This window comes from Netta rufina, assembly GCF_964035555.1.
Source record: "Netta rufina genome assembly, chromosome: 2".
NCBI lineage: Eukaryota > Metazoa > Chordata > Aves > Anseriformes > Anatidae > Netta > Netta rufina.
In genome coordinates, this window is record NC_140124.1 from 137307312 (window position 1) to 137378755 (window position 71444).

The 71444-nt window shown below is 42.0% G+C and overlaps 3 protein-coding genes across 8 annotated transcripts in view; all 3 read right to left on the bottom strand.

Annotated features, from left to right (window-relative positions):
• Positions 1 to 3059: 3059 nt before the first annotated feature.
• On the bottom strand, positions 3060 to 21134 carry ANKRD46 (ankyrin repeat domain 46). 5 transcript variants are annotated; one of them, XM_084283255.1, is made up of 7 exons: positions 21082 to 21133; positions 20304 to 20411; positions 15547 to 15699; positions 12154 to 12301; positions 10207 to 10549; positions 8749 to 8907; positions 3060 to 5100 (listed from the first exon to the last, which is right to left on the bottom strand). In XM_084283255.1, exons 5-7 carry the CDS (start codon positions 10515 to 10517, stop codon positions 4884 to 4886), a joined length of 687 nt encoding a protein of 228 aa, XP_084139381.1. In that variant the 5' UTR covers positions 10518 to 10549; positions 12154 to 12301; positions 15547 to 15699; positions 20304 to 20411; positions 21082 to 21133; the 3' UTR covers positions 3060 to 4883. The 5 variants fall into 5 exon arrangements, with proteins under 5 accessions (XP_084139381.1, XP_084139380.1, XP_084139379.1 ...); XM_084283254.1 differs by lacking the exon at positions 15547 to 15699; XM_084283253.1 differs by lacking the exons at positions 12154 to 12301; positions 15547 to 15699.
• Positions 21135 to 21857: 723 nt separating this feature from the next.
• On the bottom strand, positions 21858 to 49506 carry SNX31 (sorting nexin 31; the record flags this gene model as incomplete). The annotated part of the gene is made up of 14 exons (XM_084281231.1): positions 21858 to 21953; positions 24769 to 24828; positions 25830 to 25907; positions 26914 to 26994; positions 27512 to 27715; positions 28353 to 28445; positions 28983 to 29052; positions 30573 to 30660; positions 32231 to 32321; positions 35757 to 35867; positions 43295 to 43359; positions 44403 to 44517; positions 49288 to 49362; positions 49441 to 49506. The coding sequence occupies 14 exons, from the start codon at positions 49504 to 49506 to the stop codon at positions 21858 to 21860; spliced, it is 1293 nt and encodes a 430-aa protein (XP_084137357.1).
• A 6629-nt stretch (positions 49507 to 56135) lies between these two features.
• The window catches only part of PABPC1 (poly(A) binding protein cytoplasmic 1), a 15492-nt gene continuing 183 nt past the window's right edge, over positions 56136 to 71444 (bottom strand). The window contains exons 1-15 of one of the 2 annotated variants that reach the window (XM_084283163.1): positions 70843 to 71444; positions 65998 to 66191; positions 65774 to 65889; positions 63904 to 64034; positions 62522 to 62616; positions 61416 to 61553; positions 61234 to 61329; positions 60491 to 60763; positions 60225 to 60318; positions 59939 to 60049; positions 58960 to 59114; positions 58423 to 58507; positions 58117 to 58247; positions 57721 to 57816; positions 56136 to 56588 (exon numbers count right to left, since the gene is read on the bottom strand). The exon at positions 70843 to 71444 is cut by the window's right edge and continues 183 nt beyond it. In XM_084283163.1, the coding sequence (XP_084139289.1) occupies positions 57724 to 57816; positions 58117 to 58247; positions 58423 to 58507; positions 58960 to 59114; positions 59939 to 60049; positions 60225 to 60318; positions 60491 to 60763; positions 61234 to 61329; positions 61416 to 61553; positions 62522 to 62616; positions 63904 to 64034; positions 65774 to 65889; positions 65998 to 66191; positions 70843 to 71035 (1905 nt within the window). In that variant the 5' untranslated portion in view covers positions 71036 to 71444 and the 3' untranslated portion in view covers positions 56136 to 56588; positions 57721 to 57723. Of the gene's footprint in view, positions 56589 to 57720; positions 57817 to 58116; positions 58248 to 58422; positions 58508 to 58959; positions 59115 to 59938; positions 60050 to 60224; positions 60319 to 60490; positions 60764 to 61233; positions 61330 to 61415; positions 61554 to 62521; positions 62617 to 63894; positions 64035 to 65773; positions 65890 to 65997; positions 66192 to 70842 lie in introns of both variants that reach the window. The other variant, XM_084283162.1, reaches the window with a different exon arrangement.

Consider the following 71444-nt stretch of genomic DNA (forward strand, 5'->3'; position numbering starts at 1 on the left):
AGGGAAGGTGGCTTAATGAGAATTTCACCTTCTGCAGGTCATAACAAATTTACTATGATTTTCTTCTTGCTTTGCATTAAGAGAATGTTATCTATTCTTTTTTTTTTCTTTGCAATGGAAAATGAGATATTTTTACATGTACTTGATCCTTCATCAGCATTTCTGCCTTCTGATATTTAGATAATCATAATTTAACAGAGCAGAAATAGTGTTTTACAAGGAGCTTCTGCCCACAGTTGGTTAAACGTCTGATAACCTATGCGCAGAAGGATTCTTCTATAAGAGGAACCAGCACGGCTTCCCCGCGAGCAGCTGTTAATGCAGGCACACATTCAAACATGCAGTTGTCTGAAATAGCAGCGCTGCAGACACTGAAAGTCAAGAAGGGCCAGCTCGGGTTGCAGGACTACGAAACGGGGCAATCACAAGCCGGTGAAATCCTTCTCCCTGCTAAGAGGCTATTGCTGCTCCCTCCTCACACTTCTTACAGGCACTGGGATTGGCTCCTAAGCCGTGATTCATAACGGCATCACCCTGCTCTGCCTCCCCTGCTGCTGTCCTGGCTCATTGCATTTCCCTCCTATTTTCTGCAAACCATGCTACACAACAAATTCTGCTCCAAACGTCTCCTCATTTTTACCCAGCAGGTAGCTTAAAATCGCAAACTGAAAGAACACGGCACTGGCAGACACAGGAGTGACTTGCTCACACTTTGACTTCAGCAGAAATTCTGATTTTTCCTTTTCAGTTCTGGCAATTTCCAATAGATTTCCGATACCCTTGGCACTAATGAAGAACAATAATTGTCTCATCACAGCCATTAGGTAATAATGGTTGTTTAATGCTTAGCTTAGTGGTTTACAAACTCTGAATACCTACAGTAGAGATTTTTCAGGGTTCTGCACACAAACTGCCTCAGCTGCAACATCAGAGCACCAGTTCTGCTTTGCGTAAAAGCACAGACTGCACCAGGTAATCTCACTGTCAATCTGAGACTTTGAGTTTTCATCTCGGATTTCACTGGCAGCATGACCCTGGGAACACTTCGCTCAGCAACAAACAGTAAAGAACTACCAATAAGTTGCATTTGTTTCCCACTAATGTATATTTTAAGTGTCCGTCTTTGAAGTATTTTTAATCTCTGCACAAAAGATGCCAGGAAGCACTAATTCAGCTGAAACAGTCGAATACTTTTAAGACAATACATGTATCATACCACCTGCAAGTGTTTGTACAGAATTATCTCTCCTGTCACCATAAACAATTTTTATAATATTAAGAGTTTTGAGATTTATGATGATTCAAGAGTATTTTGGCACTTACCATGTTTACAGAGAACTCGGGGTTATTATAATGTGCAGTGCTTGAATTCTTCTAGACAGTCCCAACGTAAGGAATGAGAAATGCAGTAACAACTGGCAACGATTTCTGCAAGATTATGGATCGCTTACTGAATTTCACGAAGTGTTTCCCAAGTAACCAATTAACAAAGATTAATGTTGAAATGGAAGAAAACAGAACGACGGAAAAGCTTTCTAACGTAAGAATTCTCAGATAATTTAAGACTTATTTTAATCACCAATTCAAATGTGAATCAAGTGACAATTTAACAAAGAGCTGGCTTCAGAAACAGGAACAATGTCAGAAACAACTGGCTTCAGAAATTACCTTGTGTGTCAGCTGAGGAAGAAATCAGTTCTGTTAATAGGCAACTTTGGGTATCATGAGGCAATTGCATCTAAGCAGATCCAATCACAGCCTTTAAGATGCTTTATTTCCACGTTAAGGTTAAAGTGCATGTTAATTTTAAGTATCTGCTAGACTTGGAAATTCTGAATATAAGAGACAGCATTACACAACGATGTTACTGAATTTCTGAGCAAATTACTTAATTTGCATTTCTCTGACATCTTATGACCAGAAATATTCTGGTTAGAAAAAGAGCTACCTAGCTAACGAGCCCCTCTACAATACACGGGTGAGTTGATCGTTTCTCCTTACTCAAGAAATGAAAACCAGGCTGAGAGATTAGCTGACCAACGCAAAACTCAATCTCCAGATCAGCTGCAGACCCAGGAACTTCGTAGGTCTTCTGTTTCGATACTTCAGAATGAAACCACGTTCCTCCTCTCATATGAGCTTTTTGTGCTGATACACCTCATAGTGCCAGAGCATGTCTAGTATGAAATACTGTGCAGTAGTCATACTGCTTCCACTTTGCACTCCAGTTGACTTTATCTTGCTCACCAACTTGTCTTGCAACACTGTAAAAAAAATCACTTAATCACTCCATGATTGATTTTTTTTTCTTACTTCCTTCTGCTGTTTTAGTGTGAGAACACCTTGAGTGAAGAAACTGTTTTGTATCTGGAAAGTGCCCACCAAAACGGGCTTCCTTGATCGAGGTATCTGGATATAATAATAAACAATAAAGGAAATCTTACTGACCTGCAGACAATCTAAACTGATTCCTGTCGTTATGCAGAAACTGTGAAACTCCCTATGACAACTTCAAGAGGAAGTAAGTTAAGGTCCTCTTTCTGGTCCTGTGAGAAAGACAGATTGCATTCCTTGAAACCTAGTGTACAGGATTCATTCTTTACTATCAACCTGTGAAAAGGAAGCTGTTATAGACATATTAAAAGGTATGGCTGTCCTTTTTTTCAGTAACAGAGGTGTATACAGAGCAAAATTCTCTTTTAGCCAGATGTTTATCACATCGGTATTTCAGAGTAGCAGTCATTACCATCAAGATTGCTTTTCTTGGTTTTATTTCGCACCCTCCCTCATAGGTAGTCTTAAATCTCAAGGGGCCTTTAGATGATATGTTCGATACTTGAAATCTTAGATGAGAGATAGAGTGGTGCAAAAACAACACTGAAAATAAAGCAGGCAAATCTGAAGAAACTGCGCTCTAAAACCTCATTCAGGCCAATAGTGTGCTTCCATTTCTCTGGGGCAGAACCTCCCTGCTTCTGAAATGCTTATTATCAGTGCAAACCATCAAAAAATCCTCAGTAAAATAGGATTACAACGTAATGTAATGATAAACCAAAACATATTTACTACATGTATTTATTTCTGGCATTCACCCGTACTGAGAATACAATTACAAATTACACAGAGAATACATATTGAAAGACAGCAATTATTCAGGATACAGAGCATCATAAACAGAAGTGTACTTATCCAGAAAAGTAACTGTATTTTAGATATGAGTTTTTATTTCTGTTCACAAACATATGTACAATAATTGAAATATTCAGAAGAAGAGCAGGCTCTGTTTTGTTGTTGTTTATTTTAAGAGGCTTCCCAGCTGCTAGGGAAGTATTGTTTCATTAATGTCTAGCTAAAGAAATGAGATCAAGAATTATTCAGATGCAATTTAGAATGGGGCCCACATTAGCGAAGCCCCTGTCACACAGCAAAGCAGACAACAATCCTCTTCACTCAAACCCATGCACAAGAAAGAAAAACGTACATGGTAGCAGAACAGAGAGATGTAATTAATTCTAGCAAAACTTATTGCAATTTATAACTTTATAAATGTTTGATGCTATTTAGCAACAATTTTGGAGTGGTTAGGTTAAAAAAAAATCATTAGTTTTGCAGAATTCAAATCCAGGGGGATTTTCAATGCAATAGCAACTAAGGGAGTTAGATAGCTAATCAGCCTGGAAGGAGAGAATCTGCTTTCTTTGAAAAACCTGCAACTACTGTGTATTACCATCCATCCTAGCCTTCATGAAAGAGTGTTTCATGTCCCTAGGTTACTTATAAACACAGGATTTCACAGCTCAAGTACAGAATGGGATAGGATCTCATTTCATACAATATTCCTAAATATAAACGTTTTAAATATTTTTATTCTGCATACTCAAAGTACTTTATAAACGTGTAAGTGATGTCTGAAAAGAACTGACATCGAAAGTAATTCTAGAAAGGAATTCCAGTCAATCAGGTCCTTTCCACAAATGTGAAAATGATTCAATTTTATGGTGCGATGTGGTCCTTGTGGAGGAAAAAGGGTTATCCTTCATAACACATTTCACAAATACAGTGGTCTTACAGAATTAGTATATACAGAGCAGAACACCAACATCACTTTGTATCCACCCTTACAAATAAAGGTTTGCTTAGTAATATTCCAGCAAAAAGGCAAAATTTTCACCCTAGAGGCTGAAACAATTTTACTTCCAAAGCACTACAACCAGCTTTGTTCTACTAAAATTACTTCAGACAGATATTAACAACATCAATTTAATCTGGGGAAGAAACACTACGCTAACCTAATAAATAAAGGAGTGAGCTATACATTAAAGATGTAATAAGGTTTGAACTATTTCTCATTCTTTTTCTTATAAACGAGCAGATATGGAACTAGGGGAAAGCACTGAAAGAACTACAAACACAGAGCTTATTACTGTCTATATATCAGAATGCATTATTATTTTATTCCGATTTCTAGGGGACCTTTAAGAGCATTTTTCTTTCAACTCCAGCACACGCAAGATTACGCAAGAAGAGATTTACCTCTCTTCATACGGATTACAAATCAAACTTGGTTCTGTGCTAGGTTACATTTTTCATGCTCAGGAATTTAATGTGCATTATGAAAGACCCTTTCTAATCGTAGTATTTTATCAACAGAGAGGATTACCTCTACATCTTGCTTGCAAGTTAAGTCAGAGGTAGGTTAGGAATGCTTTCGAATTTAGTGTTTTACTTGAAATGAATTAATTCCTCTTCCAAAGGGGTTAATGCTAAGTATAAAAGGAAAACCGTATGCACAGCTGCCACTGCCTGCACCGAGAGAAAAACTCCGAGATGTTCAAAATGAGACGACAACAGGGAAAAGAGCAGTGCGCTCCTTTTCATTTGCTTCAGTGCACCAGTTCAGGCTGATTTTCTACAAAAGGAAGCACCCCGCTAACGTAGTATGCTATTCCAAGAGACAGCAGGGCAATGACAATGATCAGGAGCAGCACCCGCCAGAAGCCCAGGTCTTCCACGAACTCTTGCCATGTCGTGCGGAAACTGGAAAGAACTCCTTCCCCTTGCTGGAGGTTTGGATTAAGGAGGGAATGGCTTTCCATCGCACTACAAAGGATTAAAGTTAAAAATACATCAGAGCAAAAGAATTCACCTTTAAGTATGACAGTAATCCTACTCAGAGCAACTGAAACACTCTAAATTAAAAACTAAACCCACCTGCAGATTTACCGCATTGCCTCGGCTAAATCAAGACAAAAGCAGATCAGGAAAAGGCTCCTAACTCTAAACTGAAGTTAATTGAAAGGATGGTTTATTAACTGGCGTAAGGAGAGTGCTACTTGTATCTGTACAGCTGCTCTGAGCTTGCAGCCTTGCCACCTAGGAGCCTTCAGAAGTCAGTCAGCGGAACTCCTGCTCAGCACAGCTTTGTAAAATTTAATGGAGCGTGAGCTAAAACCTCAAGGGGCACAGCTCTCGTTAATAAAAACAAATTGCAATTTAAAAGTAAACTCTGCCGAACAAAATGGAAACTACGACCGGTATAATTTAGATCCTGAACTACGTGGAGATCTTTATTGCTCTCCTGCATTTCTTTGTTAGAGGCTTCTTCTCTAGCTTTAAAATAGAGAAAACAATCCATTTACATAAAAAAAATAAATCAGAAACTTTCTGATTGTTGAGCTAAATCAGCATCTCTGTAGTTTTTTTGCCACATGGCACTCAGCAGCTGCTCTGCTGCCTTAGCATGCCACTCTCAATCCTTCAGGCCCCTTAAATTGTCAGACTTTTTTTTTATATTAAATTTTATATAAATTAGGGAGTGAAACTCTCACTTTCAAGTGAGAAAAATCAGAATGATAGATTGACCATGAATCATAATTAGAAAAAAAAATGCAAGTTGCCTTAAACACTGCATGGCTCCTTCTATCCTCCTCTCTATCTCGCTGGTTTCACGAGGGGTTTATAGTAGGAAACTATCCCTCTGTTGGTGTATGAGAGACCTCGGTAAGAACAGGAAAGCGTTCTCATCACTTGATTTCAGTTATGCAGATTTTTAGCCATCTGCACAGCCCCACTACTTCTCGCTTGAGTGAGACTGCACACACCAGTGTTTACAGGATCATGCTCTGACAAGCACGGAGAGGAAATGGTGAAACTGCCTGTGCACCCGGTGATGTCAAAGCAGAAGGTAAGCAGAAAAGAAAAACATTTTCCCCCCCTTCTAATTGCTTTCAGTTACCAGATTCCTAGGCATCTCCTCCAGCAATATGAGAAGAAAACATTGCAGGGAAAACCAATTTGCAAATCAAAACTAATTGCATAAATGCTATTGGTTTTGGTGACAATTGACAAATGAGTTAGCAGAAAAAGGTCTCAGTTATGAATCTCTCTTCTAAGCTTGCACCACAGAAAAATGTCATGCCACGTCTTTTTTCTTCTTAAGAAGCATGGGCATAGATGAGTAATTAACCTGAACTCCCCTAGCTTACTGAAGTATTGCAGCATCATGGGCAGAAAATTTCAGAAACTGCCTGTTAAACAGCTTGCCTTTTTTGCTTTTAAAATATTTACTTTGCTCTAAAGCTATTTTAGCTTGTCCATAGCTGCAGGACTTAGTCATCTTCCTTGCACATTCTGATTTCCCAAGCAAAACAAAGGGTTCAACAGAAGACAGCCACTGGTGAAAACAGCACTACTCACTCATTAAGCACTAACTAGTTAATACGTAACCACAGAAAGGTTAAATAAAGGTGCAACGTGATTTAAGTGAAAAGGTCACATGCTTGCTCATTAAATAGAAAAGGGTAGAGAGAAAACGCTTTGGTATTTTGTATAGCAGCCCAATTAAAAGCAATGATATTCAAGATATTTTCCTTATGACAAATTACATCTCCTTGAAAAATGGTGCCGCAGGGATGCGTCCTACACAAGAGCTTGTGCCACGTAGTGCAGGTGGCTGCTCCTGTTCCCAACACAATGTGGAAATTCACCTTTGGCTGCACTTGTGGGCATGCTGGGCTGTGCAGAGGGACAGGTCACCTCTGCTGGGCCACAGGGGGAGAGCTCTGCCTCCCGGCAGAGAAAAGAAATCCCATTTGGGAACCTACTTTGGGTCTCTGCTTCCAGATCTGCAGCAACCGTGTGAGATAAGAAGCAGAAACCTTAAATCAGACACCGCTCTTCAAAAGGGAAGCTGACGGTTTTCAGGAAGAGTATTTATTTTCCATGGGGTCATATACAATGCAAAGATTGGGGAGGGAGGTTAGAAGTCATTCATCTTAACAAAATTTAGCTAAAACGTGGAAAAAAAAAATACAAAGGGGGAGGAGTGAAACTGTGGAGGTCTGAAAAGACAACTGCTCCAAAGGCATTATTTATTTACAGAGCAAACAGCCACAAGCTCACTTGCTTGTGCTGCTGTAGGCATCTGTTGTTTGTTATGCTAAATATAATATATTTCAGACATTTTAAACATGTTCACAAACAAGCTGGGTAGTGCACTGTTTATATGTCTGTGTGCCTCTCCCCAAGGAGCATTGCTGACTTCCTTGCCAAGCTAAACAATGTAACATTTATGAAGGTCAAATAACAGAAAGGAAGCTCCCTTCATTAAAGGGACACTATCAAAAAGGGTCATTTTCATGGGGCTGAGCTTCAGTCCGTGTGTATTGGGGTGGCAGCCCGTGTGACAAACAGCTTTCAGCAAAATTTAGGAAGTTAGAAAGAATCTGCAGAACATCCAATACTTCACATAAACACTTTGGACACTATTAAGTTTTGTGTTTCAGGGCTCAAAGCAGTCTCTCTGACGAGCAGGGTGACCTGATGAGTGGGAAAGATCTTCCACTCTGCTCTCAGGGAGTATTTTGCATGATTTCTGTAAATTTGTTGGTTTCAACTCTTGTGTTTGCTCCACTTAGATAACAACCCCGTCCAGATAGCTTTATTTTCCCCTGCAGTGAAGGCTACGCACGTTTTGACGCAAATGGAACAAACCCAATGAGACAGAACTCCGTGTTTTTTCTGATATAAAACCCCAGTGGTTGTAATTCATCACCATTACTAGACAGTATTAAAAACCATAAATTTAAATAAATTCAGCATGAGAGCAAGTATTCAAAACAACGTTGCTATCTTCTTTCAGATATATGAAAAAAGCAGTACTGGAGAGTACTGCTGCATGTTTAAGCTCAGTCCCATGTTCTGTCGTGTTCATCAGCAATTCAAGGGTTTTTGTGAGAGAATCAGTCTCTCTGAAACTAGCAAGTCTCATCCAAATCACAGAATGGGTTAGGTGGGAAGGGACTTTAAAATCCACCTGGTTCCACCCCCATGCCATGGGCAGGGACACCTCGCACCAGACCATCTTACCGAAAGCATGTTAGGCCAGTGTGTGATACTGGCATTTCACATTTCACCTCATTTTCCCTTTGACTTCACGATAAATGGCAGAATATATATGTTTTTTTGTGTCTGTAACAGAAAATGAGTTATTTTTAAAAAAAAATCCACCATAAAATGAGAATTTTGATTAGAAAAAGTCCTTTATTCCCCCTTACATTTGACCTATCTAAAGAGATTTTGCTAGATTCTAAGATTTGATCTGATAATACCAGGACGAATTTGGTATTACCTGCTCTGAGGAACACGCAAGCAAGCTGAATCATAAAAATCTCAGAGCAATAAGCACATTAGTAAAGATATATTATACACATACATAATTTCCAATAATTCTCTTTGTTTTGTAAATACCTTTCACTTTCAGCAGTCTGCATCGTTTCCAGCTTCGAGTGAGCTCCTCTGTTGAATCCCTTCACCTCTTGCTCCTCTAAAGATTCCAGCAGTCTAATTACATCTTTATTTACACCCCTTCGTTTTGCAAGGACAAGCGGTGTTGCACCTTGGTGATTGCTAAAGTAATGCCACGAATGGGCACGAGAAGAAAAGAAAATCTTAAAACACGAATTTTGTAGCAAGATCACATAACACACAGCGTAAAATTCACTACCCAGAACTATTTTCTGTCATTTCCATCTATAAAAGTGATACCATAATTGACTGTAGAAGAGTATTGGTATATTTAGGTTTGAAATAGCACAACTCCTTTTCCTCCAAATAAAATCAAAATTCCTAGTACTCTAATTTAATTGCAAACCCTGGGTATTGTAACAAAAAGCATGGATTTATGGCAATGCTGGAGATTAAGCTTGATTTCAAGAAGGAATTGTGCAATCTGTTTCTTCATAGCTCCTTTTTCCATGTGGGTATGAGGACATGAGGCAAAAATGAAATAAAATACAGATGGTCCTTCTGCTTCTTTTAAACACTGACTAGGACCAGAGCTGCATTCAGACTAGGGATTTTCACCAGAGTTGCTCGAAGCAAGAAAAAAACAAAAACAAAAATCAAAACACAACCCATGAAGAATCTGGTCTGCCAATAACTAGCTGAAAGCACTAATGAGGGACAAGTGAAAAGGGAACAGATAAAAAAACACAAACCTCAAAGGTTCTGAAGTTTCACAAACTTTTTTGCATGCCCTGTAAATATGCAGAAAGTTCCACAAACAAAATAATTCAGTTAGTGCAGCGAAACAGCTCGCTGTTTTGTAGCTGGAGAGCTTGCATCTGAGCACCGGCATCCGCCAGCTGCTGGAAGCCAGAAGGCAAGAAAATACAATATTTAAAAAGAACAATATTTAAAAGGAGGGTTGAGTCACACATTTTGAGGGTTTGAAACCACTGAAAGGAAGCATTGTCACCAAGGGGTATGGGAATGAACTGGTACACATCCACTGTATTTTCTTTGTCGTATACAGTGCAACAGTTAAAACAATAGAACTGCGGCGGAGAAAATTCTTTTCAAGCAGTCGATGTGATTTTCTTCTTTGGTGCCAACCACCCACACCTGGCTGTCTGGCCAAACCAGGATAGCAATGTCATCACTGAGTCAGAATTAGACACAGCAGCCCACACCAGCAGCTGCTATTTTTATTTGCTTCGCTTGCTGCGCTGGGCCAGCAGGAATGGCCTCTCATTGTTTGCCTGCCTTTTTATTTTGTGTCTTCATTAAGTGGTATCTTCCAAAAAAATTGAATTGCACTGCATAGAGCATCGCAGCCACAGCAGTTTTGTACACAATGCTTTGGGAACAGAACACATATTATAAAATATATGCTGTTTAAAAAAAAAAAAGAGAAAAATGACTTACCAAATATCAATTTTAAGTCCATTAGAAACCAGGAACTGGATGGTGTCCACGTGCCCACACAGGTGCAGGGCTGTGTTACCCTGATAATCGGTGGCTAGCAGGTCAGCCCCGAATTTGTGCAGGAGTTGACAGATATCTACGTTTCCTCTGGCTGCAGCAAGGTGAAGGCCAGTCCGGCCCCGGCTGTCACGAATATTTGGGTCAAACCCACTCTCCAGCAGGCGTTTGGAATAGTTAAAATCTCCATCGATGCAAGCCTGCAGCAGCGGCACGTTTGTCTGGGATGAGTCGTTGACGAAAACGTAGGACATGGTTCTGATTCTCTCTGGAGCAGATGACAAACCTGCAAGAACAAGTGGGGAAAGTGTCAGGGAAGCCAGGCAAATAAATACATTTTAAAATTTAAAAATTCATTTGGAAGATTTCTCAGGTTCCCAAACAAGAACGCAAACTCGTTTTTGAACTGACTGAAATCTTCCTGTCCTACCTATTAATTTCACGTGCTGCATTCCTGTCTGGTAATATGGGAAGAGCTCTTTTTACTCATCCTCCCACCTCTGGAAACTGTAGCACAGACTTATTACAGAGAAGTGATAAGATCACTACCACAAATGCAAGCCAGGTGAGTAACTTTCACCTAGGAAGAGGTGGCAGGTGGTAGAATTGATATTAAAGTATAAAACACTGGAGATTTGACCTGAAAGAAGGGAGACGAACCACCTTTCAAAAACCCCACCACAGAGAAGCACAAATGCAGTTTCTCTGGATTAATATTACATAAAAGATTAATTCCTTTTCTGTACCAGGAAGATGGATGTCATTTCAGAATGGATTTATTGACATTTTATGAAACATGACTTAGGTTTTGCAGAACACTATTTTAAGGATGATTCAAATAACGAGGGTATGACGACGCTGTGGATTTATGGGACACAGAAAAGATGACTTGAAAACAGTAAGGAAAACAAAAAGGAATGACTATGCAAGAGGATGGGAACATCGTGCACGAGGCAACAGTAAGAAAAAATGAAAACATCTAGGAGGCTGGGCAGCAAAGCTTCACGTTGCCTCTAAGAAAAAAAAATAAAAAAATCACATATAAGCTAGTGAAAACCCTTCAAAGGAATCTCCATAAAGCCACCACACAGTTCAAGTGACAGGAAGGAAGAGCAATTTTACTAGATAACCTTTGAGCAGAAGATGAAATTTCGCATGAAAAACGATTTCCCACTTGACCAAGGCTGGCATTTTGGGTGAAGGGTGCAGCTGTGTTCTGGCTAGCAGTACGAGCCTCTTACAAGGCCGCTATATGCAGATTTACATTTTCTCATCTATATAAGGTCTCCTTCTACACCAGTGCACTCATTCAGCTACGAGAACGGAAACATGGCCAGCAGCCAGAGAATTCGATTTAAAACCTCTCTTTTATTTTCTTTTACAGTTTATAAAGCCTGGATTTTACAGCTCTTCCCCCACGTGTTAGATCAAACTCAAGATCAGAGCACCTACAGGAGTCATTTCACGTTTATACAACTGGCCTGATTAACAGCTTTGGGGCTGGCAGGGGTTAATAATTTATATTTAAACTTTAATAGCTTGTATTTCCTATCTGGACAAACTCTGCTCCATGTATCAGCACTGCCCAGTTTCCCTGTGCAGGAATGCACAACTTTTTTTTTCCTGTCTTGGACACAGAAGAGATGGGAATTAACTTCTACGTCCTGGTATCTGTATAAGGAATGATTTTAGACAGAGCACATTCCCCTAGGCTCTAAGGGTGTTTTTGAGCAAGCAGTGGTGTATCGCTGGCCCAAGCACCCTTTCCCACAACCATCTCCAATAGCAAAAGTTCACCAGCACAGCATAAAACGTTTCATGCAAGAAGAGTGTTATTTCAGACACACACAGATTTCTTACAATCCTACAGAGAAAGAAGGGCCAACATACCTGTATCTTCAATGAGTATGTTACAAAACCTTGGCTGTTGCAAAGCTAGGCTTCCCACTTGGCAGCAAGTTCAATTTTCTCGCCCACTTTCTACCCAAATCATAAATGACATGAGAGTGCTTCTTCAACTCCAATAGTCCAGTCCTTGCTGAGAAAAAAATCAGGCCCAATTTTTGTATGATGTGACTGACACCTTTACGTTCTGCACTTAATCTCCCCTAAAGCAGCAAAACCATAAATAACTTTGAAACCTCCGACGCTCAAGCATAGTAACAGCATAAAGCCCTCCTTGTACTTGATAAAAAAGACCACGGCTTGCTTATGAAGTGGTATTTGAGTGCTTAATCCTGCTTAATAAATTAAAAAAAGGCCTAGCATAAATCAACAGCAGAATATTAGCCTGGAAGCAAAGCATGCTATTTGAGAAACTTGATGGGATGCTCTGGTAAATGTAAACTTCGGTTTATGTTTTCGTACCAGATGTGTGGGCCTGGTAAAGCCCTGCAGAATTTCCTGTCACTTCTCATACAACGGTGACGAAACAGCAGCTAACGGCAGCAGAACAAAACCTCCACCACCTTGTCTTCTCGGGAGAGGAAGCAGGAAGATTAGCAGGTATCATGAGGTTTAACTGAAAACATCTCCAATTCGGAATTTATCATCACTGAAATGTTCTAGAATTCATCACTGAAGTGCACAAGACTAAAACAAAACCTTAGTAAAGAATTATAAAGCAACAACAAATCCTCCTTCCTAATGCTTGAAGGCTGTGGACTAAACAAACGCATTCACAAGGAATCGGTTCCATCTGGGTCGATTCAGCTTTGTGATTAAAAAAGGTTTTTGCACACACACGATTCTGTTTTACACATGGCTGCCTAATACATGCCAGATAGGAGCTGCACACGAAGATGAACTGCACCGTCTTTAAAATGCCAGTCCCCAAATAAATGTAGTCCTGCCTCAAATGTAATCTGATTTTGCAGAATTTCCTAACAAGGCTCAGAAAAAAAATTTACAACAGTCGACTTAATTAGAAATTTCTGAATGAGCAAACTGATTACATTTAAATCCCCAGTATGTATAAAAACGTTCTTATTGCAATGAATACCTAATTAAGTGTATTTAGAAAAAAAAAAATCCAAAGCATCCCATCCGTTCTCTTCACATTGCTTCTGAAGGTGAGGCAGAAAGAAGCCTGCATCCTTCCAGGAGCTGGTGCACCTCCCATCAGGCACTAATGTCACAAAGGGCCTCACATTACTCGGTAAGGAGACACTAAAGCATCGCAAAAGGAGCGGCCTGAATAGCCCTACAAATTACTGCTGCTGGAGTTCAATTAATTTGGCTCAGTAAAGGACTGCTCCTAAAACTGCAGTGCTATCTTCTGAGAACCTATCTTTTACATTGCACACTTAGGGAAAAAAAAAAAGTTTCACTGTTAATAACTTGTCACTGTGACAGTAAATTAGCTTCAAGAAAAAATTCAAGTATGTTCTCCCAAGCAAGAGGAATTTCTGCTAGGAAAGTGTAATATAAGAATACATTTTCCCTTAATTTACCCAATATGGATGTTGCCCAAGCACCGTATAATTTTATTAATGATTTTAGACATTTTGCAGTAAGCCAGTTCTTCAGTGATACATGCTGTTTGGTACAGCCTGAGAAAACCAAACTGTTCTGTTTTCAACAGGAATGCTTTTATTAAGTGATAATAATCCACTTTTATCTATTAGAAGTCAGCTGTCTACCCCCTAGTGCTGTGGTACACACATTGTCTAACGTGCTCAAACCTGTGGAAGCCAAAGCCAGGAGTCATCTTGAAGAATTCAAAACCTAGAGCGAGATGTGAGTTTTGTTACTGCTTAAGCTACCCCTCAATTTGCACTAACCGTGCATGGTTTTATTTTACACTGAATGCGTGGTTTTGCCTCTGCCTTCTCACCGAGTTCAACACTCGCCAAAGAGCTCCTGGAAAAGGAGCCAGATTGCTTATGAGACAGATTCACTAATGGTACTGGAGTCTCTCCACCACAGAAATATTGGTGGGCTTGATGAGCTGCAGTTCCTCACACAGGCACTGCTCCATGATTTACCAGCTCTGCAAAATGACAGAATTTCCAAGAACGTTCAGAAAAACTGACGTGAGGGTCGCTGTTCTTAATGAACGCCTCGGATCGATGGCACACCATCAGATCACACACCAGCTGAGACTTCCCCATATTGGGAGACACGTTGACATCTAGAACCCAAACATCAGCCAGATTTCCTCCAGAGGAACTGCCACCAACAATAAATGGAAACCTAAAACAAAATCAGGGACTAAACCCACCTCCCCCAGCAAAACACAGCACGCACCCTGCATTGCCAGCTCCCTGATGACAGGCAGCTTCCTCTTTTTGTAATACATTACAAAGTGGCAGTGGCTCGCTGAGCTCTTCCTCTCGTTTTTATATGAATGAGAAAGGGCCCAGCTTGAGTGCTTTGCTTCAACTGTCAGCCCCTACTCTCTGAGGCCAAAGTTTCCCCTCAAATAGAACAGTAACCTTAAAAATTACACAAACTGTTTTTGGGGATACATGGTAACATTTTTAAAAATATATTATTTAATCGTAACAACAACAAAACTGACTACCTTGCTCAAGTATCCTCTGAACTGCTCATGTATCCTGGTGAACTGTAAAGCCCAACAATATTGTTCTGACTCCTTTTCTGGGTAGGCTGGGGGAGAAAATCCTTGCTAAGCTTTCGTGCACACCTGTTTTACATGGAGGCTAAGACACAAGTCACTTAACTGAATAAATGTAAAAAAAAAAACATAAAAAAAGTAAAATAGTAAAAAAAAATCATCTGATCAATTACCATCATTTTTTAGGAAAGGCCACCACTATCTACACAGAGCTCCACCAACAGCTCTGTATCTTCTCCTAAAAATCTTCAGCTGTTCAGTCCAAGTGGGTTAGAGTTTTATTTCTCCACTAACAGGGATCTGCTGCAAAAAGCAGCAGAGCAGATCAGTACAGCATTATGTGACATTTTCCCTTCTTTGGTTATTTTTTCAGTAGTTCCTACACTTCAGGTATCACAGCAGGCTCTTCAGACCTACCTCTCCTTTTTCTCTTTCTAGCCAGGGCACGTGGAGATGAAAGAGAAGAATGGAAAAAATAACAGAATTATCACTTTTGTACGGATCAGTAGATAATGGCATTAAAACCCGAGAACTTTGCTCGTCATTGTACAGCACGTCAACATTAAGAGATAAAAAAATAAACAGGAGCTCAATTGCCAATTCAGGGCTGTAAAACGCCTCCCCTGATAACACAGAACAGTCATTGTGTATCGATGCACACGGAGTAAGGGAGCGATAGGGAAGAGCTCGTTCTTTCCAAATACCTTTATCGACAAGCAGATTCACAGATGTCTTTTCCTTTCTGGACTCAACTGGCAGTTCAATTGCATTACACGTCTCAGTGCACTCCTATCAAATGCGCAGTTAAGTATTTCTGAACCTTGCTCATTTTTGTCTTTTTATCTTCTGTGGAAGAACTATTCGGGTGGAAAGGAAATTCACAGTAGTTAGAAACAGATGTGCTATAACTAACACCCCACAACCACCTCAGGTGAATCACTAAAGCAACTTCAGTATTTCCTTGATCCTCGTGGTCGGTGTGGATACACCTGCTTTTATAGGAAGTCACTGAATCCCTCACATTGGTCATAATTATCAACTTCTCCAGAAACCTTTATCCAAATCCCTTCTTTGGTTCTGCTGGGAACGTGGGGTGCTAATGTAGGTCAATCAAGAAAATCTTAAAATTCATCGCAGTTTTTTCTTAATTTTTTTAAACAAACTAGAGAGAATTTGTTCCACTCTGACCGAAGTTTATATTCGTTGCAGATCTTGAAAGAGTCTTCTGGAACAGAAAGCAGCTCTGAGTGAGCACCAAGACACCGTTAACAAGTGGACTGACTAGCTGCAAGCTGCAGATGTGCGAGCACCACTTTTATCTAGAAGAATACTGCCACCATGTGGACCGACAGATTCCTCTTCGACTGAAGTAAACGAGATGGTAACTAGACCCACGCAGACTAGTTTTTCTAGATTTTATGGCGTTTTCTGATCACCTGAGAAGGAAAAACACAATCACAGAGAAGCTGAGGCTGGCAGGGACCTCTGGAGGCCATCTGGTCAGTCCCTCTGCGCAACAAGGGACACCCAGAGTCCAGGACCAAGTCCAGGTGGCTTCTGAAGAGAGAGATTGAAGAGAAATGATGGAAGGCCTGAAAACTTGATAAAAATTAATTCTGAAATCCAAACTGTTGTTCCTGTGTCACACAGACAGCAAATCTTTGTTTAGCACTGATCTTACATTAGCAAAATGAGGACTTCAGTATAAATCTTGATTTCTGAAGATAATTTTTTTTTTCCTGCATTTATGCCTGTTCCATGAAGAAGAAAAAAGTCCTTACTGAGACACACGATAACTCTGATAATGGCAGGTTTGACAAGTTCACTAAAATGGGAAACCTCCCGCCTCCAGCAGGAATTGCCAGAAGACACAGCTTCATCAGCTTTATTCCAGCAACAAAGCAAACTGACAATCGAGAAGCTGCCACTAAACCACTTATTACTATATAGTCTATATTCTCTTATTTTATTTCTTATAAAATAATTTTATTTATCCTGTGTGTATTAGCAATATGTAACCTTTGAGGACATGACCTTTGTAACGCATGCATCATCAAATCCATCTGAATGGCTAGTGAACAGAAGCAGGTCACGTTAAAGAGCAGAAGTCTCCTAACTTTGTACATCATTTATATATAACAGATTATTGGAATCTCCTTCTAAAATACTCTGTTGTGCTCCTTGTTCACTACAGCTTACGCTTTTGTATCAACAACTAATACCAGTGACAAGCCAAGTTGCTGTCAGATACGTTACTCTTTGCTATGACTCTGGATACAGATATTTCTGCTTCGAATTTTCAAGTTCACACAGTAAATCAAAAAAACAGTTTATCAAAAGCTAAATTGTTAACTGATGTATTTATTTGTTCCACATATTCTACATCTCCATCAATGCAGTATGATTTTTTACTATGTACTTTCTGAGATGGGGGACGGAGGCTGTGGAACTGCACACAGTCTTTGAGGTTAATCTGAACCACAGATTAACACAATCACACAAAAAGATTTTTTGTTTGTTTTTATATTTTTCCCAATAACAGTTACTATTTGATTTACCTTTCTGTCTGCATTATCTATGGGTACATTTTAATGGAACCATTTGCCATAATTACAAAACATTGCTCATTACTGAAAGCCCACGATTTCACAGAGGGCTCAGGAATCTTTTTACCCTACCTATTTGAATCGCTCTGCATACCTGTACTGGATTTCCTGTGCTCTGATATTGTCTGCTTACTGAGTTTTACAGGGTCAATCTGCAGTTTTTCACAGCTGACCTTATCTTTACTGCTCCTGTCATCAGCAAACACTATCACCTTGCTGCTCACTGCCTTTTCTACGCCAAGTTTAGAACCCAGAACAGAACCCTGCAGAACTAAACCCCTTCCACTGAAAAGACTGATCCTAAGTTCATAAAAATGCCCACTCAGCACTCTGATTTCAACAGCGGCAACCAGAGAAGCCTCTTGGGAAGAGACTTCTCCAAGAAGCTTTTTCTTGAGTGGCAGCTGCCACTTCGGTCATGAGTTCAGCAGCACATAAACACAGTTCAGATTATTCTACTCAAGCCATCACCTTACCTTTATGCACACTGAAGCTCATGTGTCCCCCTTTTGCCCCCTTCCTTGCTTTGGGCATTTATTTTTGCCTCTTTTTAAATTTTCAACACAACCATTTCTGCATATAAAGAGACTTTTTTTTTTGTGCTCTAAGTGACTACTATCCTTAAAAGTTTCTGATAATTTTTTTAATGCTTCCTGAAAACCCCAGTAACATATAAAACCCATCACCTGCATCTACAACGCTCCTCAGTACTCCACAGCAGAAGCTAACTAGCCTTAAACATATCAAACCTCTAAAAATATGTCTGGTCTCAGGCAAAACCATCCCCTAACAAATGAGGGCACAGCAGTGATGGGTATACACCTCTCTCTGCACCTCTCTGGTGAAGAAGACAGACAAACATTCTAGACCACCCATGGGAAAACAAGAAACCAGAAGCCTTTCCTGAAGCCTGTGGCTGCCCTTTATCCCCACGCATTATGCTGATCTGATGCTGTAAGAGGTCTTGAGCACACTGGGGAATATGATACCATCAACGCACATTAAAACATTTATTCCTTTATGTTGTAAAATTCTAGTGATGTAGCTGTGTTAACTGGATGGGAGAAATGTGTTGAGCTGGTGTTTCCACAGCTCTGTTCCACTTAAGATTCTGGTTTTAATTATACAGCTATGCTACTTTTCCAAGTGGCATTTCTGTCTTCTACTCTTGATAACATTTCAAATGACTAAGCCCTACAGTACACATATGGCTTCTATGAGGTACTGCATGAGACCAGAGTAAAACTTGTTCCCCACCTACTTAGAAAACATTACCTTTAAATGGTAAAACAAATGAAAACCAACCTGAAACGCTTAGTGAGCATCATCATTAAACAGTAAAGCAAACCTGAGCATTTCAGCATTTGTGGTATTTGACATAAATGGCAGCAGAACGTCAGTAAATGACAAATAATTACCAACAACTGCAGTTTGGTTGCACTCAAGGCATGCTTGTCAGCTGGTCACCTACACTGATGGCACACTATGAATGGTCTCACACAAAGCTGACTGCATCTGGGATCCTGTATTTCATAAGTGTATAGAGAAACGCCCTCTGAAATACTTTATGTCCACATGAACCGACACATCCGGCAGCGGAGTACAAGCGAGACCATGGGGGAGACAACCAACAGCTGGAATGCAGCAGTCAGCTTAAGGCATCACTTGGAATCCCTCACTCTTGCTGATGAGGCAACTCTAACATGTAGGATACCAAAACCTGCTGAGAGAAAACCTATTGCTCCTCGGGAAGGAAGACAGCAGATGCAGACACCATGCTTCAGGCTTTGACTCAGTTTACTCTCCGATACCATCTTCAGAACTCAAAAACAGGGCAATCAGCCCGTGACATTTTCTGACTGTCAATTCTACTAGACAGAATGCAAACATTAGTAGAAATATTTCTTCTAAAAATCACATTTAACAAGTCCTTGTTAATAAAATATTTTACAAACAAAACAAAGAAGAAAAACAGACCTAATGCCTACAGATAACACTAAGCTTAGCCCCCTCCTGCAGCAAGCAAAACCAATTACATTTACAAACCAGTCACTTTCCAGCTAAAATACTTGTAGGGTTCTTGCTCCTCCTTGATCTTTGGGAAGGATGCTCCTGAACATCAGTGCTCTGATGGCTAGAAATGCTCACACATTATTCGTTGTACAATCTATGTTAAATTATTCACGTATCAACACTATTCTTAAGCTCAATTTATTCCCTTTACCATGTTTACCTTGATGTTTCAACAGAAAGCAAAAAAGGCCTCTGTTCTGCAAAGATAAAGAGGCCAAATATTTCTTTCAATATAGACTCTTCATTTTCCTACCCATCTTAGGCTTATCTTTACCTGTTCCACTTCACCTGTTCACGTGAAAACATTTAGCAGTGTATGAAACATTCTAGCATTTTGTTCGCAGATAACAGTAACTTCTTTTTCCCCTTCACCACAGGTCTGCATTCGCTTTTTTCCACAATCACATATTTTGAAACTACCCAATACATATTTTGGATTTGCATTGCTTTAAAATGATAAGAATCTCTCTGTAAATTGTGTTTGCAACTACAAAACCTTGTCCTTTAAATTACTGCATTTTATTTAAGTTATTATTATGCTTATTTCATCCTCTAGTCCCTAAGATCATCCATTTTTTCCTGTATAGCAGTTACCCTCTTCTATATTGCCAGTGTAGTGCCTCCCAGCTTGTTCATCACTACCAAATTTAGGTTTTAATTGTTACATCAACGTCTTTATTAAGTATTTAACAAGACTAATCTCAAGATGGATCTTCAAATAACTAATTTTATAATCTCCTTTTATACCCAGACTCGATGGTTTTCTTCTCAATGTTACTCACCACGAGTTGTCTCTAGTTAGTTCCTCATCCTCTCTTTAATTCTGGAGTTATCCCTATCTTTTCAGCACAATTTCCTGTGTAGCAGCTGATCAAAAACTTTACTGCTGTCTAGAAAACAAACAAAGACAACTACTTAATTTCCCTTAAAAAAAAAAAAAAAAAGTAATTACTTCATTGAAGGCAATCTGAGGCTGGCTAACAAAAAACACTTCTGGCAGAAATATGTTACTTTTTGATTTAATTTATCATAGGATCATTGGAGTTGGAAGAGACCTCCAAGATCATCTGGTCCAACCATCCCCCTGCCACCAATGTCACCCACTGAGCCGTGTCCCCAAGCACCACGTCCAACCTCTCCTTGAGCACCCCCAGGGACGGTGACTCCACCACCTCCATGGGCAACCCGTCCCAGTGCCTGGCTGCTCTTTCTGACAGAAATGTCTCCTCATTTCCAACCTGAACCTCCCCTGGCACAACCTGAGGCCATTCCCTCTAGTCCTGTCACTGGTTATCTGTGAGAAGAGCCCGACCCCAGCTCCCCACCCCTTCCCTTCAGGTACCTGCAGGGAGCAGCGAGCTCCCCCCTCACACCCCCGGCTCCCTCACAGCGCCCCTCCATTCCCCTGCCACCCCAGCGTCCCCTCCCCACCGCCCGGCGCCCACCCGGGCGGATCCCTCCCCGGACAGACCGACGGACACCGCCGGTCCCTCTCCATCCCCCTGACCGACGGACACGGCCCCTTTCCCCCCCCAGGCCCCACCGCAGCCCCCTCGCTACCTGCCCTGCCGGCCGCCGGCCGCTCCTGGGCACGCAGCGGGGGGCGGCGGAGGGGGCGCGGGCGGCCCCTGCCGGACGGAGGCCGCCGCCGGGGCTGCGGCGGGAAATGGCGGCCGTGACGGGGCGGCGGGGGGGAGGCACCGTGACTGCCTTCATCACGGTGCCTCAGGGCCACTCACGCCTGTCACCAGGCGCGGGGGAGAACAGAGCAACCCCACCTCGCTACAGCCTCCTTTAATGTAGTTATAAAGAGCGATAAGGTCGCCCCTGAGCCTCCTCTTCTCCAGGCTGAACAAGCCCAGCTCCCTCAGCCGCTCCTCGTAGGACTTGTTCTCCAGGCCCCTCACCAGCTTCGTCGCCCTTCTCTGGACTCTCTTGAGCACCTCCATGTCCTTCTTGTAGCGAGGGGCCCAAAAATGAACACAGTATCACTGCTCACAGAAACAAACCAATACAGTTAATACTTTTTCCTCCTCTACTATCTTAACGTTTTCTAATCATTTTCTATTTAACATCTCCTTCCCTTTCTTCCCCACAATTTCAGTCTGGAAAAAAAAGATATATCACAAAAAAAAAAAAAAAAAAAAAAGCATGTATGCAAGATGTCTCCAGAGTGACAACACCCATCTAACTGTAAAGAATATTTCACTAGAGTTAAAAATTCTATAGAAAAGACAAAGAATGACACTGAAGACTTTTTCCATATTATTCAAGCTCTCAGCAATGGGTTTATTATACACAGATATTTCATTTGAAAGAGTATTTAGAATAAGTTGTCACAGGTCCTCTTCTCTTATTTTCTCAAATACACAGTCCTCTTCGTTCGGCCTAACCAAAAATCTTTTCCTTGATATAAAACTCGAATGGACGACCTGCAGCAAAACAAATAAACAGTTAAAAGAATGTATGCGTTTCAGTAATTAGAGATAACTATGAACATTAGCTAGAAAAGCTGATATGATAATATCTGGGTACAATGAATGATCTCTATGTTGGTATTTTGGAGTGAACAGAATTTTTCTGCTGGAATAAGGCACAAGAACAGCTCTTAAGGTTTATTGCAATGTGGTGCAGATTGAAGGGCAGGCCCAAATGTTCTAATATCAGTGTTATTTGGCATTATAGTGTCCACTGGGACATCTGTGCAGGTACTTTCACTGTCTACTGGACCTTATAAATTAGATAGACTACTGTTATCACACATTCTTAACTTTAACCATAACACCTGCATAAGTGACACCTACACAAATTAAAAGTTTAGACAGGCAATCCGAATAGATGCATCATGTTCCATCCTCCTCAAAGCTGTCACTGAATTAAATTTTCAATTAAGAATTCCCTACATTTCCTACTGTGAACCCTCTCAAGCTTCCTAACCCTATGACACCCTGCTTTTATAAGGTGCAAACAGGCTATCTATATCCTTACACTGCAGGTAACTGCAGTTTACTGTTGTACTAGGAGAATTTCTGGCACAGATTTTTCTCTTCTGCCTCTTGCAACAAGGTACCTTGATATATGTGTAAAATAAATGTCCCTGAAGCACCCTGCTGAGAGTGTCTATCACAAAGCTATGGCAACTATGTTGTAATGAGTCCAGAGAATCTATGAAAATATGGGTTTGGTTTCCAAATGCTTTAAAGTTGATTACTTCATACCTCTCTTTTTCAAGACTTTCCGAAGACATAACAGTAAAGTTGCCTAGATATAGGCACATTCCATAGCACATCCTCACTATCTGTGAAGTCTGCCTGTTTCATGCTAGTTGAATCATTTTGATCTCGATTCAATGGATTGTTCTTAATTTTCCTGTTAAATCTTACAGCTGCACTAGATTATCTGTTTGAACAAGAATTTACAGACTCTCACACTGATCTAGTAGCAACAGCATACTGCTATGGGATCGCAAAGAAAACCAAAGTTAATTTTTTCTTCCCATGAGTCAGCAGAAAATATTTGGCATGTTTTCACAGTCTTTGGAGAGCATTCAGTTAAACTTTCAGTCACCTCTGAGGAAAGATTTGTAAGACTCTTGGGAATACTAATGGGAAAATTATAGAGACACAACTCAAATGTTGTTATTTTTTTCCCAAATGAGAATGTACATAGATACAATTTTAATACATTTTCCAAGAACACTGTACAGACAGAGAGGAATAGGAAAGGGAAGCCCTAAGAACCTTAATATTGTGATCATGGAGAAGTTAACTAAGTATGGTTTAAGATTTTATATTAATTGTCTAATAGCACAACTTAGTTTGTTTAGACTTAACTGGTTTAAACTTACTGTATAACACACTGCGTTAAACAGGGATAGCATGGCATGCTATGCCTCACCATACCTCGACTTAAACAATTCATTCTCATTATCAGCTGTAATTTTCTTAATTTGCCAAGTTTCATGTCAATAGCTAGACACTACACAGGCAAGAGGGCCAATTAGCTCAGTGGCTTTACTTTGCCCTTTCCAAGACTGCTGTCCTCACAAAAAAAAAAATCAGCTGGAGCATTCACAGCCACCTTGCTCCAAAAGCTAGCAATCAAGGAGCTATTTTAAAATATGCCCAAGTCAGAACAACTGCCTCAAACCCAGAGAGCTGTGCAATTTAGTCGCTGCTTCACCTGCAGCATCTGAAATTGTACCAGTGAGGCCACTGAAGCACACCCTTCAGTCTTTCTCAGAGGTACAGCAAGTCTGCTCAGCAGACGTTGTCTCCCTTATTATCATTTGCAGCTTATTTATGAATAGAGGGCCACACCTAACCTAGAATCCAGTCTCCAGCAGTGAGTACAGAGCACTTCAGAGAAAAGGGCAAGAAAACCCACCACACAAGTTAGTTGATTTGCTTATCAAAGAGTTGTTGGTGATCAGCTTTGTGAAGTTAATGTACTTTTTCTAAATATATATCAACTTTTTTTTTTAATGATTGTTTTTCCTGAATGCAGATTATGTTTTGTTTTGTTTTTCTGCTAGAATTAATTCCTCCTTGGCTAATTATACACTGGAAGAGACATTTATTTTCCATTTACTTTACATTATTCCCTTTCCATTTATTATTGTTTAATACTCAACAAATGAGTTAGAAAAAAAATCAACTTTTTTTTTTTTTTAAAGCCACTTAGCTATTCAGAAACTATTAGCTACGAATATTGATTACAGCCAATGCAACTTGGAATTACATCTTTCATGTGACAGGAACGTACACACATAGATATGTAACATAACAAATTTTGCAAAAAAACAAAACAAAACAAAAACAAAAAAAAACCCTCCCAAATTAATGGAAAAAATGAATGCATAGGCAATTCCAGTGCTGAATCCAAGCACAGGGCCACAGGGCTGTAAACTGCAACAGCTGCACGTGGGTATACACACCTGATCTGTCCATACATTATGTCTTTCTGCAAACTGCAAATGTTTCTGAATGAGGCATTTGCAAAAATAAATAAATAAATAAAATGAACCAAATTGTCACTAAATCCATCAAACTAAGATAGTTTTTTTTTTTATTCAGATGTTTCCTCCAAAATTCAGATTTAGGTCCTTTTCCCACCCAAAGACTTTACCATTAAATTAATTACAAGTCTCCCTGTCCATAAAAAAAAATATATAAAAAAAATCAGGCTAAATATCATTAGTTAGCAAGACACACTGCATTTACACTTTGGAAACAATTTCTCACTAACCTGTTTCTGTTGAATGCTGGATTTCTTACTGTTTTTCATGGATTCAAGCATTTCAGTCTCCTAAATAGATTAAGAAGTTCCACTTTTAGGATAAGTTTAAATGCTCCCCAAGCACCCAAAGTACGTTGAGTAAATCAGCATTCAGTTTAACCCAGTGGAAACAGTGTAGGAAATGATCTGGCATATTTACCCTTTTCTCATAATTCTGTTCATAATCAAGGCTACCCAAGTAGAATCAGCAGCTGAAGATTTTAATTATGAAGACGAACATTCATTATTTACTGAACCTCCAGTACAAATAATCTTAGAATGCAATAAATCATTTTTTTTCCAAAATTGATTGGTGTTTTCTTCAACTTCATTTGTGGTTAAAAGCTATGAAAAAACATGTTCATTACCTCACTGCTCACTAATCAGCATGGTTCTAGAAGATCAGTTTTCTTTTCCTTTGTTTTCTCGTAAGTTTTCAGAAAGCAAACATTAAAAGTCTTTAGGTGTCACAAGGTTAAAAAAGGCATTATTAACGCTAGAGATTTAATAAAATATCTAAACATGTTTTCACGCTTAAGGCCTACACAAAAGACAGAAGAGGTATTTTAGCTAGAAATCGTGCTTCTATTTTATTAACAGAGATACTTTTTTGGTTTAAAATAAAGCGTGTGAATGTCAGATCTCAAATTGGTCTAACATTGCAACAGATGGAGCAAGCAAATGAAGTGGTGAAGAAGTGAAACCCAGATATGGATAGAACAGGGTAGAGCAGAACATTAAAAAAATACCATAAATGTCTTTTATTGTATGCAGTAAGAATGAAAGTCAAAGAATGCAAAGCAGACTATTAAAACTGCAGTGACAAACCACCTTTAACATTCAGAGCAAATATTATTTTCAGTAAAACAGTGCAGAGATGTAGAGTCAAGTAATTCTGTACTGAAATGCTGGAACATGTAAGACCCTTTTCATCAATGGGACTTTTCTTAGCACATTTAAAAGAATGATAGCAGTAGCAGTTTTGTTTAATTTAAATACAAATTCAGGCACCCCCACACACACACGCTCACCATTTCTGGGACTTTGTTGGTTTCTTTTATCATCTGCTCCGATATCATTTTCTTCAAGCAGCTGCTGAGCAGAAAGGCCTGAAGAGGATAAAGAGGAGAACATTTCAGTTTCTTCTGTTAAAAGATGTACTTGACTTCCATTCCTCTTCCACCAGGAAATAATCATCCCTAACTGGAGAATGATTACTCTCCTAATTCAGTGAGTTTTATTCTGCGCTCAACATCCTTTCAGTGCACCATAAGAGCTGCAGTTGGTTAAAGTCCAGCCTCAGCATAACTTTCAAGGCACTGTTCAGATAGCAGAATAAGAGTTTCTGTGACTGGTTCTGTGAAGCAGGTTGTTTTCTCTAGCTGCCCGTGGTTGCTACCTTAAAGGCTGCCAGATCGCACCAAATCCTAAGCAAGTTTAATCAAATGTGGAGCATCAGCATCAAGAACACTTCAACAAATGAAGCAAGCTGGAGTTTACAGGCACTCAGCCCTATTTAAAAATTAAAGCTTCGGTGATTATACCAGATGGCTTTACCAATGGTTTGTAGACTAGATCATAGAGTCGCATCTTGCACAGCTAATATGACCTGAGCTCTACGTGCTCATCCCACATAACATCAGGGAGGAATGGCACTCTATAAAATCCTAATTATGGATTATTTATATGTAAAGAAACCACTATGATGTCACATATTCACACCTTCTATTAACCTGTGTTATTATGGCATATTTGAACAACAGGATTTATTGCGGAAGATGAGAGCTTTTGGCTTTAGGTGGGTCTGACTAACTAATGATTTTTGGATACTTACTGAGTTCAGTAGGTAAATAACACCTCTGTGCTCCATCCAAGCCTTGCTGCTGAGTGCTAGACAACATTTCTCTCACCATGGAAAATATTTATATAAAAATTTCTTCCCCATATAATAGAAAATCAAATGCTTTGCCTCAGATAACTCTGTACCAAGGCTAACCCTGCTTAAAAACATAGCTGCTGCACTTGTGTAGAAATGGACTAATCACTCCTGAAGATCCTCATGGCTTTAAGATTAGATTTTACTCTGATCCTTTCCTAAAAGGAAAGAGAACTCACCTGCTTTGTGTACAAAATTATCCACTCCCATGTGCCCGAATCATTGTACTCAAATCTGAACTCCAGAGTGTCGTCTTCACCCTGAAAAAACATTGAACAGGAGAAACAGCATGAAGGTGTTCAGCCTTACATCAGAACTAGTCAATCAGGTTCATTTTATTCAGTATATAAATAAAATGGCTGAAGATCCATACCAGAACAATTCTTCTGGTGGGGGGAAGCAAGTGGGAGGGAGGGAGGAAGGGGAAGCCTTTGCAAGTGTGAAGTTGGTTAGAACAGTTCTGCTCCCACACAAAATGCTCTGCCAGCTCCCCCTTCAATGAGAATGGAGAAGGGTAGGAAAAGCACGAACAGAATGCCAGGGAAGGAAGACAACAGAGTAAGGCTAGATGGTTTTCAATTATTATTTATATATAAGTATATTTACTGCTGCAAAGATTGCCAAGGGAGTTTGTTTTAGGATAGGTTTGGAGAGGAATATGGACAGATGGGAGCGATTTAAAACAGAATCCCCCTCCCCAGACTCGCCATTGCCTGATAGCCTTAGTTTTCACACAGAAAAAGTAAATTTAGATACAAACTCAGCTTAAGTACTTACAAGGAAAGTGACCTGCCAACTTCTCAACCTGTTGATTTTAAAGCTGACCTCTTTGGTTTGGTTAGTGGGTAATTTTATGCAACAGTTTATCTCGTTATTTCCAGCATAGATTTCAGCCGAGCAGCCTACTTCTGGATAGTCACAAATGCAAGGATCAAGCCGCACGTATCCATAGAACTGCACTTCTCGAATCTTCTCCAGGAACTGCACCAGAAAGACAGAACTAAAATTATTTGCTGTAGAGGCACGTGAAATCTAGTGATTTGAAAAGAACTGGGCTATGAAGCGTATCATTCAGATTCCTAATCTTCTTTCTCCTGGGTGGACACAGATTTACCATAACATTTCCATGCTGGATTCAGAGAGTAGAATTCATAGTTCTGACTTAGCAACTCCCCCCACTCCACCAAGTATGAGTAGCTGTGCCTTTGGAATGCTTCTCAGCCATGCTGAGGGGAAGAAGTAAAACTAACCAGCAGGAAATACTGTGAACAGCTATCCCAGTAATCTTAATTTCCATTTCATTTCCTAAAATTATGCCAAACTTTAGTATCTCATCAGGAAGACTAGGATTCATGGTCAAGATTCCTACTAGCCCTTGGAATCCAAGTAATTCTTTTGGGATATTTTAAAATGCTTCCAGAGATAGGAACCTGCTTTTCTATTTGATAACTCAATATCTGGCCAGGAGACCTGGGTCTCTAGCTCAAACCAGTCCATAAAACCATGCTGTATTTTCAGAGTCATAGCCTCTGACATCACTCCTTTGAAATCCACTCCTTAGATCTGTTTATATTGTTTATAAAATACCGTATTACCTTTTAAAAAAATAACATTTTACCTTTGCTTTGTTTCTATTTTTTTGTAGAAATTCAAGCTCTTGCATCTGCCCTTCTGTTGGTTTAATCCAATTCCTCTTAACTTCCTGGATTGCCTTAAAACATTTTTTTTTTTAAATAGCAAAAATAGTCAGCAAAAATGTATTCAAAAATGTATTTCCTTTCACACACACAAGAAAAGACACACCAAAACACCTTCCCCCCCCCAAAAAAAAATAATAAAAAAAGCATCAAGTTTACACTACACTGTTTTATATTTCTGATAGTTCTCAAAGCTAGTACAACTCAACACACCTACAGCTGAGAATTCAAGTCATATAATGGAAGACTGCCTATACACAGAGACTCAAAAATAAAGTGGACAGATCCCTACGTGTCTTTCTGTGCAATACTTTTCCCATGCAAAAAAAAACAGAGATGAGATAGTGCCTCAAGTACATGAGTCTGATAACAAAGATCAATAGCTATACCCATCACTTAGAAAAGCGTAGCAAGGTAATGTAGACCAGAAACCATTTAAAAACATACCTGATATTAATGTAATTATACCAGACATTTCAGGAACTTGTATAAAGGAAGAAAATAATTTGAAGAAGTTAGCTTTTAAAATTCAGACGAGCTTTCAGTTTTACCTGCATATATAGCAAATTCATTGAAGCTTTACAATCTGTCAGCAGCGTATCAAGAGAAGGATCCATATACCTTTTCCATGCCAAGGGGGGGAAAAAAGTGAAATAAAATATGAAGTTAAGTTTCTTAATATAAACCTTTGATTTTTCAGCTAAAAATAATGATGGGATCACAACCCAGCAAGCTACCATTATCCACCAGATTATATATAAAAAAAAAAAGCCCTGGTTTTGAAGTGTTACTTCATTCATTCTTTATACGTTGTCATAAAATGGAAGTGACCTTTAGTTTGGATATCCAACCTTTCCACTTTGATTTTAGTGGTACCAAACCTAACAATTACAACTTAAAACTAAAATTTTCCTCCTCCTTTTCTCCCTTTGCTCAGACAGCCCATGCCTTACGTACATAAAAGTTGGTAAGGTTCCCATAGCATCTACCACCACTGGTAGTTTAAATATGTGCAATTTATAAGTGCACATATAGGGAAACAGAGAAAGCTTTGTAGAGGCCAAGCTCTAGCCCAGTAGATTTAAACCAGACGAGTTATAAGTATCAAAAACCAGATTTCTGCATAGCTTCAAGCCAAGCAACCTTGCTCACTGCCACCAAAAGACATGGTTTTCTTCCACCCCTGCTCCCAACCACACTCCTTGCTCTAAGCATTCACCTGCTGCAGACAATTCAATTCACTAACCCTGCTATTAGCATTTTTCTTTTTCACTGCGTGGAGAAGTAGACCAGACCACAAGCACCCCAATGAGCCATTAGACTGGTTCAGCTAAATTGCTTTGCTGCACCTTCAGGGCACTGTTTGACAAGCAGGACTTTGGCACCAGTCTCCCTGTCCCCAGGGTTTATCCTCACCCACAAGCCAGCACAGCTGTTTGCTGCACAGCAAGCGACCCTGTAGGTCTGACCCAGGCTGAAATATAAGCCAGCAAAAACAAACAAACAAACAAGAAAAACAAAAACAAAAGTGTCCAGCAACTTGTTCTTAGCCTCAGTTAGTTCCCCAGTTGTCTGCCCACACGATTCTATCAGCACAACTGAGCTAAGTTGTGAGCAAATGAAGAGGGAAGAGTGCTCTGCTGCTCACAGGCCACTTACCAAAATAAATACTGAAGCTATTGCCCCACATATTTTGTGTATTAGCACGTAGAAGTGAGCATGTTAGATAACAAGCAATCTATCTCTGCCCAAACTGAGTTGTGGCTTGCAACTCTGAACTCAGAGCTCTCTTTTATATTGTTTTTTTTTTTTTGTGTATATCCATTTGTGGTCACTGCATTATGCAGGTAGAAGAATTAGGAGTGGATCAGCCACAAAACACCTCTCATCTATATTCCGAAAGTGAGAGAGTAAAGATCTTGCTGCAGCAAAAGATGGTTCAGGAATACTGCAGTGATAAAATTAAAAATATGCAGAGACATAGGAAGCAGTCAATCCCAATTACAAACCGGCCTCAGAATACAACATGTTGCTGAGACTTAAAGACTTTGTAAATAAGTTATTCAAAGGATTTCTTCCTTTGATGCTGTTTATAGCAGTTGCCACATATCTTGCTAGTTTCTCTTAAGCTTCTTGCTCACCACTTCCTGATCCCAAGCTTACAGTCCAACTCCTTCATGCTCTGAAGACTCACATAAGGAAGTTCAAAATCTGCCACTTTCTTCACCACTGGGAAAAGAAAATAAAAAACAAAAAGAAGAGAAAAATATTTGGTGAAATCCCCCAGCTATTCTCACATTTCAGTTAGTGCTGATTAGCAGTGCTTTTGGAGAAGCACCTCACAAGCACAAATTCTGCGTTAAAATAAAGTGAGAGGTTAGTTATCCAAATCTAAACTCATGTAGCTTTGTTACTTGCAGAGTATCTATGCTCCCTCAGATTATACTCTTACAGAATATCCTTCTCTCTGAACAAAGCTAAGCAGGATAGATGCTTCTGCATTTAAAATGTGTAGATGCAAGCTTCCAAGACTGGTATCTTTCTTTAATGGAAGACCAGAGAACAGCGCTTTAGCTAATGTAAAGGAAGAAAAGCATGCAGCTTTTCAGGGGTCACTGCTTTCCTGTAAATGCCACAATTCAGCAGAACATCTCAACGTGATTTTTAGCGTGTGAGCTTAGGTATTTCTTGGCAGTGGACTGTGGGTTACTTTTGGACTTAATGCGATTGTGAAAACGCATAAAAATGTAATCAATTAAAAATCTTTTCTGTTCTCCTGGGTATCTAATTATATCACAATACAAGGAAAAAAGAAATCCATCTGTGGCTGCACTAGAACAGCATGTAAAATGTGTTATATCTGGACACATTTGAGACTGTGACAGTCAGGGATTCTGTGCACTCAGCAAGTCGTTTCAAAGGCTGAGAGAACAGAGGGACACGGGGGTGATAAATAAGATAGACACAGACAATAAGCTGCCTACCCCACTGAGTAAGCCTGAGTTTACTACTGGACCTTTGCCTTGAAAAGGTTTAAAAGAGCATCAACATATTTATGCCAATGAGAAGATTGAAAAATCTGAGACTTGTCAAGGTCACTCAGAGGGGCTGCAATGCCCAGCTTCACTCCAGTCAACAGCAGAGACAGGGTTCACATCCCTGGTTTGGCCCCAGCCTTTCCGAATCCCAGGCCTGAACCCAGCCCCATCCACGTGGGGAAAAGGACATCAGCAGACCAATGAGAACATAAAAGACCCTTCACATTTTATGACTATAAAGAGACTCACAGCTCAGATTTACAGCTTGCTCAGTACTATCACATTTAAGCTTAGCTAAGAAATGAAGCATGTCAAGGTATAAAGGAAAGCAAGCCACAGGCATTGTTTATAAATATAACAAAAGAGTTTCCTGTCCTATTGTTAAACTCAGCATGTGATCTGTGAATTACAAGTGGTTTATGTAGGTATAGCATCTGATTCAATGCCTACCCAGAAGATACACCTAGTAGTTTCCATGTGGTAAAGTTGCTACATGTCTTGTAAACAGCAAGGGGCATGATAGTCACATGTGAAAGTCCCCTGCACCACACCTCTCTGCTGCCATGCTTTGTTCCCCACTACTGCTCCTTCCCAGAAAGCAGCAGCTGAGCCATCCAGGGAATGAGCCTGAGGGGGTTTGTCAGACAGGATGGGACTTTCAGCTGAAAGAGGCTCATGCAGGCTATTCAGAGGCTCCAGGATCAGTCACTGCAGCCAACAAAAAAATCGAAGGGCTCAGTTGAGCACTCTCAGCAGCTTACCAGACAGGGCTCCATCATCACGATCTTGAATGAAAAAGAAGCTGAAGTATTTTATTAATTCTCTTGCTATCCCCATCTTGCATGATGTAACCTTTAAAAACAAAAAAGACAGAACGTTAGCTATCCACTGGCATGAATAACAAAGAGATGTTCAGTACCTATCAACGTAACTTAATTTTTAAACTTTTTCCTTATGTTCCATGTGGGAAAGAACCCTTCCCACACTGCAATATTCACATATGTGAGGAGTTTCATGAGTTTCAAAGTAATGTAAAAATGCAGTAAAACTGAAAATGTTTTATACTCTGACATACATTTAAGTGTACTCCAATGCAAGACATCTGCCATGTTATTCCCAGATCTTTACTATTAAATCCTCAAATCTTCTTGTACAGTAATCACTGTGTTCTTGAATAATGTTATTGGCTCAGAGAATATCACAGATAAATATTTCTAAACAATTTGTGTATTTTCCAAGCTGTGGAGTTGCACTACAGTTGTAGTATTGCACTTCTAGGAAATATCTATGAGCCTTGCCCCCTTCACTGAAAGCAACAGGCATGCTTGTAGGTTTCTACACTTCTGTGCAAAGGCTTCTGTCAAGAGTAGACTTGAGCTCTGCTGACCTTTCATTATCGGCAGTGCATAAGAAGGAAAAATCTTACCCAGCCTGACATTTGGACATGTAATAGCTATATAACTTGATGTGGCCCCTCCACATCTTTTTTGAAAAAGGACAGAAGTGACACCAATGAAGAAAACCAGAAGTGATCTGCAGAACCAGCTGCACAATGGGATAACAGGGACAGAAAAGTCAGGCAGAGGTGAGCACAGTAAAAGCTGGATCAGACTGGGGCAGTCGTCTTGTTTTGCTTTAGGTCCTGAAAAAGCATCAAAGCATTAGTTAAAGCAGCCATAACCTCAAAGAGTAGAGTGCTATTACAGCGTTCCCAAGTTCTGCAGTATCCATAATCTTCTGAGCTCACTCAGGAAAGTGGTGTGAGAACAGCAAGAAAACTCTCCACCCCGGAGAACATTCCTCTCCTAGCTCATCTGGCAGATTGTGCAACTCGATAGGGGAGTCAGACATTGTTCGGAGAAGCTGGACTTCCTTTTGTCTGAACAGGAGGTGGAGGTACTGGTTTTCAGACTTCTTCCAGAAGGTGCCAATCCTGAAACATTGCCAGCTCCGTGTCACACTGAAAGCATTGTAAATTCACTTATCTCTGCAGTTCAGAAGGGGTTTTCCCCCAGGTGTAGCAGCTGGTTTGGAAAGTAGACATGTTTTTGTCCATAGAAAAGACAGACAAACTAAATATAGAAGAATTGTTCCAAGTTAAAATTAAGAAACACATATTTGAGGTTTTCCTTATCCTTGTTAACATCGGGGCTGTTACCAGAGAGGGCAGCAGAGCGTACAATGCGTTTGCCTCACACTCATCACCAGAATGGGAAGAAACTTCCAGAAGTTCAAACACAAGTACGAAGAAGTGAACAATCAGCAGCACCATCTTTCATTCTGTCTGCCTCTGTGCTAAGAAGTCCCCCAAAATTACTTGAAATTGGCCACAAAGCTTCAACATATGACCCCTGAGTTGCATAATTCTAACTGAACCGGATGGCATTTCCCAGGAACGTCAGGCAGACCAGATTCAGTGGGATTATTAATTACTTCATTTCTTGGATCGAGGCAGAGTCTGGTATTTGTTGGTCTGAACACGAGGATACTGGGGAGCAACAGCTGTAAAAAGGACAGTGAATGCAGAATCTACAGTGAGGAAACCTAAATAATTCCTAAAAGTCCTCTCTTGTCTTTAAGACCACCAGAGAAGAAATGGTGTCTGCAGTAAATCAAATGTCATCATTTCTGTAAAATTCTACACAAATATTAAGCCTCTATGAATGCAGTACACAACGCAATGTACAATGTCACTGTCTGGCTTTGCAGTTACCTTGATCCACTGCAAAACTAAGGAGGTAATCAAGCCTAAATTATTAGCGTTTTTAAAGCATATTGGCAAATCCTTTCCTTACTCAAGGTCCTTATGCAAATTTCCTACCTGAAATATCTCCTTACTTCTTCCACCCTATTAGCACCAACTTCCCTCTTCCCCAATCAAAATTCCGATCTCCTTACTGCCTCCGACACATTTTGCCTTCAGCATCTCCCACCTCAGCCTCCGCAAGTCTCCTCTTGCAGGGTCTAAGGCCAGCTCTGACACTTCCCATCCCCTGGAAGAACCGGTCCCAGCATTGCCCTGGGAGATGCAAACCCCATGGCAGGAGGAATCCGGCTGCCTTCACACAGCTATGGATTACCCTGCGTTATCCAGCTCACCAGAACCGTGTGTGGGTGACAGGCTGATACATAGCAGCTTGGCGGAGGGCAGCGATTATTGCTGTTACCATTAGGGAATGGGAGGAACTGAGGATGAGGCTTCAACCTTGCCCATGCACACACACACATATTTACAACGTGGAGAGCCACTGCTCCTCCTCTCCATGCATGGGGAGGGAACCCCAGCAGAAATTATCAAGCACAAGCCAGCCAATTGTGTTGACAATATTCGGTTGCTTCACAATTCAACTAGCAATTGTTTACTATATGGGTCACAACAGCTGTTACTGACATCCCAGAGCCACACTGCTAGAAGCATGCCAATAGTGCAGAGGAAGTCGCACAGTTTCACAAGTAAACGTCAGGGGATGCAGAACAAGTAAAGGAGAAGCAAGAAGAACGGCCAAGACTTTCTGATTGCACGGTAACCTTTCACAACAGCGTGCTACTTAAGACTTCAGCCAAGACTAGGACATCACTTTTTACTAGAGTTCAAGCTCTCTCACCTGAACTCTGCCAACATCAGAGAATCATTAAGGTTGGAAAAGACCTTCAAGATCACCTGGTCCAACCATCACCCTACCACCAATGCAGTGGTGGCCTCAGCAAGGCTCTGTGATGGAGTGGCCCATGCATGGCCAAAGGCAGCTGTGTTGGGAGTAGCCTGGAAGATGCCCTCACGTGGAAGGAGGAGGAGGGCTAGGGGGGCTGAGGGCCCCTTTTCTGGGGCTGGCTTACACACTACTATTTTGAACCATCATAGAATCATTAAGGTTGGAAGAGACCTCCAAGATCATCTAGTCCAACCATCGCCCTACTACCAATATCACCCACTAAACCACGTCCCAGAGCACCAGGTCCAACCTTTCCTTGAACATCCCGTGTCCCCCCAAAGGAAAAATAAAAATTATTTGCTGATTCTATCATCAGTGAAGGAAGCTTGAACACGACAGCCAAATGCCAAAGGAGGAGAGGGAACATAACATTAGGGAGATATATTTATGAACAAGCTTAAGAACCAATGCTCATCTGCAAAATCAGGAATACCCCCAGCACAACAGAACCCTCAAAACCCACAGAATTGTATTTTCTAAGATAGTGAGTTTTACTCTTTCTTGACAGAAATGATCTCCATTTTTGCCCACTTCTCACAAATGGAAAATTTCCATGATTCTAGAAACCCATTACCTGTAATATTCTTTCTGCAGTGTCTGACGTCTGGATATCAAGAGTAATATTGCTGCCATCAGCAAGGTAAACGTCCAGAAACGCTCTCTGGGTTTGGATCTTAAATGTGGCCTGTTAGGTAGAAACAGAACATTGTTTTATTGCTTCCCATATCGGTAGAGTCCTTCTGAAGACGCTGAAGCTCCATTTCTCTATTTAGTCCAGCAAAATTAGCGATTAAAGTCACTGTTTACTAAACAATAAGTTACTGAAATTACTGCTAGAGCTTGCAGATGACAAACAAACAATCATGAAGAATAGCCAGTGTGAAGATATAGCAGAATCCAGGGAGGGTCATTTTGGTGTTAAGCTGAGCATGGGTTACTTCATGTCAGTGTCTGTAGGAACAATATAGTCGTTATTCTAGGAAGAAGAAAGACTAAGAAGGGGAGGTGGATAAACAGCTGCATGTGAATATTCAAAGCCACAATCTTGCCAAAAGGAAAAATGCGGCCCTATACCTACAGATAGCCTCGTTAATCTCACTTGAGATTTTCCTATGGCATCCTAATACAACAGAACCACTGCCACTGGAAAACTGCAGTACCAGAGCCCAGGGTTCAAGAACACCACAAATGGGGAGGGGATGCGAAGAAGAAACCTAGAAGCACTATGAGGCCTGTTTTCTCATGACCTAAATAAGTGACCTCAGAGGTCTTTCTTATGTCTAGACATAAGAAGTGTGATCTCGAATCTGGAAAACCAACACACAGAAGCCAGATTCATTGGCTGTCAGCAGATGGTAGACAGTCGGACTGGAAGTAAGGCACGTATTTCTAACGGTGAGGTAGCACATAGGAATGATGTGTTCTCCACTCTCTAGATGGCTTTCCACAGCTCAAACTCAGAAAACCCCATGCCATGCTGTGCATGAGAGCTCAGACTTACTTGTTGCAAGAGGAGGGACACTAGTTTGAGAATTCCCTTGGGGATGTGTCTGGATGAGGTGGCAGAAACTCGTTGCTGCAGCTCCTTTTCCTGTTGACTGCGCTGGATCAGAGGACAACAATGGCCCTTCGAGCATTTTTATTAAGTAGGGAGAAATACTTCCCTTGAGATTCAAAGTGGAGGAAAATACTGTAATCGCACATACTGCATGCAACATTAAATTTTATTTTCTCATATCCACCTCTGCTAGCTGATGGAGGATACCGAAAACTCCCTGGGAGCTATTAGGTGTCAAATACCCTTGGTATCTTGCTGCAGGCTTCATAGTGCCTGTACATAGGAGCCTCTCCTGACCCCGACATCGGCAGGAGCTAGTGGCAGGACTGATATTTACGCTGTGTACTCCATTATCCACTCCCCTTTGGGTACCCTAGAGAATGTGCAGTCAACTCACTTCACAGATTCATCACTATTTTTGGGTCAGAAATACCATGTTCTTCAGTTACCTTGAAATAACTCTTAAGTAAGCCAAATGCAAACAAAAGTTACCTTGAAATAACTCTTAAATAAGATCAAATGCAAATAAAACGTATTGTCTTCCAGAACATCTATTAAGAATATGTGAGCAAAAGTTTGTAAAAAGATATATGTCAAGGGGAAGGAAAAAAAGTCTTGCAAAAATACAGATCATTCTAATTTAAACAGACTTTCCACAGATTTTCCTGACACCCAGCATCTCGCCCAGCTGCATACCCAGCTGTTCGCATGCATGCATTAAAAAACAAGAGAACTTCTGAGGGCATTAGCCAATGCCCTATCAGAAGTCTTTCTGAGTAAATCCACTCAGATTTACTCTTTATTCCCAAACTAATTTCCTTCTTATCCAGGAAACAGGTCTGGTCGTTCCTCTTAATTAAAAGAAGCAGTACTTGGCTTTTGTGGAGACATAATAGTCTTTGTGGAGATATAATAGTCTGCCGCTCAGAAGGGGAGTCACACCTTGCACCACCCTGTTTGCCACCTCACTACTCCATGGTGATACAGGACAGGAGAAAAGCATGATCCAAACTTTCTGTTGCTTCCAAACAGTTTGAGTTCTTTAAGGACACCATGCAGCATATTGGTAAGCAGATTAATTTGAGGTTCTATAATAAATGACTTATTAGAGAAAAGAAAATCTCAATTCCATCCAGAATGGTCTCATGAGGGATTTCTGCTTAATACTTAGGCGAGTGGTTTCCACAGTCTTCGTTTAAAACTGCTTTAATTTCTCATATTCAACTGCACACTGAACTACATGCACAGCTTCATTTCATGGTCTAGGGGACAAATCCCCCCACTTCCTTATCTCTGACTTTTGATAACATTCTGTTACCATGTCTATGGCACAGAAAATCAGAAGTAAGAATTATCTTAAACTGTTGGGTTTGGGGATTTTTCCCCCTTTAAGCACATGCTTTTACCCCAGAAGGCAAAATTGCCCATGCCAGAAGCGCTACGCATTGTTCGGTGTTATAAATATTTGTGCTTAGCCCCTTATCAGCAAAGTATTGTTAAGACCGAAAAATTACTTACATAAAAACAAAAGGAGGAAACAGTGCAGTTTGTAAGGCAGAAGATGGTATGAAATCAAGAAAGACAAATACAGACACGTCCCTAAAACGACATAAAAGAATCCAGAATAAGTTTAAAACACATGTGAAGGGAAGAGTGCTTATCAGCATTAGTGGCGATCCATTTAGGGAGTGCACGTGGCAGTTACAACCACTTCCAAAATGATCCGAAAAATACTTTTGAAAGAAGTTTGCAGCAGTGAATCAGAAAGGTTCAGGTCTTCTCCCCAAATGCTGTTTTAGTTTTAGAAGAAGCATCAGCTGTCGCTTCCATCTGCTTACATCAGGCTCCAACATCTAAGAAAAATTATTGTATTTTGGCAGCTGTACACGTCCAGTAGTATTCTCCACATTTCCTATGCTTTTGGTCCTGAAATTCAGGAAACTTGCCACGTAATGAGAATTGCACACTTGCATTCCTAAATACTGCTTATTCAAATCTTCTCCTACTGCTGTCATTATTACCTGTGATAAAATCTCCTGAGACACCTGAACTGCTGCCTGCTCCCCACTTGCCTACCCCAGGAGGCTGAAGCACAGCTCCATCATTAATGTAACACAAGATCATGCAGGGCTGCTCAGGGATTTGGGATTTTCTCTGGGGTTTGGTTTTGATGGAAAGAAGAGTTTTGAAAAAAAAAAAAAAAAAAAAAGCCTATTATATAGTTTCCCCACAGGAAACAAAAACAAAAAAAACACAACACTTTCCTCCTAGTTTACTCCCCAGAAAATAAAGTTAAATGATTCTCTTTTAACAGAAGTCAGCACTAAGCCGAACCCTCTTCAAGGTCTCAAGGGCTTTGCTCTCAGCTAAGAAGCATGGTCCGTAGAAGGAGAAAGGGCATGAATGAAGGCTCTTAAGCACAACATCTTTGTAAAGAACAGCAGGATAGGGGACTGAATTGAATCTTAACATTGAAGCAAAAATAAATTGGACATCTTTGAACTGAAGTTCTTCAGAACTTTCTATGCTAGAGACTTCCCACCACAGCATGCAGCAAAAGCTGGAAAGTACAGGGACTTCCCGCATGAAATTCAGATTTCTGGCCAGCTGCACTTTGGAAATGGAAGTTTATAAATAAGAAGCCCAGCCTGATTTGATAAGAAATAACATTTTTAGAGCAGTACTGAGATTGGAGGTACTCAGCCTGACTTCTATTTGTACGCATATAAATCCAAATATATTTGTGAACTACTGAGGGCGAGTACAGAGGAATATGTTACACGTATTCCTCCACTGCCTGCACAAACAGTGAGCGTTGCAATTGCTCAAGGAAACAGCAGCTGCCTGGTCAGAGGCAGGGGCTCTGCCTAAGAAAACTCAGTCTGTGATCAGAACAGGTTTGACTCCTGGTAACTGCAGATTTCTGGGTTACATTTTACCTACATTCCCAACAGCATGCACACCACATCTCCCTCAAGTATTTAATCCCTGGCCTCGTGCTTGCTCCCAGGAAGGAGAGCTGCCTTACGTCCTTTGGTAAAGGACCACGTAGGAACACTGCTTTGCCTGTTATCAGGCTGTATTTGCTCAAGTACTCAGAAACTTTCCACCTGTGTTTTTGGCAGCACCTGAATACTTTTGTTCATGCTGAAGGCTGCTGCTTACCAGCAGCACAGGCTGGAAGAGGTGATCACCAGCTCCAAACCAAGGGAAGAGGTCTCAATGTTTGTCAGATGCACAATGACTGGCTGCACTCCCAGCCACATCCCGAATACATCGCATTAATCCACGGATGGCCAACACGGAGATAGATCGTGCTCTCGGATGACATTCAGGGATATAGATGGCCTGCACTAAAACTGACAGGGATGTGCACACCTGCTCATACTTTCTCCTGATGAAAAAAGAGAAGGAAGCAGCACAGCCACAAGGGTCTCACCTTGTTAACGTCAATGACTTCTTGCAAGAACTGTGCCTTTTGTCATTAGGGCTGGAGGCAGCGGGGTGTGTGCTGAATCCGTCTCCCTGGCTTGGTCATTGTCCAAGTTTGCAGAGGCAGGACGAGGAGAGGGTGCCACATTATGAGTCCGGTTATTCAACTGGACTACACAGTAGTGCTGGTTAATCTTTCGGTGATGCTTGCTTTGAGCAAAACATCCATTTATGCAAAGCTGCTTTCACGAGCACCAGGAGCCCCATGGTGCCCTGAGGGTTCCCCCTGGGAGATGAGGCTGCTGGCGAGACAGCCAGAACATGCCTGCTACCAGGAGCACGCTGTGACAACCTATGCAACAGGTGCTGAGCAAAAACAAGGGCCTAGAAGGCAGGGTTGAACTTGTCTCTGCTAGAAAAGTTTGCCCTGCTAGACATGGCCAGGGGAATGCAGCAGGTTGGCACGCAGTCCCCACGCAGCACTCCCACCCTGCAGAGTGCTGGTCTTGGCACACCCTTCACAACCCCATTCTGAAGTAAAACACAGGGCAAAAACCAAAAAGGCCTCAAGTTCAGCTTGATTTTTCTTTTTTCTCTTTGCATCTTCTATTTTAATCAGTGACTAAATATACGTACAACAAACAGCTTCAGCTAGAGGCTGAAACACTGCTAAGATAAGCCAAGAAAATGAAGCTTCTGCAAGCACTAACAGACTGAGAGGACAGCTCTAATGAAATAGAGAAGTGAAGGTGAAAAAAAGTCAGCAGTATGCTAGACTAGATCTTGCCGAAAAATCAATCTTCTTATTCTATTTAAACCGAAGCCTCACATTATAAAAGCAGCAGTGTTTTTCCTTGCTCAATAAATAGCTGCGGGGACAGAGAAGTCACGGACCGAGTCCCACTCCTCATCACCTGCAGCGGGGTCTCTCTGCCACTTCTCCCACATCAGCTGGCAGGCTGCTCGTAAAAGTGTGCATTAATTGCATTAACTTGCTCCAGGTAGAGCCAGAGCCAGCCCACGTCACTGATGGAAAGGCAGCCTGCTGTTTCATCACGTTCCTGATGTTTTATTGAATCATTGATTAATCATCCCTCTTGCAGCATAACAAACAGAGCGGGTTTGAGGGGACTGCCTGGTTTTAGCACTCGGTAGCAGCAACACAAACTCTCACTGTGTTCACTCCTGAGGAATGCGTAGGGCACTAAGTGCTGCCTACACATCTTCAACAGCAGAGAAAGCACAGCACAGAGGTGCTTTCAAGACAAACTTCACTCCGTGTCTTTCAAAACTGTTACAGAAACTTTGTCACTCTGCCATAAAACGTTTCACAAGTCCCTTAATAGACCGGTAGCTACGGGAACACGCACAACGAAGCCAGCCTGTTGAATGAGATTCCTTAATAGCCAAAATGAACACTTATTCAAACGTCTGCTGCACCAATTAAAGGCACTGCGCGCAGCTAATGACAGTGGATGCGCTCACGTCTTTCGCAAAGTTATTGGATCCTTTGATCTCTCTTAGCAGTTTGTTCTTTGCCGTAATGAAAGAACACAAAGCGCTGCTGCTATTTGTATTATGAAGCGGTAATTTGTGTAAGCACGACAATTATAAGGTGAAATTGTAAACTGACAAAGCTGGAGAACCACTGTCCTTGCCAAGCAGGAAGCTCAGACGTTGTGTACGAAAATCCATTGTATTGTGCAACAGAAATTTGGGTTAATTTTACGTCTCGAGAATGTACTGACCTGGCACTAACTTTTAAGGTATAATTCAGCGCCTACCTTGAAATCTGCTAAAATAACCGACTGCTTTTGGCAGCACAACCACCACTTGCCTTAATAAGCATGCACATAACTGTATGTCAAGTAAGTCCTGCACACAGCCTGACGGAGAGTCACCTCCCCTCGCCAGAAGTGCCTGCAGTAGAGAAAGAAACCTGGATGTAGAGCATCATTTGTGCAGGTATGTTAACAGAAATCCACAACAAAAAAAGCCATGACAAAAAAAAACTTCTTTAGACACTGCAAATGTGCACTTCCAAAACTTACTTCTTGCCAGAACTTTGTTAGGAAGAAGTCAATTGGCATTGTTTGAGGGAAAATTGCAGGCATTCCTGACGGATCTAACTTTCTGTAGCAGGCCTGTTATCAGTCTAATCAAGACTAATTAAGACTCAACGGTAATGGCTTGGAGTTATCTTTCGGGCTGTAACAGGCACTGAATCAGAACTGAAGGGAGTGCTTCTCATGAAAGAAATTCTTAATGGGAAAGGGGCTTTTCATCCACTGTCCTGAGCACTTTGGTGCATCTGAATTTAAGAGACTGTAAACAAACTGCATCTTTTTATTTACAGAGTATATAGGGAAAATCTTTCTAGAATTTGTTAAGAATGCTTCTTCACATTTGCAGAGCCAGGTGAACACACCTAAAAGTCCTTAAGCAATCATGACTGACTTCTGATTTCACATTTACAAGAGCGAACATTACAGCAGAGAGTACATATGCTCGTAAAATTTGATGGTTATTCTCTCTTCTCCCCTCCTCCTACGCTTGTCCTCCAGCTCTCCATCCCTGCCAGAGAATCATACATGTCAGGGGCCAAATTAAAGCAGATTTCAAAAGCCATCCAGGCTGCAGCAACCCGAATACACGCCAGACTGTGCCCATCACTACAGTCACAAGATAAGAGAACCTGACATTTCCACAGCAGTCATCAATATACTTATCAGTACAAAGTACTGACACAACCAAAAAGCATTTACAGTTGCAAAATCCAAGAGAGGATGTAATCCCTCTATTGAGCTCTCACAAAGGCTCTTTTGGGAACTGTTTAGAGGCAAAAAAAGATCCATCAGATACGCCACAGGACATAACAAAGCAAACAGCTCTTTCCATGTGAGAAGCAAGTTTGTACACGGACAAAACAATAGCAATGCTACTATTATTGCCACCTAGGCTTCAGAGAGAGCACTGTCACCAGAACTCGTGGCTTTACAGGACCGATATGCTAAGAACACATAGAAAGGAAGATAGCAAAGGAAGCCTTGAACTCAGGAGGTAGGATAACGTTTCAACTCTTTCATGTAAAAAATTATCTGGCTGAAAAGCTCAAAACTTACCAGCTGTAGCTTCCGGAAAAAGTTTATGAAGACTTCACTCTTGGTAATGTTTGCATCCAAAGTAACTGGAAAACAAGAGTTAGAGGAGAAAAAGAGGACAACAAACTTGGCCAAAAGAGAATTAACATGGCCATTGTCTGAAAAAAATTAGATGTATACAACATGACTGCTGATTAAACTTTATCCATCCTTTGGTTTCTGCACAGCTGTCTTTGCTAGCCTGTTGTTAAATCCCTGTGCAGCCATGAACAGTGCAAGAGATGCATGGTGCTGTTCTCCCGAAGAGAGAGAACAGCAGTCAAGTCCTTGGCCACAACTCCATTGTCATTTATGGTCAGTAACTCTAAAAGGCACCATTGAATACAAAACAGAGGGAGATTGAGAGAGAGAATCACTTCTTCACTTAGTAAGGGTTTAAAGACTAATACTGAGTTTGCTTTGAAAGTCTTGACACAGAGTATTTGATGCCAGAGGCTGTAAAACCACTTTAAACTCATCCCCCGCCACACACCCTTTTTGGGGGGAGTAGTCAAAATGTATATATATATATATATTTATTTTTATTTATTTTTATTTTTTTTAAATCTCTTGGCCTCTGTGAAACTCAGGAGATAATTCCAGTGATCCTGCAGGCCTGGTTTATAACTCAAACTCAATCTCAGGTGTAGGGAGCTATCTACAAACTCTATCTTGTTGTAATTATCATGTCTGCTTGGCAGCCCTTGAAGGGAAGAGGTTTACTCAGAGCCCAGTTCCACATTACACTCCCACCAGTCCAAGGGCCTCTCTTCTCTTTTGCCTTTCCCTTTTTCCTCCCAGGCACAAGTTCTCACACCTGACCGTGTGCCAGCTGTGTGTGAAGCTGCACCTTTGTATTTTGAGAAAGCTGAAGAAGAAATTAAGAGGAAAAACATAATATGCTGCTGTTCTGGAGCTGGTGAATCAACAGACAGGACCAGGCTGCAACACTCAGCCCCTGCCTTTTAGGCATGTCCCTGCTCAGCTCAGTGTAGGAGGTAAAGCACCCTGTGGTCACATTTGTGGACACATCCTCAGAGGTCTAAGCCCCGTGTGTGGCAGCTGATCAGGTTGTTACATGCAGGCTTACCATTCTGAAGGTACTGCTCCAGCTGAGACCGTCTCTCATCTGCCATCGACTGGGTCATTGCCAGGTAAAACTTTGGAGGGAAAGCAGGCACAGTGCTCCCAAAAACCTGCCTCAGCTGCAAAACAGCCAAAGGAGAACTCTCCATCAGTGAAGAAGTGTTCATAGCTTCCAAGAAGCTTTTGATGCTCTGTTGTTTTGACAGGGGTTGATGCCAAGCTAGTGCAGGTACCTGCTCAGCACCTCCCCGGTGGCCCTCAGGGCCCATGGCAAGGGCAAAATGGGGACCTTTGCCTGAGCAGACAACTGAAGACAAGCCCAAGAGAGTGATGGATGTCTCATTTTTAGCCTTACCACTTCCTTCGGAGCTCCTGCTTGAAGTCAGAAAAGTACCATTGTATGAACCTTATCGGCTAGGTCTGCTACACCTCATTGGCAAACACAATAAGGTTGCCGAGGTCTTCTGCAATAAGTCCATATGGGACTTATATAATAAGTCCATATAATAAGTCCATATGGGATTTCTTTAACCTATCACAGAATTACAGGTTAAAAACTCCATTAAAAAAAAAAAGTTGGTGACTTCTGCTACCTCAGAGGCTTTTATTATTTTGCTAGTGAGCAGTATCTTTCACCAGATCACATAATATTGTCAATGAAACAGGTAGTCTTTCAGAAACACAAACTATTTGAAAGATCAATTTTTCCTCCAGCTATATTAGCTGGCTAATAAGAGTATAATGTCTGTACAAACCTACCTCATTTATAAGCAGACCTGAAAGGACTGCAAAATCACAATTACAGTATTGCAATTGGCAGCAAGTTCACATCAAGCATGTTTTTATTTATTTATTTATTGTATTTTCAAGCTAAATGATGCTAAACTCTGCTGGATGTTGAGTTTCACTCTGATAGTACCATCAAACCTCTAATATTTTGTTTAGGCAAATTACCTCAAGACACAAAGATGCTCTGCTTACTTTCCCAATATGCACATTACTAAACACAACAAGAATCAGTTAGCCTGTCTGGAAACCTTCCTTCGCCTAAATCAAAACCGTCTGGCATCCGATAAGTAAGCTGACACTCCTATAGCATGCGGAGACATTACTACTAATTAAGTTTTCAGCACCAGTATTCAGCTCAGCGGTCAGTGTCACTAAATCCTGCGAGCTGGCTTCTTCCTCCAGGCCCAGCTGCCCAAGTCTTTCACATGACTCCAGTAGCTGAAGCTTGGAAAAGAAAAAAATGTTTGCTCATGAAAAATTAGCAATACCTTCTCCCACTTGGCAGATAGAAAGAGGAGTCAGGCATACCCTCACAGTGCCACTTTCCCTACGCTGGCAACACGTTGCTGTTCGAGTTCGTGATTACTAGATAGGCCTGAATTGCTCCAAGTTACACAGCACAAAAGAATTAGATAGCACTACATGCTTTGGCTTTATGGGAAGCTAACAGTAATAGCTGCTATAGGGTGCTTTTCATCTTCAGAGTCCTTCACATATGCGATCTTCACCCAGGAGTGAAAAATATTATCTCTGTTCTACAGGCAGGCAAAGTGAGGAGACAGAGCAAGAAATTTGCCAGAAGCTGGAGCCACAGTCACTACCAGGAGGTCCCCTCTCCTCCCTCTGCGTGCAGGCCATGCCTCACCTGCAAAGCTGCACTGTCTGTTATCACCCGTCTGCACAAGCCAAGACTCTGGCCTACTTTTTTTTTTTTTTTTTTTAAATAAAAAAAAAATAATAAAATTCATCTCAGTGCTGGCTGCCTGGCAAATTTGTTGAAATACAGTTGTGAGTTGTGTGTCCTCAGGATCAGGGCTACAGAGAAGAGAAGCTTCTCCCTGCCAATTAGACCTTTTCTTATGGCAAGGAGCTACAGAAACATGCCTCTGAATTCTGAAGTTTGCACAGACCCAACAGCCCAGGCTACATTTCACACGCAAGCCATCACCAACATAGAATCACAGGATCATTAAGGCTGGAAGAGACCTCCAAGATCACCTGGCCCAACCATCACCCTACCACCAGTGTCACCACTGAACCGTGTCCCCAAGCACCACGTCCAACCTCTCCTTGAACACCCCCAGGGACGGGGACTCCACCACCTCCCTGGGCAACCCGTCCCAGGGCCTGGCTGCTCCTTCTGACAGAAATGTCTCCTCATTTCCAACCTAAACCTCCCCTGGCACAACTTGGTGCAGAGAACACCACACCTGTTGGTTCCAGGCACCAACAGCCTGGGCATTGCTGCCCTACGAGGCCACCACCACCGCCAGAGTCACATCCTCCTCCCCCAGATCTGCTTCCCACCATTCTTCCTTAAGACTCTGGGTTTATTTCTCCAACCTAAAGACACCCAACACAAGTTGCACGTCTAAACTCTGTGCCAGGGTGCCCTGCACACTGCAGATGTTTCTTAGCTGGACCTACTCGACCAGCCATGTACTTCCAAGTCCTCCTGCCCACACGCTGTCCAGGGGGAGATCTCTCATTCTTCACCCTCCTTATATCTCTGGCCAAGTAACTCCTTTGCAGGCACTGTGTGCAGTTCCTGCCACTGCTGTACAGCAGCAGGCTGAGCTGATCCTGCCTCGCCGCCCAGCACCAGGCACAGCCCCACTGCCAGCTCCCCACCACAGGGCAAGAGCCAGGGCCAGGAAAGCCCACAGGACCACAACAAGCAGCTTGATTTTTGCTGTGCTGGGAGCCCAGGTAGGATGCTCCAGCGTTGTAGAGGAGGTATTTGTTCTTCCTTCACAACTTCCACATCAAAGAACCAGAGAGAGTAGCTTCCCTAAGTACGACATCTTTATTCCCCTTTTTGGAAAGATTATCTTTTAAAGATGTGCTATAGTTGGTGCTGTTTCTTTTTCATCTTTCTGCAATAAATTATTCCCTCCTCAGCAGGAGGCATCATCAGTTTTAAAGTGTAATTGAATTAATCACCTCTTACTTTGTCTAATCCCATCAGCTTGCTTTTGGGACAGGTTCTGCCCATGCTGTACAGACGAGTCCTTTCACCCAGGACCACGCTCCATCATCTGTGTGCTGATGCCCAAGCCAGACAGAGCTCCAGAAACAAAACTGCTAACCCAGGAAAACAGCAACACTGACTGTAAAGCTGTCACAGATGGATTATGTACAGAGCGAGCAGGGCTCTGGGCATTGCCTTCTCAATTATCTGATTAAATATAAAAAATAAAAAAATACACACTGTTCTAAGATTAAAAATGCTTAAAACATGTCTCAACCAAAGGTATACATGAAGATATTTAGAAGCTGTCAAGCTCTCAAAGGGACTTAGTGTCAGGTGTGCCTGATGCTGCCACTCCTGCTGAAGTCACTGGCAGAGAGCAGCTGCACAGGTCCTGGCTTAGCAAAAGCAAACAGGAGGGAAGGCTGCCTAACAGGTATGGCATTTGTCCTGGCACAGGGAGCCTGGCCCTCCTGTTTTCCTTCCTACTGCTAGCACTTAACACCTAAGTGTTCAGACAGAGGAGGGAACAACCCTGGGTTTCCCATAACCAAATGCCCGAGCTTTTAGGATATCATTCCTGGTTGTTCACACCTCCCTGTATGCCACTCACCTCAGGCACTGTGCTTAGGGCTGTGAATCCCCTCTGACAATAAGGCACCTCACCTTGGGGTAAGGAAATGTGGCCCAGACTCTGCATAGCTGCATCTCCCCGTTCAGCAGTGCAGCCAGGGCCTCACATGCCCTGTAATGCTGTGCCATCTACTACCGATTCCTCAACAGTTGTTCCCTTCAGGCAGTCCTTTTGTAAAGAGAACTGCCCTGGGAGGCAGCAAGGAATGGGGTTTGGTAATGCCAAATACACACCCAAAATATATAAAGGGATAGAAGGGAGGCAAAGGCACAGAAAGAGAAAAGGGACAGGTAAGGCACAGCATCAGGAAAAAAGAAATATATAGGTTTCTGATTTTGTACATCCAACAGAGGCCAGAGACAAACCCTTCAGAGAAGCGTTCAAGAAATATTATCAGGTATAATCATAAAGAAATCTGTCCACAAGAAAAGCTGATTTGTGTCCTGCATCCATCACAGAATTGAGGCTTTGTGTCCACTATGTGTGATCTGGTCAGGCAGCTGAATTACCTTGTCCTGGAGCTTAAGAAGTCCTGTATGCATGTATTGTTCTACCTTAACAAAGTATTTCAATTAAAATAAGGAGAAAAGGACATAAGAACTATAAACAAGCAACCTGACATAACTACAGGGAGGACAATTAAGGGACAGAAGTGCACTGCCAAGCCCCAAGACCAAGTGTGGCAGCTACCAACAGCAGGCTTGAACAAATTAAAAATAAAAGCTTGCTAATGAGTTGTAAAGTCCTTCATGAAGGTAATCGGTCAGTTACAGGGGACACAGAGAAGGGGAAGATTTTGCTGAAAGCATTAATGAAGCTCAAACCTTGAGCAAGAAGTGGTAAACCTTAAAGAAAAAAAAAAGAAAAAAGCTGGAGCGGGAGGCATCGCACTTGGAGGATTTTGCCAAGGGCTGGCAAAGGCTAGAGGGATCGGGTTAGCACGGGGATGTGCTCGATGTCATGTGCTCTTTGCTCCTCCTAACAATGCCAGAGGGAAAATGGAGGGGAAAGGGACTGAGGCCAAAGGGAGAAGAAACAAAACACCAGCAGAGACATCATCACGTGGACTCATCTGGAAATAACCCATGGGATCGTGCAGCATCCCCTGCTGCTCCTGGGGCTGCCCTTACACAGGACAGGGCCACCTCCAAGGGGTGTGTGGGAGCACTTTGGGTGGAAAGATCCCACCTTTGGGATTTCCCCAGCCATTTTTCTCAGTGGGAGCGGTGTCCGGGGAAGGAGGCTGAGGGGAAAAGGCTGAATCCCAGCCCTCACCTGCTCGTCCCAGCGGCGCAGCTGGCGGTACCGAGCCTTGCCGAGCAGGAAGCCCTCCAGGAACAGGGAGTAGAGCTGCAAGCACAGAGCTGTCAGAGCCATGACCGAGCCCCCCACCACCCATCCACACACCCACCCTGACCCCAAGCCCACCACATAGCGGCCCCCGTGCCCCTCCTGCAGCTCCTCAGCAGCGGGGATGCTGAAGTGCAGCTTCATGGCCGGGGCAGGCCCTGGCTCGGCTTCAGGAGGGAGCATGAGCTGAGGAGCAGGGCTGGTGCCACCCAGCAGGGCCTTGGGAGAGCCAGGGGTGAAGCTGGGGTGAAATTAAAGGTTAACGAGCGTGGGTAATGAGCGTGGGGCAGTGCTCACGGGGAGAGCTGCGCCCACGCCCATCACGGGGCCTGGAAACCTGAGGCCAAAGGCGTCACAGGGTGAGAAGCAGGCTCAGCTCTGCCCTGGGATGTTTTGTCTATCGCTAATTATATTAGGGATAAAGGCAAGCTTCGCTCACCCTATTTCCTAACTCCTCTTCTGCGAATTTCTGGTACTACTGAGGAAAAGGCACCGTCACAGCCAGGACTTTGTGCGTGAGTGGAAGCGCTCATTGCCTTACGCAAGCAGTGCTCCTGGAGACACAGAACGAGTTAATCAACACGGTGGTAATACAGCTGAAACCCTGCTCCTGCTAATTGGCACACAGTGCTTTGGTTTCACCAAAAAGCTCTCTGCAAGAGGGAAAAAAATATGTTTTGGAAAGGCTATGATTCATCTGATGACCCGAGGAAAACCCCTTCCCAGTGGAACAAGTTTTTGTACGTGTTTTTCACAAAGTAGAACACACTGTGGAAATTGTAGGGAAAATGGAGAAGAGTAAGGCAAACAGCATTGTGTAACATGTTTGATAACTCGATTTGTTTTTCTCCTTCACCTGTGCAGCCGAATCTAACCAGTCTGACAGCTTTGGGAGCACCCACACAACGCCCTCTGACAGAGCCAGCCTCGTGGATCCCAGTGTCACAGCCGCGCCGCTGGACCAGGAGGTGAGGCATCTGCACCCCGAGGATTTCAGGCAGAGTTTTCCTTCCCCTCCCTGCATGCATCCTCATTCACATCCCAAATCACTCTGGAAATCCATAGCTCTACCTAGGAGGTAAGGTAGCTGTGTAAGGAGTTGGATGGGAGGACGTAAGGTGTAGGCAGACAGAGGAAAGATTTATGTAGCAGGCCATAGGCTGGTGTTTTCCCCTTCTGCTGTCATTCTAGGTCAGTGGTCTCTTCCCATCTGCATGGGTTTGGTCCCTCTCTGGAAAACAACAGGAGAGGAAACCAACTATGGTGGCAAATCTCTCTAACAGAGGCAAGAGGCAGGATGAAGCAAGCTTCTGCTTACAGCTGTGACAATGCAACATGTTCAGGGCCCACTTTTGATATTGACTTCAGGTTTAACCTAGGCTGTGTGTAACCCATGGTCCTTATCAATGCAATGTGACACCACCAGCTAACCTGCCCAGGGCATCTCTTTTGTTTTCTGAGTGTTCAGGCATGACATGGAGCACTTTAAACTATGCTCAGAGCTATCAAAAAGTGTGTATCTCTGGGCAGCTAGAGCCAGCTGGACTGTGACTTGATTAGGGATGTTTCTTTAGCAGGTTACATGGGGAGCAGGAGACTATTTGGCACAGATACACTGCTCTTAGTACATAATGTGCAACAGGCCCATTAGGCTGGCCAAGCTTATCACTTCCTTTTTTTTCCTTAATGATTACATTCAATCCCAATTCAATAAGTGACAAATCTAAGAAATGTTTCAAATTATTTTATTTTTGGAAAATATTCTTTCCTTTGTTGTTGCCTAGCTCCTTGAAAGGGTGCTTTGACTGTACATGTACCTTGTGTTCTTAGTGTAGCCAAGAACATTTGTTTCAAAATTGTATTCACTGCTGCATCCTAAGGACTTGTAGCCCTGCCAGCTGCGTTTTCATTTGGGTACAACTCACATCTGTCATTATCAGCCACATCCTACAGAAGGTAAGATGGACTAAAAGCTTTCCTTCACATAGTTGTAGCACACGGACTCATTCCCAAGTGATGGTGGTCATGCTGCTGGTGTGCTGAAGCCTCTGCCTGCCTTGTTGAGGAATTGTATGTTTTTTTGGTGATTTTTTTTTTTAATGTGTTCCTCCTTGTCATATCAAATGAGGAAAAAACTAAAAACCGTGAGGAAGGGAGGCAGTGAGAAACAGGGCTCAGAAGAGACAGGATCCCAGGTGAAAATTGCCAGCCAGTGAGAGTAACATGTAGAAGGATTTCCTCAGTCTTGATGTGAAAACGGAGAGGTCCTGTATCTAGACCAACTCCCTTTGCTATCTTCTTTTAAAGTCAGCATGAACTTTGAGACTCCAGCAAAGACCTGAAGCACTTTCAGCAACTCCAATGGAAAGATCACTCACAGAAACAGAGCTTCCTGCTTAATCCCAAGTAGCATGGTTGGAACTGCTGGTGATGGAGAGCCTTGCCCCAGGCCTCCAACAGCTCAGTGAATCGTGGCCCTAAGGACAGAACTCTCTGCAGGCTCCCTTTAACGCATCAGTTTGGACAATAACTCTGCAATACACCAGCCTCCTCACCCCACAAATTATCCAAGTTACTCAAAGCAGAAACATGTCTATTAGATGAAGAATTCAGAAAGCCCTTTTGATAGGAATCCTAGTCCAAAACACTAAGTGACCATCTTTCCATGTTATGTTGCCCACAGCAATGATTAACAATGCTGCTGAGAAGGATGTGCATAGAAGTAGAAGGACTGAAGATCTCACTTGTTTAGTTTTTCAAGAGCAAGCCCGTAACCAATGCAATCAGGCAGCTCTAACACTGCCTGACACAGGAACATCTTGATTTCCACCACTTTGTCCTCTTAGGAGGACGTGTATCCCAGCACCCAATGAAATCCAAATTTCCTGGCCTTCTCCAGAGCAGCAACGACAGTGTGTGCAATCCAAATCGCCTCTGTACCAAACCTTGGATTTAGCTGCACACAAAGACACGGCCTGCTTGGGAGGGCTGAGGGTGAATACAGCATTCATTCACTCAAATCACCATTCATTTCAAGAGCAGGCTTTTGGCCGCTGCTAAATTCTGAAGTGTTTGCTGTGGGCAGAGAATGGAAGAGGGAGAAGGAGCGAAGGAATGAAATACCAGAGGGTTCAGCAAAATCAGCTTAGGGCTGAGCAGTTGCAGGGCTGCGGAGGATCAGCATAAGCCTCTGAGACATGCTAGGAGGGAATGTGTGGCAGAAGGACGTGACTGCCTATTAGACTGCCTTTAACCCAAGGGAACAACAATGTTCTACCTCTGCCGAGTAAATTGACTTGTCTGTGGGGTGAATTGTTTAAATTTAACAGCAGTACTCCAATGAAACAGTGATAGGGACGCTAACAAAACATAGTTCACTATCTCTAAGACCAAAAAAAATGTAGATCAAATAGAAGACATCGATTAAATGTCTGTGATATACAGTGAGGAATTGCCATGTAGTCAAGAGTGGGATGAAAAACCTAACAGACACAGGGTTTCATTTCCTTAAGTCTTCATAACCTCAGCAGAATTGCCTCACTATTTCCTTCTGTTACAGAAACTACCTCGTATTTCAGGCTGGTACAGATGCTGGTGCTTGACACACCCACAGAAGACTGACGCAAAGCTGAAGGAACTCTTTTCCTCCTTTTTCCATTTTCCCACATGCAAAAGGTTAAATAACTTGCACTTTCTTACAAAATACAAGAAATAGTTTGGTTTTACTCCTGCAGACTCACTGAAGTCACATTACTTCTTATCTGGGGAAACTGAGGTGGGCTCTTAAGTTTCTTGCTAGGGCCCTTAAACTGCAAATAGTTTGGTCTCCAGGTCCACCTTTAACATGCAATTCTTCAACACTTGTTATGGTTTTAAGGATTTTTAATTTTTCAAACCATCTCCAAAGCTTTCATGGTTTTTATAGTTGATATCACATAAAGTTGTGCATTCAACCTCTTACCATATACGCACCTTGTTTGAACTGCTTCCCTTTGTGGGATTTCCCATCCAATTTCAAAAATTCTGAATTGCAGTTCCACACTGCAGCAAGACTGGAAACTAAAGGGTAACCCCATCTGCCTCCATCAGGACAGGAGTGAACATCAGAATGGTACAAGCTTACCTTAACACTCCTTTAGTGAAGTGGGAGGTAAAGGATCCATTTATGCCAGACCACCTCTCTGTGCTATGTTTATTTCTCAGATTCACTTAGCAGGAAAAAGAAATCCATTCTGAAGTTCTCTGAACTAGTGGAAAAATAAAGTCTAACTTTTCAATTTGTTTTTTTCGGGGTGTGGGGTCCGGATGCACACAATGACATCAGAAAGCACGCTGTAGGGCTTTGAGATTACAGCAATAGGTCCAGAAAACACCTGCCTCCCTCCTCCTCCCCCATAAAGCGCAGCCTTCAGATAGCATTCTGCAATGAACTCACTATAACCCCTCCTGTGACTCTGCAGAAATCATATCCTAGGAACACAATCACTGGAACCCCGTGGGCTGCAGTGTTTAATGACCATGCTCTCCTCCCCGGGTAGATCTTTTTAAAACAAAGATGCCAACTTTGCTACTTCCTTTCTCTCCCTGCTTTATCGCTTCTGCAGAACTGATAAAGGACACAACTGGGTAGAAAACGCCTCTCATTCTGCAAGTTCACAGAAACTACAGCCTTAAAGGTAGGGGAAAGAAAGCGGGCAGCAGCTGCAGGGTAACCCATCTGCAGACGGACAGCTTCAACTACCAGTTAACTTACACAGTGAAAAGTTTAGCAAAAGCCTTTGTTAGTCCCTCCCTAGGTGGCTGATCACAAAATCAACTTCTTGCAAAACTCTTGACCTCAGTAAGGTCCTATATCAGGTTAAAGGCAGCTCAAACTAGTATTTTTCTTCAGTTTTGCCATATTTGGTTACTTACTTGAACATTTTTGGTGTACAACCCACAGGCTGAACTGTAGGTCCCATCAGGCCAAATGATCATAGAATAACCGAATCATTTGGGTTTGGAATCAGGTTGGGAAAGGTCTCTAAGATCTGGTCTAACCTTTAACCTAGCACTGCAAGTCCACCTTTAAAACATGTGACAAAGCCCTAGAAGTTTTCTGAAGTCCTCCAGGGATGGTGACAAGCACTTCCCTGGGCAGCCTGTTCCAATACTTCACAACCCTTTCAGTGAAGAAATTTCTCCTGACATCTACCCCAAACCTCCCCTGGCACAACTCGAGGCCATTTCCTCTTATCACCCGGTGCTTGGGAGAAGAGACCAGCCCCCACCTCACTACAGCCTCCTTTACGGTAATTGTAGAGTGCGATAAGGTCTCACCTGAGCCTCCTTTTCTCCAAGCTAAACGACCCTGGCTCCCTCAACAGCTCCTCATTGTACTCGCTTTCTAGACCCTTCACCAGCTTTCTTGTCCTCTGGACACACTCGAGCACCTCAATGTCCTTCCTGTAGTGAGGGGCCCAAAACTGAACACAGTATTTGAGGTGTGGTCTCACCAGAGCTGACCACAGGGGGACGATCACTGCTCTAGTCCTGCTGGCCACACTATTTCTGATACAAGCCAGGATGCTGTTGGCCTTCGTGGCCACCTGAGCACACTGCTGGCTCATATTTGGCTGTTATCGACCCCCAGCTCCCTTTCCAGCAGGCAGCTTTCCAACAGCTGCTTCCCCCTAGCACTGCATGGGGTCGCGGTGCCCCAGGTGCAGGGCCTGGCACTCAGCCTTGCTGGACCTCACACAGTTGGCCTCAGCCCACTGATCCAGAGCCCTCCTACCCTCAAACAGATCAACACCTGCCCAACTTGGTATCATCTGCAAACTTCCTGAGGGCGCACTCAATGCCCTCATCCAGGTGATGGTACGGATATTGAAGAGAACTGGCTCCAGTGCTGAGTCCTGGGGGATACAATCAGCAACTGGCCTCCACCTGGAGACCCCTTTCTTTCTTTGCTATTATACAGCAGATCAGATTGAGACCAATATAAAGCCCCCCTTTCCATTCAATGTTTAAAATTATAAGGATGAGCCAAGAAGATAACCTTTTACAAGAAACATCAGATTCAAATTTTGTGTAGGCTCACTGTACCAAAAGTTAATGAAAAGATCTTTTGCTAGCTGTTGAAGTTGCCTTTGGCGAAGGAATTTGTTCACCATATTCAAAAAAAACCAAAATGCAGCAAAGCTAAAATTAACCAGTAGCCTTTCGCTTGTGTTAAGGAACACATTAGCAATTTCAAGGCAGGATTAAGCAGTTCTATCCACAGGACTTTTATGGTGTTTATCTTTTGGTTAATATGCACTTAATACATTGCCACTTGAACCTTATTGTTCTAGGAAGCCTTGTGTTTGTACCTTCACAGGAACGTAATCTCACACCATCGCAGACAATCCTTGTTCGTTCACCTGTATCCACACTGCTCTGCCTCCACCTCAGCCACAGTGACGTTATTGCCATGATCAGGGTTAATTCCAAAGAAACAGCAGGAAACCTGTATGAGGAGTCTTCCTTCCACCAAGGTACAATATTTTAAAGGGCTACTTCTGTTTATACACTGACATAGCCCAGACATCATGCTATGAAGGATTTAAAACCCAGATGTGGATCTAGCTGCTCTTTTTGTTTAAAGCCTAAGTTTTTATTACCAGTAACAGGTGGCTAAATGGAGGCTAATCTGCCAAACTGCTAAAACATACTTAAGGTGGATTCTAACTTGGCATTCTGAAACACTACCTTATCAGAAGGACACCGTACAAAAAACTATGACAAGTAAATCAGTGTTTAAGGAATTTTTATTAAACCAAGAATTTTATAATCCAAATTACGTTTCTTTGCTCAGCTATCAATTCTCACTGTCAACTAAAACAGTGGTGATACTCTGAGCTTTTCCACAGTAAAGAATTACAAAATTAAAGAAAGGAATGCTTTAAATTTTTTTTTTTTTTTTTACTGTGCTGAAAATTCTTTTTCCCCCGGGTTTATAAAACATTAATTTGTATTTTTTATTTTACTATTTTTTTTTAATTTTAAATCAATAAGTAATCTAGGACTAGCACTTGTTTTACTAGCCCCGGCATTGCTCTGTACATAAGCTTCGAAGTTTCCTTTCCTTTTTTTATTTATTTTATATTTTGCAATGTTTTTCTCAATATTTAATAGTTTTTCCATGTTTAGATTTTTTTTTTCTTCGGTGAAGCGAAGTTCTAGATTGTAGTTCCCGGATCTTTCTGTAAACAAAAACAATGCTGTTAGGTATTCAACTCAAAGCAGCACCTTGCTTTCTGCAACTGTAAGCTTGATAATACTTTGTACTTTCACAGTATTGATCATGCCAGAGTTCGTTACAAGCAGGGTATCATAGAGGCAGATAACCCGCTTTTTAGAGATATTTAAGTTCCTCAAGGCTGCAATCATTTGCAAGGTAGAACGAAGTCTGGAACTAAACAGAACTCTGCACAGCCCAGCCTTGGACAAGGGCTGGGCACGAGACTTTGTTACTGTAACCTGATTGCAGAACAGAGACCTCTACTCTAAGGTCAGCTCAAACAATTAGAGCATTTTCAAATTCCAATTACTAAAGCATCGTGAAACACAAGGAGTAATGTTCTCTAAGTTTGGGCAGCTTAGTTTAGGCTAGACAACCGTTCAACACTTTTTAATCTCCAGTGTGAAAGTGTCACGAGCAAAAAAGAAAGGAAAAAAGCAGCATGACTCATTCTGCCTCCAAAAGACCATTTCCTGCCTGCAGAAAGGAGACCAAGAAAGATGAAGATTTTAAGTGATCAAATTTAAAAGCAGGCCTTTTCAGCTGATAGTTATAAGCGTGAGAAGTTCACATACAGGCAAAACCTAACTGAAAGGAATGGGGAATAGACACCTACATTATCCCCAACTCCACGTTTTTCCACTTTTGAAATGGTAAATGTAGTACCTTTTGCCTCTTCCCGTCATGCAAAATTAAGATATTAACCACTCAGAAAATGTAATCAAGGTAATCAATACTTTAACTGCCATTAAGGAAGATGTAAGGAACAGTAGGGCTTAGTATCATTTAAGCTTACTTCCCCCACAATTTGCAAAAGTTCCTCTTGAGCAATATGAACAGCAACATTTGACAGAACTTCTCCCTTTTGCAGGCATGCCCAAAAGCAATACCAGCTAAATATGCTGTTCGAAACAATGCTTTAATTCCAGTTAAATATGCACGATGAAGTATAAAAATATCCTACCACCATGACCACAGCTCCTACTTTCTGCGGCTCCAAATGATACTGAGCCTGGAAACACTGCTTGTAAGGCCATGGACTAGGGACTGTTGCCCTACTCACCCTATAAAGCTGCATTCCTCAGAAAACTTACTTATTAAACACTTGGAACCCCAGTAGGGTTATTAACTGCCTTTTGAGCAGCCTCTTTAGCTTGGTGGGCTTGTAGTACGGCTACAGCTTCATCAACCTGGGAGGTAAAAAAAAAAATAAAAAAAAAATTAAGAGGGAAGCTTAATTATTTTTAAGTTTATGAAGTGGTTTAAATTATACATGCAAGCAATACCTGTATCATTAACAATAAATGGATAACATTAGTTCCAGTTCATGCTAACATAAGTCTCTGCCACCCACCAGAACAGAATATTCTAACTTGTCACCCCAGGCCAATGTTGCATTGCCACTACTCCACCATGCCAGCACAAACACCCATTCAATCAGAGTAGATTTAATTGCTTACGAAATTAGCAGGAGGCAAAGGCTCACCCACCTTCGAACGAAGAGATTCAGGAGACTCGAGCATGTGAAGGAGTTCAGAGTTGTCAATCTCCAACAGCATACCAGTGATCTTACCCGCCAGAGTAGGGTGCATGCTTTGAATGAGAGGAAATAGACGTTCACCTAGAAAAAAGTTATCAGGAGTCACAGATCTCATCTGATGACCACAGCTTAAGATTCAAGGGAAAAGGGCAACAACTTCCTTCTTGTTCTACTCCTAAAACCATTTATTCTGCATTTCAGAGTACTCTGAGTGGTCTTCCATTACAAGGCATCAGGAGAGAGACCATGTACATACCTAACATCTGCTTTTGTTCTTGCGGTGGGGCAGAAGCCAACATGGAAGCAGTCAATGGTTCCTGACCTTGCACATGGACAGCAGGCTGCAAAATTAATATTACACCATTTCAAAATTAAATTCTATTTTATAATTACACACAGCTTCAAATATCTGTTACACAACTCAGCATAAGCAATGCCTATACTGTCAGAAACCTGAAAAAAATTACTCTCAAGTCAATTTAATCAAGTAGTGTTGGTTAGGGCTGAGTGATGCTGGAGATTAGCATCAACCACTCCACTGGGGAGCAAACACAGAACACTCAGGCTAAGCTATCAAGCAAGGCATCAAGCTATCAAGAAAATATGAAGTAACACAGGATCCCATCCCAGGTGAACTTGAAATACACTTAAAGCCCCAAGGCTGAAAACTGGTGCCATAATGCAGAGCCTCAATTCTACAGTAACAAAGGAAAACTCTTAATCATAAGCATCCCTGCTTTTCATCTGAAAAAAAGGAACAGCAAAAGCATGACCAGTTCCTAAAATTACGTACCTGCTGCATAGCAACCTGTGGCTGTGTGTTAAGATGCTGCTGAGGATTGCGGACACCTGCAGCATATTTGTATTGTGGTACTGTGCGTACAGCAGGAGTAGCTGCAGTAGCTGCTGCTGCAGGACGTGGACCCATTGTTTGTGTTGATGTATTAGCTGAAAAGACAACAATTCTGCTTCTGAACAGTCCCATTTTTAATTTAGCATACACTGTACAAAAGTTGAAATAACCAAAACCAAATACATAATTTAAGTATTGCATTACAGATTCATCTCAGTCGTATTATCACATCACTGGTCCCATCTGAACATTCAAATCTAGAAATCTACTGGTTGTTACTCTCCAGTCACCTTACTTTTTTTTAAAAAACAAAACAAAACAAACATGTTTTAGAAAGATGTATGAGAAAACAATTCACTTTTGGTTGAGTATTGATGTAGTTTCATCCCAACCTCAAAGGCCATGATTTCCTGAGTGTACACACTGTCTCAACACTCATCTAAAAAAAAGATACTCTTGAAGTGGATAGCTAAAAACCACCAGCTAATATGTTCTCAGTTAAGACTCCATTACAATCAATTCTGGTTCATTCAGTGATGTGTAGATTCTGCACAATAGCAGCTCACAGTATTCTATTACAAATAGTTAAAAGCTAAATTGGATCATCTCAGTGTTCTTCCATGCAACTTATTAAATTGCCACATTGATATTTAGAAATGGTAGAAGCTCTCATACAACACTATGAAAACGGACAATAACGGAAGAACTGTTCAGTGCTAGAGACAGGACTACATCTGGAGTCTGATTTTCATTCTTTGATGGGACAATATTTTAAGAAGCTAGTAAAAGGTGATTATTGGCTTGCCAATTTAGAGCCAGAAAAGGAGAGAAGCAGTACCACATGTGACACTGATCCGATGCTTGAGAAATTCTGAACCAGCAAAATTAAAAAAAAAAAAGGTTTTATAGTGAAACTCACCAACACGCTGCGTTGACATGACTCGTGGAACTTGTGAAGAAGCCGGTCTCATGGTACTAAATGGTGGTCTGGGCGCTGCTGGGCGGATAGCACCAGGCATGTTTTGGAATGCTGTTTTAGGAAAGGTATCTCACATTACACACTGAAACACTGCATGGTGAGGAGAGCGTAGAAGGAATATGATAACATGGCAAAGACTGTAATACCACGAAAATGTCTGTATAATTTCAAAGGTAAAGGCTATCGAGTTTACCACAATCACTGGAGAAGGAAAGAAGTGACTTACGATGAGGTCTGGCACCCTGAGCAGTCCAGCGAGGACTAGGTCTAGCAAGTTGAGCAAGTTGATTAGCAGGATAGTATGCAGCACGGTTCTGAGTCTGTCAAATGCAAAAACATGTACTTTTGTTATCCTCTGAGGGCATACTGAACAGTCAATCCCCTTTTCTGCTATGCTGAAGTTATGGATACATTCTAATTGTTTTATTTACTCTTCAATCTAAACAAATTTGCTACATGGTACAAAATATTGTTACTCATCTCTATACATACCTGTGGGATAGCTGCCATGAAGTAACCTGAAGGAGGTGCTGGCTGGTAGGGGTTGATTACAGGATTAGGTACTGCTCTTACACTTGCCATTCTCTGCATATACTGGTTGGTGAGGTGAGCCTGGCGCTCTTCTTTACGCTGCGCTAGAGCCACATATAATGGTTTAGTAGCCACAATTCTACCATTCATCTCTGTGACAGCTTTGGTGGCTTCTTCTGGTGATGAAAAGCAAACAAACCCAAATCCTTTGCTGCGCCCACCTTCCATCATGACCTGTCAAGTACAAAGCACAGTTTTTAAACAAGAGAATTTTATGTCTTTCCCTACTCAACTTGCACAAATCTCCTTTTTCAGCTTACTATACATGTGACACCACAGGTTTGCTTTACTGAATGCATTTATGAAAAAAAAAAGGAGTATCACTGCTGAATGAGTTAATTCTTTAGTGAATACAGATTAAAATCTCAGTGAAGTAACACTAAGCATACCATTGCAATGAGAAGATGTTATTTTTCCTCAAACTCATGCAGTAATACACAGCTTAAGTCAAGAAAGGACAATAGCATGATGCATTTAATCTGAGAGGTACAAAAATCAGGAAAGCAGAAGCCCATGTATATATAACAGTAGCACTGATAGGTAATTGGGTCACATTTCTGTGAGTCAAGGAAACAAACTGCTCTTCCTTGGTGATCATCATTCAACAACAGAAGGAGGAGTGCAATCTACAAACTTAACATTACCTTTGCACTAGTGATTGTACCAAATGGGGAGAATTCTTTTCGAAGGCGTTCATCATCAATGCCATCATCAAGATTTTTCACGTAAAGGTTTACGCCCTAAAAGAAAAGTAAAGTTATTTTAAAAAGCAAATGACTTGCTTAAATCTAAAAATAAAGGTAGTCTTCTTGAATTAAAAGCAAACCTGGTATCTGGTGATCCTGTCCTGCTTCATTTGCTCAAATTTACGCTTCAGCTCCGTCTGTCTTTCCACTTTTTTCTGAGCCCGGCCAACATAGATTTGTTTCCCATTGAGCTCCTTCCCATTCATCTCATCTACAGCCTTCATTAACGAACAAGAGGTTAGTAGTGGCTTATATTTCAGTGTTTTTCAGCCATAAGAAAAAGTAATTCAAATATAAAAATCACATTTACTGAGGTATTGGTATTCTAAGTTACTTGAAACACACCATGTGTGATCCTGACTCCTGTGAGAGAAGCAACTCATTGATGAATGAATGCAAGGCTGAGAAAAATGTACATTTAAGACAGGATTTGTTCCAGCTTTTTGCTCGTGCGCTCGCATTACTGAGAAATCACAGAAATGCCTTTTCAAAAGCAAACTTCATTTGTTGCCCCTGATCTGCTCTGTGCTGCTTTTTTCTCCTGATGCTATGTCCTTCCTGCCACAGCAAACTGACACATCAAAGCAACAGCTGCCAACGAATTAAATTATACAGCACACTGGCATGTTACAGACATACACACAAATTAATGGGACCCTTGTTCCACAGTTACTTTTCAAGGTAAAAGCAAAATCACAAGGCTATTTTCTTACAGCTATGCCAAACGTACTCCATAAAACTAATAGCCTTCCTGCTGACTTAGCAGTCCTGAAGTTCAAAACCTCCATCCTTTCTGCTTTGCAGTTGCACAAATGCTTTGTGCAACCAAATTGGATCCAATGATTCATCTGGGTTTTGCAGGGATGTAATAATTTACTATGCTTGCGTGTTGCCCAGCATGAAGGAATCCAAATCTCATCAAAACCTTCAAGCCCAGCTACAACAGAGCCTTTTTCTCAGTATCTTAATTTAACAGGCTCTTCAAATCAACTGACATTTCCTCAAAGGAAAGCATTTTAAGTGATATCAACTATGTTCAGTCCCTTAGGAAGAAGATCCCTGCTTTTGCAGTGTTTTTGACCAATTAAAAGCCCTTAATGAACTCACAAGATTCCAAAGCATTCAATGAAACTTATTATTTGAGTCTCAGGTTACAGAATTCCTAACATGAAGTACAAAAGCTTACTTTTTGGGCATCTTCATGTCTTTCAAAACTAACGAAGCCGAAGCCTTTGGATTTTCCGCTCTCATCAGTCATAACTTTCACACTTAAGGCAGGACCTAAAAGGAGAATGTAATACTTTATGTGGTGTATACAGAGCATATTCTCTTCACATCTTCAACACCATTTAGTAGTTTTTATATTTTGTTTCTTCATTTATACTATAAAAGACTCTTGCACCAATGATAGTATCTAGTAAACACCATCCATTAATATAAAATTGCTGATTTGCCCTTAGGCTGAACTACAGCTTTTATGGCTGATGTCTGCCACGCTGAATTTCTTAACTACTGTATTTTCAGCCAAAATGGAGTACAAATTTAACTTCAAAGTGAAGTAATTTTAATGGGGAAAACCCATGATGTTTAAGAAGTGTTGGTGCTTTTGTCCTTTGAAACAGGTATTGAAAGGTGGAGAGGAGAGCCTTCTATTAGCTATGGGCTTCACACCTCTTGTCCTGGTGAAAGGATCCCAGCTCAGCTGTTTCAAACCTTTGAAAAGCCGTGGTTCAGACTCAATTGTCAGAGACATGAGCTAAATTTGCTACCAGTTCATCCACAAACACAATAGTGGAAAGGAATTTCCTGTGAATGCTGCTATACTGTTGCAATAGGGTATCTTACATACAAGGCTCTGCCTTGGTTTGCACAGTATCCACTGGAGAAGAGCAAAGCATAGGAAAAAAATATAATATAGAAAGCCACGAGGCTGAGGACAACAGATACAGCCTATAAACCAGTGTAAGATCTAACTGGATAAAGGAACTTTGCCACTTCCTAACTTGGTGACACATCACATATAGACATGCTTACCATAACTCTGCCCTGAGCATAAATGAGGGTCAAGACAGAACCGAATAGCTTGCCAATGGCAAAGTTCCTCATAATTTCAGAGTAAGGAAGCCACCACAATGTAACCAAGTAATGAAAACAGATACCTTGAATAAAGCTAAGTCTGCGAGGTGAAAAAGCTACAGGAAACTTATTTGTCATGCTTCCTGTACAGAACTCGCACCATCAATCTGTACTAGAATAGAAAACGCTTCCATTTACAGCTTAAAGAGTTTGCAAAACCCATCAAAAGGACTAGACACTGTTTCCAAATTATCAAATAATTCTGATAGGAGGATTATATATTCTATTATGGCCACTTTAAATTCTTTAGTGGATATAATTACAGTTTCAAATTCAAACTGATACAAACAAATACTAAGTTTTCCATACTTTTAAAATAAAAAGTTCAGCCAGCGATCTGATTCCTCCTATTTTAAAGCACCATACAGCTGTAAGAGCTGAAGTTCACTGGTGTTTATATGAACTCAAAGCATAAGACATTACCAAACTTGCCAAAGAGTTCCTTAAGTCTCTCATCATCCATGTCTTCTCCAAAATTCTTGATGTAAACATTGGTGAATTCCTTTGCTCTGGCTCCAAGCTCTGCCTCGCGTTCCTTACGGGATTTAAACCTTCCAACGAATCTAGTTTCATGAGAACAGAATAGAATAAAGTAAATTGTAGCACCTTGACAGGCTTGCTTTAATCATCTGGCATACTTTATTCTTTATCAGTCTCATTATTCATTACAGGCGTGAAATTCTTCAAGTAAAATATTCAAAATAAAACTGTAAGAAAAACAATTTTACTATCCTTTTCTGTATCAGTGCACTTATCACAACTACAAACATAAGAACAATTCCAAACTACTGGCAATATTGTTTGCTCTTCTGCAGCCCTTGACATCAGGAGACACACAGACAATGGGAAAGAGTACTAAGTAAACTGAAATTCTAGTTACCAGCATAATCTGTCATACGAAAAACTTGGCAGCCATTCTGCAACCTAGCTTTTAAGCAAGGGCTATTTAACCAACTTTCTGCATGCCCTTAGACACCTTTCCAGCCTGTATCAAAGCAAACCCTTATTTTTCCCCCACCTCTCTCAGTAGGCATGGAGAAATAAATAGTGCAGCTTGCTCTGTAGTCAAATATCATTGCAAGTTGGCTGGGAACACTAAAGGTCAGCTCACGCTGGCAGAGAAGGAACAGAGGCTGAACAGAACACCCTACAATCCAAGGAACTCCTCTAGTACAGAAGTTATGAGAGTACAAGAGGCACAGATTTCTGGTTACAGGCTTTTATTCTCTAATCATCACCTGAACTTCATAGTTCCAAACCTAACCAATTCAATAATGCAGCATACAGTAGCTCAACAGTTTCTTCAATACTGACAACTTCACCAGGTTCGTAATAACCAACGATAAGAACAATATTGTTCAGCAGATTTTGACAGTGAGCAGAATATTTTAATTCACTTGCTTTTATGATGTGTTTTATTAAACAAAGTTTATGTAAGTAATGTGGTTTATGCCTGTATGCTGGCATTTTTACTGATTTAAAAAGGTTATATAAAGAGCAAACTGAGTGAAAACATACACAGTGTGCCAGCCAAGCACAGAACAAGAGGGAAAACTAAAGTTTCAAAAGATATGTTCTCCCTGCACATGGCTTGATCCACCCATTAAAAATAATCCAAGAGGGTAAGCTGATGCCAATTTGTTACCCTTTTTTTCCAAAGCCACTGAAGTATTTACAGAGCTATTCTTCTGCAACTACACCAAACACCATAATGATCCCTTAAGCACAGCTGTAGGCACACTCACTCCTCCCAGCCCAGCCTAGGTATCACTGACCAATTGCCAGAAGATTATTTTTTTTCCTATAGTAGAGAACAAGTATTTTTTAATCCATTGTGTTCGTAAGTTTTCTTTTCTACTCCTGCTCCCCAGGTATGTCTATTAACAGACATGAAGAACATTCAGCATAATCAGGCCACTACTCAAGATTTAGTAGCTTCAGCACTCTTAAGATTCACTCAAAAAACAGTAACATACCCATCACACAACTTTAGTAAGAGTTGTGCTTTACCTCAGACCAGTAAAACCATAAAAGAGAAGTTCCCAAACTCTCATTACAGCACCGACTTTTAAGACAACTTTTTTCTTTCCTGAAGTGCATTAGCAGAGTTTTCCGAACATAATCTGCCTTTAGAGTAGGTAGGTAACACAGTTTGTAGTATTCCTAGCACAAAAATTCTAAGTCATTTTAGATGAGAAATGTTTAGAACAACCTGTCTCTTCTAGGTAAGCTCTAAAAGCCCACATCTACTTTAAACAGAGTTTCAGTCTGTTGATCTACAGCTCCGTATTTATGTACTTACACTTTGCGGTCATTAAGCAGCATACCATTCATTTTTTCAATAGCTCTTTCTGCAGCTTCTTGTGTCTCAAAATGTACGAATCCATAACCCTTGGATCCATTTTCGTCACATACCACCTATTAAAGAAAATCTTTGCTGTAACAGCCATGGAATGTTTCCCGCATGTATTTCCCCCCCCCCCCCAAATGCCAAACCGGTAAATGCACCCAGAATTTTGCACTAACCTTACAAGAAAGGATGTTTCCAAAAGCAGAAAATGTGTCATACAACGCTTTGTTATCAATTGATTTGTCCAAGTTTTTGATGAAGATGTTTCCTACACCGCTTTTGCGTAGAGATGGATCGCGCTGAGACCACATGATGCGCACTGGTTTGCCTTTAATGACATCAAAGTTCATGGTATCCAAAGCTCGTTCAGCTGGAAAAAAACATCACGGAGTTAGTAGGAAACACTCAAGTTGCTTTAGGAAGTGCAAAACCAGCGTTTTGAGTACAGTTCTTCAAATAATTTTAGCTTAGTCTAGTATCATCACCACCAAGATGCAAATCCAAACTTCCAATGCAAATAACCCCCTCTCTTCTCTGCAAGTAAAAACCAGCGAAAACTCCTCAGCAAAAGCTGTGCTGAAGAAACAGGAAGGAGCACGGGTGAGATGAATAAGCAGTAGAAACCCCAGTAGTCCCAGTGATTGTACCCCACCAAGGAAAAAATGGCACCCAGACAGGAAAAAGTCTACCAACTGACAGCAGTTATGACCCCATTCCCCAGGAGGAAAGGTTTTAACATTTGGAGAAAGAGCAGCTGGCCATAGTGTATCAAAAAATGCTTCGGGGGTACAACTTGTGCCCACACTAGTCCTTCTGCAAATATTTACATACCAACTCCTAAGACAGCAGCAGCCCTAAACTGACAGAACTGCTTTGCAACTGAGCCAGGTGCAGTTCAAGCAGCTTCTCGACGCAACACTTTAGTGACAAAAAGAAAGATCTGTGATGGACTTCTAGGCCGGGCACAGTTCAAAGAGAAGTAAAAATAGTGCTTTACTTTAAAAATCTCCCATAATATATATTTAAAGCTCATGATGAAATACACAGGTCAAAGGAGCAAGTATTAAAACAGCAAAAGGAACTAATGCAAGGTTTTGTGACTCCAGAGGAGCAGTTTTTCCAGTAGAGCTCCATAGCTGACTTTTCAAAGCCTGAATTTAAGACCTCAGTGTATTTAGACAGGGAAGTGTCAAGACGTCCTCAGTTTTCATGTCTCTTCAAAGCAACAAGATGTGCCTATGATGTTTTAAGTCAACAATATATTTAAGCAAGAAAGAGAGACAGCTCTAAATTATGGCAGACACCATCTCCTGCACTAGCTCCTTTCCAGTTTTGCTCCTGCCTGTCTGGAAGAACCCTGAAAATAGCCCCAATAAATACCTGAGGTCACAGCCATCGGTACCAATGCGACATGAACATGACTGAAATCATTCAGTGTTAGTTTAAAACCAGTAACCACCTGGCTTATTTGTCTTTCTCAGGAGAAGGACCAAAGGCCAACCACGTTGCCAAACTCAACCAAAATCCTTTTTTTTTGTTCTCCTTTTAGTGCTGCTCATGTATTTGGCTATGTTGCTGGATATTATGGCCAAAGAAAATGTGCAGTTGGCCTCCGTTCAGCTAATACACCACGGCATCTCCTTTAGTGCCGTGTTTTTAGATCACAAATGGATTTGAAGACAGACATCTGCAGAGGTTAACTAGACAGACAGGTAAAAGTCATTTGCTTGTGAAAAATCATCTACAGAAACTACTGCTACAGTCACACAACAGCCAACAACCGATTCAGAGCTGAAGCCACAGAAATACAAGCACTGCCAATCTTTTGTGAAAGTTCACAAAGCTCTCACAAACTTCGGTATAAATCAAGCAGGAGAGAAGGAGCCAGCTTTGGTTACTGGTAATTAGAAACAAGGAGTACTAGAACAGCAAATTACTAAAAAAAAAAAAACCTGCTGGCCAAACAGAACAAGTTGTGGATATCAGGCTCGCTGTGGTAGAAACATCGAACACTTTGGGATTGCCCTGGAAGTCATTACAATTATTACTGCCAGCGCCAGCAGAAGTGCCAGTAATAAACACTTTGTGATTTCCAGCAGTAGCAACAGGGCCTGCTTTTACTCGAAAAGAGGCTTTTCTAATTCGTGCTAATTGCTTCTAGAATAATCCTGAAACTCCTCAGGAATGTGTGCTCATGGCCTTGCTTCCCAAACGTCTGATCCAAAGTGATTGCTGGTGGCTGATTCCACACCAGCCTTTGCAAACTGAATTAGCAGTGAGCACAAATCGTAGGCCGATACAATTTCTCCATGAGGACGAGGACAGCAGGGAAACCCTCCTCGTCTTTTCTGTGGAGTGGAAGTGCAAGAAATAGGAAGATTTCAACTTCATATGCACCAAAGTCATACCACAATATACTTTAACAGATGACTAGAATACCTTACATACTTCACTAGGCATAAGCTGCTACTCAGAAAAAATTGGAAGCAGTAAAATTGGCTTTTATCACACTACAGCTTGCCACAGGAACCCTTGGACTAGTTTGCAGGGGGACAATTCAATCCGGTAGTTAACTTGTTACCCAGAGGACACACCTACCCAGGCTACCCTTTTGCTGATTCTGCTGGAGCTTTTATTGAATGAGTCACCGGTTCCCATTTTAGTCACGAGCAACTGGCCGCTCAACTTTCGCAGCAACTTCAGAATCGCACAGAACGCACACCGGGTGCTAAACCTCCACTGGGATAGCTACGAGATAATAAAGCCCTGGAAACAGAGCCACTGAAAAAAAAAAACAACTGATGGGAAAAGTGCAGTTTCCGATTACTCAAGGATAAGCCCAGTTCAGTGATTAAACAAGATTGCTGGGGCTTTACTCCGGACAGTGACTCAAATTCAGAGAAGTCACAGCTGTGAAATGTGAGCATACCTCATGAGTGTGTCACCCGGCCTAATTACTTTTCGGAAGAGCTTTGAGATCCCTGGTTTACAGGCAGCTGGTAATGTCAAGCACACCTTCAAAGACCTTTTCAAAAGCCCAGCTAGTTGTTACCGGCTGTTTAATGAGCGTAGTCTGAGATGTAGGTAAGAATTAGGCTAAACCAAGGAAAGGCAGCCAGCTTGGAATTAAAAAGCAACCAACATGACTACAGGAATAACCATTCATCCTCAGAGCTGCTAGTGCAAGGTTCCAGAAAATGCTTCGAGGCTTCAGGAAAGTGCGATCTGTCAAAAAAGATCAGCAAACACTTTCTAGGTATTTGCCAAGAACATCGAATTCTTGCAGAAGTACAGTCACACGGTCGCATCGATGTGTTTTGTGCTTCCCGTGAGGTGCCCGTGCCTGTCTGATACAGAGGAGAAATGCTTGTAGCCGAACTGGACTGGGTGTCAAACACGGACACCTCCACCCCCCACGTCAGAAAAATACTTACAGGTTTGGAGTAATGGCATTTTCCTAAGAGGCACATTCTCAAACCCTGAATGCAAATGCTGCTGGGGTGAAGCAGCTCTGTTTATCCCCCCCCATTTGGCAAATTACTAAACTAAGTCACAAAGTGTAGGGTTGACGAGGCTGTTTAGGTAACCACAAAGGCGAGGCCGACCCTCGCGGAGTTGTCATTACTAGGGAGGAAAAGCATTTGAATCACCCTCAGCTTCTGCCTTGCCATTCTCATATCACAGTGCTGAACTGTGCTGACCACTTATTTTGCTTTTTAAGAGTAAACTGTACGGCCGTTTTTTTTATCAACTGAAAGAATGTTAAGGCAAGCAGTTAAACTCTCTCCTCCTCAACGCTGTCTGAATAAATTAAAAGCTCTCTGAAGCGAGAGGGCTGATAACAAGTGAAATGTCTTATTAAAGAGACGAGACAGTAACTTTTACTACTCGCACACAGATAACGCTGGGGCACCAGAAGCCCGATCTGATAATGGTTACATGCGAAAGCCAACTCTGAAAGCCAGTTAATCTAATTGCCTGAAAAGTTGGTAATTCAAATCTCTTTCATATGCTCGAAAATAAACCCATTCTAATGGAAAGCTGTTTACTTAACTGTACTTGAAATCAAGTATGATCTAGCTGGCCAATTTTTTTTTTTTCTTTTAACTGGTTTCCACGGAACTTAAAATCGGTTGGATTCGGTTCTTTTACCGAAATCCCCTCCGGAGGAGCGAGCCGGCTGGCCGAGCTTCGCAGAGACTTGGTGAGCGCTACACAGGAAGTTTCTCTGCTGATGTAACTTTGGAGAAATGGCAGCGTTGCGCGTAAAACAAGTTTCAGAGAAAAAAGGCAACTTCGTCAGCGAGCCATCAGGGTGTTGCGGGAAGACAACCAGAGCAGGACATGGCAGAGAGCAGCCAGAGGAGGCCCGTGTAACCCCCCCCCCCTTCCCTACACGTGATGAATCTGCCCCAGCGCTTCGGCCTGGAGCGGACGGTGGGTGCGTGGAGTCCCCGACGATCCCGGGCCGTCCTATTTCCTCCTGGTGCCTGTGAATCACGCTCACACACACACACCCAGCCCCTCACCACTTCTCACAGGGTGCTGATGACCACCGCGCTGCCTCCCAGCCAGCCTCCCCCCCCCTTTGGCCCCAGCAACCCGAGTCACAGCTGCCCCCACGCCTCCACCCCAGGAGCCACCGAGCCGGGGGAACGGCCCCAGGGCTCTTTTTACCCTTTTTTTGCTTTTTTCCACCAATTCCTTCCCTCCACCCCGCTTCGCGGAAGCGCCTCCCCCCCCCCCCTTAACCGCCACGAGGCAGGCCGCATGTCAGCCCTGTGGGTGCGCGTCCCCCCCCCCCCATAAAAAACACATTTATATTTTAATTTTTTAATTTTTTTTTTCCCTCCCCACCTCTTCCAACCGGCCTCCGGCCCCACCCCGCGCCGCCGGAAAATGGATGCGGCGGCCGGGGCCGGCGGGAGGGGGCAAAATGGCTCCCCCGCACCCCCCCCCTAAAAAAGAAAGATGTGTAAAAATGGCTAGAAAATATATGTATTTATGAAATCCGGGCTTACCGTCGGCCGGCTGCTGGAAGTTGACGTAGGCGTAGCCGAGCGAGCGGCGGGTGATCATGTCCCTGCAGACGCGGATGGAGAGGATGGGCCCGGCGGGGCTGAACTTCTCGTAGAGCATGGCCTCGGTCACATCGGGGTGCAGGTCCCCCACGTAGAGGGACGCCATGGGGTAGCTGGGGGCGCTGGGGTTCATCCTGCCGCCGTCTCCCGGCGCGGGGAGGGCTGGGGGGCAGCAGGCGGAGGCGCTGGCGACGCGAGGAGGCCGCGGCGGGCCCGGCGCTGCCTCAGGAGGCGGCGGGGGTCGGGGTCGGGGCCGAGGCGGCGGCGGCGGCGCTCAACGGCTGCGGGGCGCGGGCTCGCTCCGTGGCTCCTCGGGGCGGCGGCGGCGGCTCCGGGCTGAGGCGGTGGCGGTGGCTGTGGGGGGAGCTGCGCTGAGCTTCGCTTCGCTTCACCGGGCTTTATTTTTTTTTTTATATATCAAAAACCGGCCGGTTGCAAGGAGGAAGGACGGGTTATTATTTTTTTTTTTAAGTATTTTTTTTTTAGCGATTTTTTTTAAGGATTTTTCTAAATTTTTTTTTAAAGTATTTTTTTAAAGGATT

Coding starts and splice junctions, on each gene's coding strand:
- ANKRD46 (XM_084283257.1), bottom strand. CDS start 10,517: ATGTCCTACGTTTTCGTCAACGACTCATCCCAGACAAACGTGCCGCTG. Junction 8,908..10,206: donor GGACTTAAAATTGATATTTG/GTAAGTCATTTT, acceptor GCATTACTTTAG/CAATCACCAAGGTGCAACAC. Junction 5,101..8,748: donor CAGACTGCTGAAAGTGAAAG/GTATTTACAAAA, acceptor AATCCTTTGTAG/TGCGATGGAAAGCCATTCCC.